This window comes from Neovison vison, chromosome 1, assembly GCF_020171115.1.
Source record: "Neovison vison isolate M4711 chromosome 1, ASM_NN_V1, whole genome shotgun sequence".
Classification (NCBI taxonomy): Eukaryota; Metazoa; Chordata; class Mammalia; order Carnivora; family Mustelidae; genus Neogale; species Neogale vison.
Genome location: NC_058091.1, coordinates 244,969,308 through 245,041,396, shown reverse-complemented (window position 1 = coordinate 245,041,396; position 72,089 = coordinate 244,969,308). Strand labels below are relative to the sequence as shown.

Sequence of the window (72,089 nt, the reverse complement as noted above, 5' to 3'; positions counted from 1 at the left end):
TGAGTGGGGCCAAGAGACACAGCGGGACACAGAGAGGAAGGGAGGGAGGGACAGAAAGGCAGAAGACAGGGATCCTAAGAGAGAGACGGAGAGCAGGAGAGATAGACCACAAGGTTACAAGAAAGGCACAAACAGGAGGAGAGGTAAAGGGTACTGTGAGAGAGGAAAAGGAGGCAGAAAGACCTTAGGAAAACCTGGAGAGAGAGACAGAGCACATGAAAGAAGGCAGGAGAGATGGGGCAGGGGGTAGTTGGAGAGGGAGAGCCTGAGTCCTCTAGGGAACAGGAGAAAGGCACATACTTCCAGCAAGCATTCCATCCCCTGTTCTGTTCTTCCAGTTTCTTTAAAACTAGCTCAACCACCCACAACATCTGAAAATGCTTTTGGGGAGGTAAGTTGAAGAAAACGTGTTTCCCTGTGGAAGAATCTGTCACCCAACACAAGTTACTCTCACTGGCTCACACTAGGAGGCAAGAATAAACAGACGACCCTTAGCTGACTGGCGCGTAACTAAGGAGCCTGGAGAAACCCCTGCCTCAGCTCCTGGCCTGGAGGGGTTGCTGAGGGCCACAGCCAGGGAAGGCACTGGAAGGACCACTGAACCTTGGAGTTGGGCCGTATGTGGTTGGGGGAGAAGCGTGTACCACACTCGGCCACCACATCTACACTGAAGCTCCTCAGTGCTTCTGCATCCACTTGACTGATGCGGAAGTGGAGGCCCAGACTGATGGCTTGCTGGGCGTCATGTAGCTGGTAGAAGGGGGTTCTGGGGCTCCTCTACCACACCTGCCTCCTGGGGACAAAACTGGGCTTTGGCAAGAATTTCAATACCTTTATAGCAACTGTGTCTGTGTGGCAGGGGATTTGGGGCTGACTGAACCCAATACCCCTGCGAACCACCGAGAAGAAGGGACAGAGGCTGCGCAGAGTGGACACACACCACGCATGTTCTTGATGCCTTCCAGAAGCACCCTGTGAGCTCAAGGGGCTGCTCCCCTGTGGGCATTTTATCAGGTGAGCCCAGGGAGGCTAACACAGAACTCTTGGCCTCTCTGTGCAAATCACGCCTTTGAGTCTCCCTGCACTTGACATGTAGCACCCACCACTCCCAGGGTGGCCAGACCCAGGAGGATCACACACAGTGGGCAGGTGTCCCTGAGTCATGCTGCTGCCTGTTCGGTATTCTCTACCCCATGCTATCTCAGCTGTCACATGTGTCCTTGCAGATGATGGAGCACGAGCCTCTCTGAGGTCAAGCATCACTCACAAGGGCCCTAGATACACAATGGCAGGGTCCCTATCTCAGGGAACTATTCTGCTGTTGCTCTATCTCTATAACCTTGGGTCAGTGACTGCCTCTGAGTCTTCAGTTTTCACTACTCCGTGTAAAAGCCCTCCTTATCAGGTGGTTGCCAGTGTGTCCTGAGCTGGTGATGTCGACACTTAGCACGAATGCCTGGGAGATGACAAGTCCTCCCTTGGGAAAGGTGAGTCGCCACAGAAGGGAGGCTGCTTCTACCCCCGCAGGCACCCCACCATGTGGCAGGATTCTCCCTCGCCATTCCCCTGGCCCTGGCCAGCCCCTGTGCATCATTCAGCTGAGCCCTCCAGAGAGTCCACAAGGGCTAGCACCGCAGACTGACTCTAGCCCCAGAATATGCCAGGATCCTCGGGTCTGCCTTTAAGCTTACCACTGTGGGCCTCAGACTGCCCATCGTTAGGACTCAGTGAAGAGTGTGAGGTCCAATAGCCAGTCCAGTCCCGCACTATCCTTTTACAGATGGGAAATCTGATGTTCCCAAGGGAAGGGGTTGTGCCTCAAACAAGGGCAGTTAAAGAGTTCAAATTCAGGTCTCTTTCCACACAACTGGATTTTAAACAACTGGAAGCTAGAGTATCTAGGACCATATATATGTAATTTTAAAACTGGTATTTCATAATTTTGATTTTGTTGATATAATTATCTTACATTATTTAGGATTTTTTAAAAGGCCAGGAGAAATGAGATGATCACTGTGGGAGGCTGTCTTTTAAATAAGAAAGTTAAAGGTACCAAGGATGGAGCATTTCCCTTCATTGTTAGGGTGGAGATGATGTGTTTATCTCTAGGTAAGAAATGTTATTAAAAATGTAAATTTGGAAGAAAAACTCCCAAATTGTTTCCAATTTCATTCTTAAGGAAAATGAAAACATTAAAGCAAAAACTTTCTTGGGGGCTGGGGCTGGGTGCTTGGCTATGAATGACCTTGATGAGCCTCAGAAGCCTACCCTGCCTTGCTCCCACAGGCTTCAGGATGTTCCCCACCTCCAAGCCAGGCACCTCATTCCTCCCACTGCTTCTGGATCCCTGGCCCTGCTCCTCTGGTGTCTGATCTGCCTTCTGGAAATGGCCCATCTGAGATTTCTCAAGCCTGGGAACACTGATGCTCCTGCTGTGGGACCTGCCCCTAGACCACCTCGCCAAGCCCTCCCTGCCCAGAGTGTCAGGGCACTGGCAGGTGCCTACAGTAGGTGTTTTAATAAACACAATTAGTGTCACTGAAAGCCTGAGCCCTCCTCCCTTTGAATCCCATCCTGACACTGGGGCCTACTGATCAAGCCCACCAGTGTCCAGCACTCTGAAGAGAAACTACAGACTTTGGAAATAAGGTGGGGGGGACCCTTAGGGGAATCCCATTTGTAGCTAACCTCTGGGGAACATCTCTCTGGCTTAGTTCACTGTGGAAACCTGGTTTCTATGCAGAAATTCTTTTTTTAAGAGTGAGCAGAGCATGTGTATGTGCATGTGCCTATGCCCATTTTGGGGTGGGAGAGAGGGAGAAAATTGTAGGCAGACTCCATGCTAAGCTTGGAGCCAACAAAGGGCTCGATCTCACAACACTGAGATCATGACGTGAGTCAAAGATAAGAGTTAGATGCTTAGCTGACTGAGCCACTCAGGGCCTCCTATGCCGAAATTTTGATTGCAGTGAGCGCTGGGAAAGGGTAAGCATGTCTGGAGGGAGAGAGAACTTAACCTGATGGAATAACAATCATATATACATGGCTATTTATGCAAGGGGTTTCCACCATGATGGCCTCAGGGGGCATAGCGGGAGGGCCGCCACTCTCTAAGTGAGGAACTACTGAGTGTCTCTGAGATCCCAGCCAGAGGCTCCATCATCCCTGTGGCCCTCATAAGAATGTCATGCTGAGGCTCCTGAGACATCCTTAGGAGACGAGCACAAGCTCAGGAACCAGCATTGGTTCTGGGGGAAAACTTCCCTTTTAGAGCACACATTGTGGGCAGTGGATATACAGTATGTCACCCCAAAGACAACCCCTAGATCCTCAGCTCCATGTTGTCCAAGGGGGCTCCCTGAGTCTGCCTGCATGGGCCCAAGGCCCTTCCTGGTGGATGACCAAGGACAAGCAGCCATTTGCTGCTGAAATTTGAATGGATGCTCGTGCACATAAGCCAGGTCAAATGCTTCTCTCTGCTCTGAAACCAAGACTCTAACCTGAATGCTGTAACCGATGCCATCACCTCCTACAGTTCATCCCTTCTTCCAGGAAACACCCTTTTCCATGCTAAACTTGACTGCCAGAAGCCATCACCTCATTCCATGTTCTCAGTACAAGATAGCCTCCAACTTGTAGAATTTGTTTTTTCTCTTTTGAAGCTGCATTTTACCTTCCCTGGTTTATGTGTATTTCCTAAGTCATCTTCTATACTTTTTGCCTCATGTCTTTTCTTCGTTTTTGTTTTTTGGCTTAAAAAACTGATATCATGCCTTAAAAAAAATTGAAGGACTGTTCTACAATGGAAGGGTTTTGCCCTGGTCTCAAGAGCACCAATAGTTGTGTGGTGAATTCCTAAGTTTAGTCCCCTTTGGTTGTTCTGACTCTTAAGGTAGTTCAAAATAAGGCACACGGAAGTCTTTGGCATGGAGTATTATTATTATCAGTCTTGTCAGAGCTTCATATGTTTTTAACAGTTTTTTTTTTTCAGGAGGTCAAATTTTGGTTATGGATCATGACTACTATTTCCTGATCTTCTATCCATCTCTGCTCTTATCTTTCTTATTTCTAAAGTGTTTCAGTTGAACTCCTGGCTCTTTAGTGTTCAGCTTCTCTCATTTTATAATGTGACATTAGAGGCTATGACTTTCCCTCCAAGTACCACTTTAGCAGCACCCTGGCATCCTAGACACACAGAAGATACATCATTTTTCAGTTCTAAACATTTGGTAGCTTTCATTACTGCCCCTTCTCTGCCCCTGCTATTACTGAGAAATACATCTTTAAGTTTCTAAATGTATGGATTTCTAGTGAGCTTCTTGCTAATTGTTATGATTTTACTGCTTATTGGTCAAAGACTATGGTTCATTAGTTACATAGTAGTGGCTAAAGCTTTTTTGTGGCCTGGAATGTGGTTCGTGTTTTAAACTGACCATGTGAAGGATGTGTACTAGGTGCACAGTCTTACATACTGTGACTGCATTAAGCTTATTAGTTAGAATTTCCAAATTATAGTTGTTATTATATTAGTTTAATTTCCAAATACATATATTTTCATGAATTTCTGATGGCTTGGATTGTTTTATAAAGTACATGTTAAAAGTCCCATCATGGTGGTGCTTTTGTCAATTTTCTCCTATTAGTCTCTAGGCTTCACTTTGTGCCTACTTAGCACCTGAGAGCTTCATAGTTGTTATATCTTCTGAGTGAATTATTTGTCAGTGTGCAAAAATGTGTCTGTCACCTAATGTATATAGTTGATCTTTGAACCACATAGGTCTACTTATACACATTTTTTATAGTACAATACTGTATATGCATTTCTCATATGATTTTAACATTTTTTCATCTAGCTTACTTTATTATAAGAATATGGTATATAATACATGTAACATAGTACATATTTTTGAAAGAGCCCAGATGTCCATCAACAGATGAATGGATAAAGAAGATGTGGTATATATCTACAATGAAAAATTACTCAGCCATCAAAAAGAATGAAAACTTGCCACTTGCAACAATGTGGATGGAACTAGAGGGTATTATGCTAAGTGAAATAAGTCAGTCAGAGGAAGAAAAATACCATATGATTTCACTCATATGTGGAATTTGAGACACAGAACAGATGAACATAGGGAAAGAGAAGGAAGAATAAAATAAGATAAAAACAGAGAGGGAGGCTAACAATGAGATACACTTAAATATAGGAAACAAACTGAGGGTGGCTGGAGGAGAGTTGGGTGGGAGGATAAGGTAACTGCATGATGGGCATCAAAGAAGGCAAGTGTTGGAGTGAGCACTGGGTGTTATATGTAACTGGTGAATCACTAAATTCTATCCCTGAAACTAATAATGCTAACTAATAATTTAAAGTGAACTTGAATAAAGAATTTAAAAAGGATATTTGTTACATGATTATATTATTGATAAGGCTTCTGGTCAATAGTTAGGCTATTAGTAGTGAATTTTGGGGAAATCAAAGGTTACACATGAATTTTTGACTGTGCAGGAGGGTTGGTGCCCCTAAATCCTGAGTCATTCAGGGGTGGACTGTACTGATGTTACCACAAAGCAGTTTTTTTTTCTCTAGCATGCATTCTATACATTTTCCCATTAATTTCATTTCATATTTTGTGTCACTGTACTTAGATATGACTATGGTCGGTAATACATTCTAGATTTTAAAAATTCAATCTGAGAATTGGGGTTGATTAGCTGATAAGTCTAATCAATTAATAATTTTACTGATATAGTCAGGCTTATTTTTGCTCTTATTTTATGTATTTATTTCTATATTATTTTATTACTATATATTTCTATATTATTATGCTTTTACTTTGCTTCATTTTGTCTACTTTCCTGGCCTTCCACTGAATTGGTAGAGTGTTATTTATGCAACTGCCCTTTTCCACTCCAAGTGATTTTCTACTTCTATTATTTTACAGGTTACCCTTAAGTTTTTATTATGCATTTTTACTTCATATATGGTTTATTAAGGTCTTTTATCTTCTCAAATAATCAAAAAATTATGAAATGCTTTAGCACTGGTCATCATTACCACATCATACCTCATATTTGAGCAGCCCTCAGCCCTCAAACTGCCTTCTTTATTACTGCTATCTTTCTACAAAAAATATTTTTCTACTTTCTATTACTGATTTTTCTCTAAGTCAATGCTGTCTTAAATTTGCCCTTATATTTGCCTACTGGCCTTTCTTTTCTGTGATTTCTGTATTCCATGAAAAGGGAAGTATACTAAAGTAGATCCTTCAGCAGTTCTTTCAGAGGGTTTATGAATGGGAACTTCTCACATCTTTCACAGGAGATAATTTTGCCGTAATCAGTAAAGGGAATTTTAAGTTGACTATTTTCCCTCATAACTGAAAGACATTATTCAGTTCCTTTCTGGCCTCCACTGTTCCTGATGAAAAGTTTGCAATCAATGATTATTCCTTTGCAGGTCATCTTTTTTTTCCTCTTTGCTTTTTACTTTGGTATTCTGTATTTTACTGTGATATGTTATTTATCCTATTCAGAATCTGGTGTGCTTCCTTAGTCTAAGAATTTATATCTTTTTAAAATTCTAAGCAGTTCTTAGTCTTTATCTCATCCAATGTTTCCTCTCCTTGTCTTACTATTCTCTCTCAATATCTGTTTTATATTTTCCATCTTTGTGTTTCTCTGAGTTCTTATCTGGGTAATTTCCCCCAGAGTGATCTTCCAGTTCAATAATTCTCTTTTCAGTTATGTCTAACATGCTTTTTAACCCATTATCAATTTTAATAATTTTAATTTCTTGAAACTCTACCTTTCTAAATTTACCTGTTTTTTACCTCTATAATTGTTTATTTATAATTCTCCTGAGTCTTTTTACCATTCTAATCATTTCAAACATGAATTTTTAGTCACTTTTACATTGTTTTATTATATAAAGATTTTAGGGAAGCTGGCCCTCCAGTGTGCTGAATCTGTTAACTCTTCCTCATGGCAAATTACTCCCTTAAAACCCGAAATTGTATATTTTATTTAATTTTTAAGAAGATTTTATTTATTTATTTGAGAGAGAGAAAGAGAGCATGAGTAGGGGAAGAGGCAGAGGAGACGCTACCCAAGCAGACTCCTGCTGAGTGTGGAGCCTGACATGAGGCTTGATCTCATGACCCATGATCTCAAGAACTGAGCCAAAACCTGAGTTGGATGCTTAACTGACTGAGCCACCCAGGTACCCCTATAATTTTATACTTTAGACTCAGATTTCCTGATTTCCTTTTCTCCATGGATAACCCATAAATTCTGGTGTGGAGATATTCTTTTAAAATGGATTTGCATGTGTTCTTCTAGGATCCCTCATGGTTTTACTGATCTGGGACCTATCTTCCAGTTAATTCCTAGATGTAGAATTTCACCTTGATGTAAGCTGTATAAATTCAGACTTCCACATTAATGGGAGGAACAAACTCCAGCAGCTCACAGATTACATGCTCATTTCTTGGCACAGATTACATGCTGCTTTCTTGCTTACCTTGGCCCAGCAGGTAAAATTTTCTCAGTCATTGGCAGTCCCTCAGGTTTGGGCCTCATGTAGGGGCTCCTTGTATTGTGCAGACCCATACCACACGTGCCATCCTGGCATGGATATTAAAGCCAACCCTGATGGCTTATATATAGATCTAATACTATCTCCTGAGACAGCAGGGTGTCAAGACATTGGCTTTCACTCACCAATCACTGCCTTTGAGAGTGTTTTGTTCATTTGACATCTAGGAAATTCCCTCGCCTTCAGGTTTAGCCATCTATTTAGAAGATAAACAATTTTTTCACAGCAATATTTTGTCTAACATTTTTGTGTCTGGAGTAGGAACAGTGGAGGGGTCTGGTGTCAACTCAAATCATCCATCTCTCAGAAATAGAATCCTCCAGTCCCTTGATCCAGTATTTGTTTTCCTTTTTTTAAATTTAAATTTAAATTTAAATTTAAATTTTTTTAAATTTAAATTCAATTGCCCAGTACATTATTAGTTTCAGATGTAGAGTTCAACAATTCACTAATGCTCATAACATCACATGCCCTCCTTAATTTCCATCACCAAGTTAGCCCATCTCCCCATGAACCTCCCCTCTGGCAACCGTCAGTTTGTTTCCTATAGTTCATAATCTCTCATCGCTTGTCTTCCTTTCTGATTTCTTTTCATTCTGTTTTCCCTCCCTTTCCCTATGATCCTCTGCACCGTTTCTTATATTCCACATATGAGTGAAACCATTTGATAATTGTCTTTCTCTGACTGACTTATTTCACTCAGTGTAATACTCCCCAGTTCCAACCAAGTTGACACTTGGCTGGGACTAGTTTTCTTCTGTGGTAAAAACTAGCCCTCAGCCAAGTGTTTCTTCAAACTATACAAAATTAAAAGAAAGAAAACTCCAACGATGAAGCACAGAACTCCAACATGTGTAGTAACAGCAGACTTCCTATGCTCTGGGCACCATTCTAAGCACATTAGCCACACTGTGACATTTTATCTCCCTGACAGCCTTGTGAGGTAGGTCTTATCGGCCATTTTATGGTTAAGGAAACTGAGCAACAGAGAGCTAAAACAAACACAGCAGCTATGTGTTTAACCGCTAAACAAGAGTAGAAAAGAGAGAAGGAAGATATTTCAACTTCCCTAGAGTTCAGTTGACGGAGGATTTCATATGTGATGGTACTGAAACTTTTCCCTGCCACTCAAGTCTTTATGTCCAGTTATCTGAAGATGATAATGAACGTGATCTCTTTCTCACAACACTGCATCACACAAATGTTTCGTTTAACTTCCTTGAAAGCTTTCTTTTTTTTTTTTTTTTAAAGATTCCATTTATTTATTTGATAGAGAGAGATCACAAGTAGATCGAGAGGCAGGCAGAGAGAGAGAGAGGAGGAAGCAGGCTCCCCGCTGAGCAGAGAGCCCGACGTGGGACTCGATCCCAGGACCCTGAGATCATGACCTGAGCCGAAGGCAGCGGCCTAACCCACTGAGCCACCCAGGCGCCCCCCTTGAAAGCTTTCTGAGTCTGGCATTGCACAGGACTGAGTTCACAGAATCATGGGCACTCTTTCTGACGCCCCAGCAGACATCTGTACACCTGGAGTCTCACACTCAAAATACAGTTACAGACTTTTCTGGACACCCTGACAACAAGAATACACAGAGAGGTAGTGAAGTTTGAAGATAAAATGTTTGACAACTGAGTCCTTAGACCTGATGGGATTCCTAGCACAGATTTTGATCAACTTCGTCTGAATTCCTTGGGGCTAAACCATGTCTGAAAACTGAAATGCTCATCTCCGTTGAAGAGCATTGTCTGGTTGGTGCACACATTTGTTTCCATTGCCACAGGTAAAGGAAGGAGGCCTGCCGCTTGTGCCTGGCGCCGATGGGCTGGCACGCCTTTCCCGGGAATATGGCGTCCCAAGCAGGGAGGCCCGGGGCTTGTGTGCCAGGGGGTCTTATGCAAATGCTTTGATCATCTTGGAAAGCAAACTGTGTTTTGTTCTCCTCTCAGTCCCGGAGCTGTGGGTTACTTTTAGTAAATATTTTGACGGGTGAGGCTGTAAGCAACTGTCTCCATTCTGAAGCAGAAAACCAAACATATCCGTGTTGAACAAACAATGCGGATGGGATGATTCCTGCCTTGGCCCAGAGCATCCTGCCGGGAATCAGTCTGGGGAACAAGCAGCCAGAATCATTTATGAGAAAGAGCCGCAGAAGTGCTAGGCTGCTTACAAATGGGCTGGGACCAACAGACTTCAGCCAAGGGGAGAGGTGGGAGATACACTAATGAGGAAGGCCAGGGATGGGCTGGGGCCCTGCGGGGAAGGGTTCCTCTGGGTGTGTGTGGGGGAGGGAGGAGAGGTTGTTCTCAGCTCTCGGAAACCCTGCTGCTTCTTCTGCCATGACTGCAGGGGCAAGAGCGGGGATCTCCAGGAGATGGTCATGCCTAGAAGCCATGTTCTGGTCAGTGAGGGGAATGACACAAATGAGCAGCAATCCTGGCAAGTCCATGCTATCAATCAAACCCTCATCCTGGCCATGTGAGTCTCTCTACGGGGACAAGCTGATAATCCAGATAACAAAGCTGAGGACCTTTATGTGGCAAAACATGTTTTATTCTAAGTGTGATCATTTTGGACAGAGCCCCTTCTCTGGGGTGCTAACCATTTCCAGCACTTGCACAGAGAGACAGCAGAACAGCCTCTGGGCTTTATGGACAAGTCAGATCACCTCAGTGAAGAGTGACGACCAGTCCAGGCTCTGCTGCGGGTACCACCCCAGGGCCTAATGAGGCATTATTGGGAGGTTGGAGCCAACTCTGTGTAAACAACTGACCTTCTGTCCACTTCTGCAGTTTGCTTTTGGGTTACCATCTGTCTCCTGCACTGTGGCCAGAATTCGCCTCTGGTAGCCTCCTTTCTTCATCTTCATTCATTCATGGGCTACAAAACCAACTCATCAAGGAGGTTAGCGTTATGTTTAAAGCAGGAGTCACTAGGCCTTGAAGGAGGTCTCTCTTCTCAAGTGATCATGAGCATTTGCATTGAGTGGCCTCAGGATGGGCAGCTCAGGGATCTTCTGGGTTGCTCTGGGTTCCTTGAAGTTCGGGGCTAGTTGTGCTGTGCAGCAGCTCTGCGGCTGGGAGCAGAAGGCCCAGTGCCACCCAGAGCACCTAACTTGGGATGCTACCCCCCTAAGCACCCCTGTCAATCTGCACCTTCATACAAGTTCTTATCATACAACATAGGCCCTGAAATTCCAAACCATCTCTACTTAATTGAATTAAATAGAATACATAGAATTGTGTGAAATAATGTGTGTGGGTGTAGTGCACTTTCCTCAGGTGTGCAAACATTTGAATAAACAAAGGAATCATGTGGGTAAAATGCAGACTGCTTTCCAGGATGTTAACCTAGAAAGAGAGCAAGCCCTGCCCATCCCTGTGGTCTGACACTAGGCTCTAGGTGTCCTGTAAAGCCTCTCCAGAGCCCAGGTCTATGGAGGTCTACAGTCGAAGATGAAAAGCTTTGTATGATTTAGCTTCTCTTCCAGACCTGGCCCTGTGGCCCTCCGATCAAGGCCATCTTGGTGAGCCCTGAGACCCGTGTCATATGCAAACATCTCCATTTACTGAGCGAGATGCTGCAGTAACCCAGGATGCAGGAATGAGCCTCCCTACCTTCTCTCACATGGTATCTCTGGCCACAATATCCACATGGATGCCCCATGATGGAAGGGATGGGGAGGCCTCGATACAAAATGCACACACAGGCCCAAGGAACAGGAAGAGCCCCAAACCACCTCTTCCGGCCTCGGCCTGACCTTCAGATTAGTGCTGCTCTAGAGGAGGAAAAGGTTCCAAGGAAACTAAAACCACCTGCAACTGGGCTCCACACTGCCAGACTCCTCCCCTCGAGGCCAGCACATGGCATTATTCTACCTGCTCCTGCTTGGGGCCTGGACTTGCTCCCATCCATCACCAGGGACCAGCCAGGACCACCCCCATCCCAGCCACTCTGCCCAGAGGGAGCTCTGGGTGCCAGATGGGCTCATTCCTCCTGGCTGCCTCCCACATACCTTCCTCCTGCTCACCTTCTGGTGCTGGAGGGCCCTAACCTAACCCTCTCCCCTACCCTGTCCCTCGGCCCAGCTCCCATCTCCTCCTCCAGGGGACCTGCCCTCACTACCTCAGCCACCTATCTCCTGCAGCCTCCGTCTCCTTCCAGGCTCCATTTCACATCTGAGTTGGTTCCCAAGAGCCTCCCTGAAGCCAGGAGCTCCATTTGCTCCTACTCCTGTCCCTAGTTCTGCCAGAGCACCATCTCCCATGAGATGGCCACAGCAGATGCTCACTAAAAGGTAGGTTAAATGGTGTGGGCTAAGGAGTCAGGAAAGGAAGAAAAGCGGTCATTTGAGGAATCTGTAAAAGACTCTGGAAAGTTGGAAAGGGCCTTGGAAGACATGATATATTACTTTTTAAAAGCACAACTTTGAGTACAGACTCCATAATAATCTGAGCTCATATCAATCTCTGAGGCAATGCCTACTAAGCAAGATCATGAAGAGTGAGTGTGTGGCACAGAAAGCTTTTGCAAACATGACTTCACTGAAGAAAGAGATGACAGAAGGCGGGATAACCCCCAGTTATATTGAAAGCTCTAAAGACGGGGAGTCAGAGGGCACTTGCCTGGGAGTCGGGGGAGGCTCCTGAGGACTGACCTGACAGCCTTGCTGCTCAGCATGCTCACAGCTCTGACTGAATGTCCATTTTTGAAGGACTTGTTGAAGAATATTATGGGAGAGTTGCAGCCTCCCCTCCCTTCCCCAGCCACTTCTGGGTTCCATCATTGTGTAGAGCGGGTTCCATGCCTAGAAGCAGATCCAACAAGTCACGGAGAAGCCCAGTGCACAGACCACTTAGCATGGGCTCCACTTAGCAAAAGCACCTTCTAGATAAATTCTTTCAAGCAAACCCCCTTTCTCTAAGCTTTCTCGAAATCCTGGCTTTCTTGGGAGCATGTCCTATTTAAAAAAATAAAATGGGGTGCCTAGGTGGCTCAGTCGGTCAAATGTCTGCCTTCAGCTCAGGTCATGATCCCAGGGTCCTGGGTTTGAGCCCTGCTCAATGAGGAGCCTGCTTCTCCCCCTTTGTCTGCATGTCGCTCCCCTTGCTTGTGTTCTGTCTGAAATAAATAAAATCTTTTTAAAAAAATAAAGCAAAATAAATGGTGTGACCATGTTCTATTCTTCCTTCCATTTAAAGAACAAGGAAAAAAATCAGGGACAGACCAGGCAGACCCAGGGAGGCCCCTGGGAGCAGCAAGTTCCATGTGTCTCACTCTGAATCATGTTCTGGGCTTATCAGAGACGCCAGATGTCAATGCGCTGCAGACCCCAGGCCCCTGATGCCAGGGCAGAGGCTCTGGGCTCCAGCTCCCTGTATGCCTGCCTTCCCAGGCATGTGACACTGCAGATTTGGGGTCTGACAGAGATGCAGCCTGCCTTGTCCTTGGATGGAGGGGACTGTGTGTCCCAGGACTGGATACCTGAGGAAAGAAAGGACAAGGAACATGCCTCGGGAATCCCTGGGCTCAGGCTGAGGCTTTTTTCCCCGCCCTCAGGCAAACAACAACACTAACACTATCAGCACCCACAGCCACCATCTGCATACTATCAGGCATTGATCTAAGGGCTTCACGTTTATTATTCTCACCCCCACAACCCCTGTTAGGTTGATTCTTTCCATCTCAGGGAGGGAACTTAAGGACAGTGATCACTTCGAGGTCACGCAGCTACTTAAGTGGTAGAATGAGGGATGGAACTCTGTTCCATAGGAGTCCAGAGTTCTAAGCCCTGTTCCCTCAAGGGACAGCTCTCCATTAGTGGGGCAGTAATTACACAATTACTTGTGTAATTCTGTGATGGGCAGATTACCTCAGAGCTGAGCTCAGAGACAGTGCCTTTGAGGGCTGAGTTCAGGCAAAGACACTTCTACCTTTTCTCCCCATGTGTCTTCCTTATTTAGACGAAATGTTTATGATCATGACACACAAATGTCTAACAGGGGATATAGGAACTCCTCGAATCCCCAAAGCCCAGTGTGTTCTCAGCATCAAAAGATCACACACACACACACACACACACACACACACACACATTGTACCCACAGATAATTTTCCAAATATTTAACAAGTGTGGCATGAACAGTAACCAGTGAGAATGGATCCCAGGCATCAATGCCCAGTTCAGCTAAATGCTTTTGCAGACTGGCCAAATATCAGCTTTTCTCATGGCCAGGCCATGTTTCAGAACCACACACAGCATATCTGCTAAGCAGCTCTCACTCTCATTACATCCTTGTCTAATCTGGTCCTACGATGACTGGTTTAAAGCCAGGAAAACAGTTCTAAGATTAATCCTAGGCCAAGCTTTTGCCGAAATCTCTGGGGGAATCCAACCATTTAAATAGAGACTTCTCATGGTTACACTTGTCACTGGGTCCTCAAAGGGCCTGGGCAGTGTGTTAGGACTCCTTGCTAAAACAGGTGGAAGGAAGACTCATTTTATTGTGGATCCAAGCAAAAAGTTAGATTTCCTCAATCAGGGCTATAGAGTTGGAGTTTCTAGGCCTGTGCAAACTGTAATTGCCAACCACTTCCTCTAAATTCAAACCCAGGAATAAAACAGCCTCCCAGGGTTTCAGTTTGGCTTAAAATTTGCTTTTCACAACAGTGACAACTTATATTTGCTTCAGTGAAGCACACTCTAATATTATTTTAAATTCCTCCTGTGACTGAGCACAGGCTCAACAGATTAATCCTGTGTTGGGAATCTGGGGCCTCTGGTACAGGCCAAGGCCATGCCATCCCACTCCTCTCCTTCATCCCTTCAACGTCTTCAAGGAAGCAATGATCTCTACCCATCCCTGCCTCCCATGGCACACATTTTAGCTTGATTATGGGATTCTTGATTATGGGATTCATATGGCAGGACCTAAATTCTGCCTTCTCCCATGTTGTTTGATGTTCATTTACTCAATCAACCAATCTGTATTTAGTGCCTACTCCGTACAAGGCTTCTCTTTACAACCAGACCAGAGGAGCTGCAAACCATGCTGCATATTTCCTTTTTATCACTTCTCATGGGCCAGCAAAAGACTGCTGATGTACAGGATGCGTCATAAACACTTAGCACGTTCAGTTTATCTTTGTTCCACTACGGGAATAGGAAAGGAGTTCCAGAAAGCCCATCATGGACGCCATTTTAAATGGAAGGGTCTCCATCCTTCTCTTCCCTGCCATGTTTACCCTTTTACTTCCACAAACGCATGCGACTCTCCCAATGTCCGTGCAAGAGAATCTGAGCCCTCACTTTGTTGAGAAAGACACAATGTCCATGGCAGTTGGCTGGCTGATCCCCATTTCTTACACCAGTGAGCCTCGAAGTGAACACTATGGTTCACACTTACTGAGCCCTGGTCTTTGGCTCATCATAGTCCATGACTCACCATTGAACTAAGTGTTCAGGAGGCCAGGTTGTGGGTTCAATTCCCTTCTAAAAGAAGCCTTTCCTCCTCCTGTCTTCACAGAACAACCCATGAAGGGTCATCCTAAAGGATCTAGGTGGGAGATGTGTCTGCTACTTTGCCTCAGCAGCAAGAAGTTCCAGCCTCCTGACTCTGGGGGTGCCATGTCATTTGGGGTGCAAGGACCAGCAGGCAGAAGCACAAAATCACAAAGGTGTTCGTTTTTCAGGCTTGTGCTCTGAGGCTGGTTCACCAAACAGCCATGTTATGAAAAAAAAAAAAAATGAACTGATTAATACGTTAACCTTTGAAGATATAAAAGCTGATAAAATAACCAAACCCATTTCCAAAAAGGATTTCCTAATGATTAATTCTCCTCTCTAACCTTTCCGGATGGAGCCCATGATCATATAAGTTGGCATAATTAAATTCTCCAGAGGCAATAGCCCAGAAGAGAACACACTGGACACGCAGTGGGAAGCCGCTCAGCTTTCAACATCCCCGTGAAACACAGATACCGACGAGACTCCGGTTTGTTTCACAAAAACGCATGCTTTAACTTCTGAATTTGCTTGACATCTAGAGGAGGGGGAGATAAAAGGGAGCCTCGAAGTGCTATGTAATTTGGGCCATCTCTCACAGTGGGAAATGTGCTCCTGGGGAAGATGAAAAGAGAGTGCAGACCACAAATGGGGTCCAGCCTGCGCCAGTGCGCCTCGGAGAGAGCTGCGGGGTGGGGTGCTGAGAGCGGCCGCGAAAGGAACACGTCCTCCAACCGAAACCACATGAGGGAAAATGGGGAGCAATTTGTTACATGCTTCACAGTTCTTAAAAAAATAAAATAGGAAACAAGAGCAAACTTCCTTTGCTGATGACTGGAGCACAAAATTGGTCAGGTTTGAAGGATGGGAGAATTCCTTCCTATTACTGTGTCTTGTAACAGGCAGCTTCATCAGCTTGGGTGGGAAGTTTCTAAGGAGCCTGCCCCTCGGGAAAGAGAGCAGTACTAGTTTGGAGAGACAGTCCTGTGTGATGGGGAGACAAAGCATTCAAGGTTGGAGGAGGAAGGAAAAGGTGTGAACTGACGCCATCCAGGGAGGGGTCCTGGATCGCAGGTGATATGTCTTTAGGTGAGTCAGCAGATGAGGTGGTTCCTTAAAGGGCATCTTCAGGGAGCGTGGAAGGCAGACTGCTCAAGTGCTCTGCACCCCGCACCGGTCCATGTCCTAGTCTCTGGAACCTGTCAATGTGACAAGATTCCATTTCCGTGATTGTGTTATGTTACACGGGCTGAGTTGGGTCCCTCAAAGAGATAATGTTGAAGTCCTAACCCCTGGTACCCTTAATGTGACTTGACGTGGAAAAAGGGTCTTTGTAGATGTGATCAAGTTAAGTTGACATCATCAGGGTGCTAATCTGACCCCACTGGTACTCTTGTAAGACATGGACACACACAGAGGAAAATACAGAGACACAGAGAGAACACCGTCACGTGTACACGGAGCCAGACAGGAATGATGCTTCCACCAACCACAGACTACTGAGGGCTGCCAGAAGCAGAAAGAAACAAAGAAGCATCCTCCCCCAGAGACTTCAGAAGGAGAGTGCCTGCTGACACCTTGATTTGGGGTTTCTAGCATCTACAATGGTGAAACAATAAATTTCCAATGTTTTAAGCTACCCAGTCTTTGGTACTTTGTTACAGCTATCCTGGGAACCTAAGACAGGGATGGTTAAGCTTAAGGTATGGAGATTATCTGACTGGAACAGATCTAATGACATGAACCTTTAAAGGCAGAGAACTTCCTGTGGCTGGTGGCAGAGAAGTCACAGATTCAAACTGTGAAAAATACATGATGCTCTGTTGCTAACCTGAAGATGCAGGGGCCATGTGAGAAGAAATGCATGCAATGAGGAAATCAGAGATCTCTCTCCCATTTTCCCAAGGCACCGAATCTTGCCAACAACCTCAAGGAGCTTGGAGGTGGATTTTTTTTTCCGAAAGCCTGCAAAGGCAAGAGCTCAGACCAGTTAATACTTGGACTTTGGCCTTCTGAGACCCTCAGCAGAGAGCCCAACTAAGCCCACATGGACTCCTAAACCCAAGTCCCTCAAGCTAATAAATTTGTGTTGTTTCAAGTGACTAAGTTGCCAGGAGAAAATTTACACAATGGAGGAAGTTCACGCTCTCAACGTGCTTACTTTTAGCAGAAGGGGCTGGTAACTGAGAATAAAATCAGGGACTTCCAAGAGAGATATGAAAGTGATCATAGATAACTTTCCTTCTCCAGATTCCAACGGCAACACCCCACCCAGCAGCAGAAGAGACGATAAACGAGGCTGGTTATAAACAGCGGATGGCTGGTACATGGTTAACAACCTGTTCTCCTGGGAAGGGCGTGGGGAGAAGTCCTGATGGGTCACCCTCACCAGTTTCCACATCTGAGTGCTCCTACGGTGGCCATTTTTAAACAACTGGCTCACAGAATTCCTGAAAATGAGACAAAAGCTTTCACAAGGCAGTACAAGCTGACTTCAGCACTCCACAGAATTCACAAAATAGAACCAAGAGAAGTTACCCTGAAGGAATGCAGACACACGGGGCCTGAAGGAGCTGAGGGGCCAGCCCTAACGCAGCCACCCTGCCACTAAAGTGCTCAAAGGTTGGGGCCTGCAGGCCCTGTCCTGGGCCTTCTTCTCTTCACCCCATCCTCACACCCCAGACAACATCAGCCACTCAGGGCTTCTCTGCCCTCCACATGCCAATGACTCCCAGATCCATATCTTCAGCCCCAGGCCCTCTGCTGTATCCTAGTCTCTCCTGGCAAAGAGCCTGTGTGCTGCCTCCCCTTCAGTGGGCAGAACCAACATGACATGACTAGACCAGAATCTAGCAGCTACCCCCAAAGTGCTGGTCCTCCCCCCAGGGTTCTGCTTCTCTGCATACAGTGCCTCTAAGTAGAAGCATCCTTGATGCCTTTTTCTTTCTCACTTGCCTTAGCCAACAAGTCATCATAGGTGATCAACGGGCTCCTCAAACAGGAAAAAACAGGCAGAGGCCATCCACTTATGCCGTCCCCATCAACATGGCATCCCAGATCACTGGCAGGGCCCTTCTAGATTGTTGTAGCTTCTTACAACTCCTAATTCAACTTCTCCCAGCTACTCCAGGATCCCTTGCTTTATAAGAGAATGGTCCTTCCTAACAAGGTTACAACCCTGAGCAAAAGCACTGACAGCTTACCACCACCATTAGGACAAAGCCAGCATGCTAATCTGACCCGACTGGTACCCTTGTAAGACAAAGGCTGAGGCTCCGAACAGTGGTGTCCCTGCCTGGCTCTCCTGTGCATCCCGTGCCACCCACTCTCTGCTGTCTGGGCCACACTGGCTGCTCCCAGCTGCACCAGAGCTCCTGTCCTCCTCCCAGTATTCCCTGAGCCTTTGCTTAGATGACAACCATTGCCCCGCTATCAGCAGTCAGCCGTCATGCTGCTTCTCCAGGAAAGCCTTCCCATACCCAAACCAGGTCAGATGCCCACCATCACTTACTCTTCTCCTTCACAGCTCTTACTATAGTTGTAATCAAATGATCATTGGTGCAATTATTTGTTTAATGCTTGCTCTTTGTCCTTGAATGAGCCGTCTCTGAGGGCAAGGCCCCTGTAGATGCAGTCAGTGCTGTGATCCTCACGATACCACACTGGTGTCTTTGTGTGGAGATACAGAATGTATTTTTTAAATAAGAATAAATGAAAAAATATAGTGTTGAGTAAAAAAAAAATCACGTTACAGAATAGAACGTATAGGAAGAATGTCCTGGTTTTGTGGAAACAGCATAAATGCTTTAAGAGAGAAGAGACTGGGTATAAATCAGAATGATAACCAAGACTGTCTCCGGGTGGTGCGATTACCAGTAATTTTTGCCTTCCCCTCTACATATATTTTTATATATTCAGGGTTTTTTTTTTTTAAACAAAGCACATGTTTTGTTTTTATAATCATCTAAACCTATGAATGCTATTGTTTTTGAATCGAAGGACAGAGCGGAAGGGGCATCATGCCTGAAGCTCAAGAGCAGAGGCACTCTGGCCCTTCTCCTCCATTGCCAGGGGTCAGCAGGGTGGTGAGCTTCTGAATGCCTTCACAGCCCACCGTCAGCCAAAGAAGGTTCTCAAAGACCAGTCTCTGCATCCCAGAAGATGTGTAGCCCTGTAAGGACCCAAGACAAGATATTCTTCCTGAGGGTCAGACTGACACAGAAGACTAAGAGTAAGAGAAGAAATGTCCATCTCATAGTTCCTTCTTAATCAAAGCCCAGGGTGGGGGCTTCCTGGGTGGTTAAGTAGGATTCTTATTTCCATTGAGATGAAGATATTTTCAAATGAATTTTTAAAAGAGGGGATGCATTCCTTATAGCTGCCGATTTTTTTTACGAGGGGATGAAAAACTGCAACTCTAACATCTAGGTGATAAATTAAGGTTTCTACCAGCAGATGAAGCAATGGAGGGTTGTTTATAGCGTTAATACTCCTGAGGCCTGAAATCACAGCATCGGGGCTGCATATCAACGTCTGGCAGAAACGAATCAGTTGCAAGATAAAATCCAATAAACTACATCTCTTCTCGATCCCCCATCAAAAATACCCATCCCACTTGCTTGGAAATAGATTCTTCAAGTAGGTTTATTTAAGGCAAGACAACTGCAGGATCCCAAATAGTGGACAAGGGGCTGCCTGCCAGTCTAACAAGGTGGGGGTTCCCCTGAAGCTGGAGGGAAGGCCTCTAGCTTCAAGAAGTATCCACTGAAGGAAAGATCATCAAAGCTGTTGACCAAACCCACCTCTTAGAGAAAATACTGGCAGTTATTTCATAAAAAAGAACCAAAAGCTGTATCAATTCATTTGACTGCCCAGGGATTTGTGACATGGCAGAAATAGGCTCATGTCTAGTTATAATCTTTTTTCCAGGTGTCCCTCCGACTCTAGCAAACCTAAGAGTCTTTAGGAGCCAATGGTGAGAGATCTACTTGACAAGTTGATGTTCCTGAGCCAGGGTAAGAGCAAACGTATAGAATGGTAACGGAGCCAGTGTTAACCTCCTACCCAGTGGCACAGGGGAGGTGATTCCGTCAGCCTGTCACCCTGAAAAGTTGATAGCTCAGCTTTAAAGGAATGAAGAGAAGGGACAGGTAAGAGCAGATGAACCAGGGGCAGGACAAGAAATAAGAATGAAAACTCAGCTGGGTGGGCAGGAGGAACGGAGACGAAGAGTGAAAATTCTGGTTTCTGTTACACCACTTACCTTTGGTAGTTCATATCACTATTCATCAGTCAGTCTGCCTCCTCACCTGTGCTGAGGAGCTGTCACCTGCTTCACCTGGCTGTGAGAGCAGACATGACAGAAATACCCGTGGATCTGAGAGTGGACATGGGGCATAGAGGTGAAAATGGAGTAACAGCGTCTCTGTCCCCAGGACCCAGAACAGCAATGTGTAGTCATTCAACAAATATCTATTGGATAAATGTTTCTTGGGGGAATGGCTGGTTGAAAAAATAAATAGCAAGTATTCCTGCAAGGCTCCTTTGATATAAATTAGACTGGGTCTTAAAAAAGTAGGTGATATGAAAATTTGTTTTGTTTGTTTAGATAAAAATGAACAACGCAGCTGTGGCACCAGGTCTTTATCATTTCCCCACCCAGGCTGCTGAGGGCTCCGGTCCATTAGGTCATTTCTGTGGGTCGACCAGAGGGCTGCTTTGGAATTAGCTCAGAAACCTCCCTCACCAGCTCCGTGATCTAAGGCCCTCTTTTGAAAGTAACTACAACATAAGAGAACACAAAATCTGGTAATGGTTTTCAAAATGTAGGCATTTCCCTGCCACCCTCTTACATTCCCATCACGGTATGTGAGCCTCCTTCAAACCAAGCGGAGCTAGCCCCCAGCAGGCGTGGGGGAGTCCTCCTCCTGCAGTGATGTCCATGGCTGCAGGACTTCCCATCCCCCAATTCTCATCTTCCCTGAGCTTTTGGACTTCTGTGGGACAAAGCTCTTCTCCTTTCTATAGTACGGCAAAGACTTGGCCAACCTTCTCATTACATCATTTCCACGTTCTGTCCAGATTTGTGCTTTTCCTTATGTCCTCTTCTCTGATTCTTTATCAAAGAGGAGCCTTTGTCAGCCCAGTGCTTGTCTCCTCCTCACTCATTACAGCCAGCACCCTAAGTACCCTCCCAGAGGAGCCAATCCCTCAGTAGGCACCAATTTATCCCAAGAAAACGTTTTTTTTTTTTTTCTTCCCCAAGAAAACGTTTTAAGGGGCTTGGACCACCAAGTGCTCACTCTCGTTATTCAAATGGTTACTGCTCTCAGCCTAGGAACATGGCTGAGCTTTCACTGTGTTCTTCTGGAAATGATTCATTTCATAACAACAGAGTCCTTCAGCAAAGGATGCAATAGCATCTGGGTTGCTAAACACTCTGAGTGTTTCATTATGGATAATGGGCCTAATACGCTAGCATATGTAAGCAACCAGAAAAAAAGAAAAGACACAAAGGCAGCTGTGGACTGTGCAGTCAGTACGCCCATCCTGTCTCTCCCTCTGCCCTGTGCAGGGCCCACTGGCCAAGGGCTGTGACCTTGCAGCACTTGCTCTGACTCTGGGCATGGACCTCAGAGGCTATGTGCATGCCGAATGCCTCCACGGCTCTGGAGACAGATGTCTGGCATAAGTCCCAGATGCCAGGGTTCATACATGGAGAGCAGACGAAAGATCTGGGCCACTCACCCATATTTAATAATCGTAGCTAATGTCTGAATGCCCAGTGAATGCCCAGCCCCACATCAAAATATTTACATATGTTATCTCCTTTAATCATGACAACAAACCTATGAGGCTGGCAGCAGAATTAATCCCATTTCACACCTGGGGGAAGTGAGGTTCAGTGCAGTTAACTAACTTGTCTAAGGTTAGAGAGTTATTAAGTGACCTAGCCAGACTATGGAGCCTAGTTTGCCTGACCCCCAGGGCTGGACTCCTAACCAGTAAGATACAGCCTCTAACAACATCGCGTACACAATGGTTCTCTACAGAACAAATTGTGGGCATCATATATTAACAAAAGCCACTGAGCCCAAAAGACCAGGTGGGAAGTCAAATGAGATTATGCCCATTCTCTTTAAAAAATTAACTTTCAATCCCCAACAACGGTGCATGAATATTCCCAGGTTGGGCTACAAGCTCATGTTGCCCAGGTGGTGCCTTCCTGCCAGCTTCCCGTGATTAATTCATGACTCCAGAGTTTGTTATTGTCTCTACCCAGGGCTGTCCCCAGCTGTCCCCTAGAACGGGCCACACATGCATTCAGCAAGATCAATTTTCCCAGCAGAAGGAAAAACCACAGACTCAGCTCCCTACCCAGATTTTATCTCCTGTTCCAAGAGAACTGGGAAAAGACAAAACATTTTAAAGGCAAACGGGAACAAAATTTAGTGTGTATGTTACTGAGGGCATGGTTTTCGTGTAGCCCTAGGGAAACCTTTCTGGAAGATGGGAAGCTCTGGGCTCTGTCTTTCTGCCTCTGCTGGTGACTCACAGAATGGATCCAAGAGCAGGGTCTGAACCAAAGCTGCATCCCATTATGTGAGGGTTCTGAAGCACATCTCTGGCCCCAGGCGCTGTCTGTGAAATGCCAGCAGGAAAGCCAGCTATCCAAGCAAGAAGGTTTCTGTACATATATACCACATCTTCTTTATCCATTCATCTGTTGATGGACATCTAGGTTCTTTCCATAGTTTGGCTATTGAAGACATTGCTGCTATAAACATTCGGGTGCACGTGCCCCTTTGGATCGCTTCGTTTGTATCTTTAGGGTAAATACCCAGTAGTGCAGTTGCTGGATCATAGGGTAGTTCTATTTTCAACTTTTTGAGGACCCTCCATGCTGTTTTCCAGAGTGGTTGCACCAGCTTACATTCCCACCAACAGCGTAGGAGGGTTCCCCTTTTTCCGCATCCTCCGCCAGCATCTGTCATTTCCTGACTTGTTTAATTTTAGCCATTCTGACTGGTGTGAGGTGGTATCTCATTGTGGTTTTGATTTGTATTTTCCTGATGCTGAGTGATGTGGAGCACTTTTTCATGTGCCTGTTGGCCATCTGGATACATAATGGAATACTATGCAGCCATCAAAAGAAATGAAATCCTGCTATTTGTGACGACATGGATGGAACTAGAGGGTATTGTGCTTAGTGAAATAAGTCAAGCGGAGAAAGACAACTATCATATGATCTCCCTGATATGAGGAAGTGGAGATGCAACATGGGGGATTTGGGGGGTAAGAAAAGAATAAATGAAACAAGATGGGATCGGGAGGGAGATAAACCATAAGAGACTCTTAATCTCACAAAACAAACTGAGGGTTGCTGGGGGGAGGGGGGTCGGGAGAGGGTGGTGGGGTTATGAACATTGGGGAGGGTATGTGCTATGGTGAGTGCTGTGAAGTATGTAAACCTGGCGATTCACAGACCTGTACCACAGGGGATAAAAATACATCATATATTTATTTAAAAAATTAAATTAAATTTAAAAAAAGAAGGTTTCTGTACAGCTCTTGTGTGGTACCCTTTGTAGGAGCCATTCTTACAATGTCTCTGTAGCAACTGAGATTTTTTATTGTTTGGTCATGCCTCAGCTTCATCTCTAGCATGTTTTGTAAACTCAGTTACTAGACCTGATATGTACCCTCTAAGTTCCATCAAGGTCATAGAGTGTGCCTTCAAGGACATCTCAAGGACAGCCAAGCCAGCTGTGGGCCATTGGACACCCATGACCTAGGCTGATATCTGTTTGCAGCATGGGTGGTCCACCAAAGGGTCTATGGGCCTGGCAGAGGACATGACCAAAAGCCTGAGCTACCCAGCATCAGTCACTGATAATCTTTTCTTTCCATCCAGATCCTTAAAGACAAGAATGTAGACTATTGCCTTTATGCCACAGCCCTCTCTCTCCCAGGGGCTAGGTCAGTTACACCAATCCTGTCACTCACTGCTCTTACTACACCCACAACCTCTTCTAAGGAAAACTGTCTCAACCAAAGACCCAGTGAGAAGGGTAGCTCTAGGCAACCATGCTTTGTATGCCACGACATCCCATGACCACAGCTAATTGGATCTGGAGGCACACATGACCTAATGGTAGCAAGACCAAAGACCTTCAGTGATATATTCAAAGAAGTGCGCTGAGTCCACTGGATTCTCTGTTTTACAAATGTATAACTGAAAAAAAAAAATAACCAAGTGAGTGATTCAGGTTGCCCTAGATTTGAGATTTAGAAAAAGCATCAGGACAGGTCTTGAGGGAGCCTGGGAACCAGAAGAGCCAGAGCAGACTTGAGCTGTGGGGAGACAGGAGCTGGGAGGCACAGCAAAGATACAGGGCGGAGGAGGAGGACAGGGCCAGTGGGCAGTGGCAGGGGTGGGGTAGAGCAAGAGGGTAGGAGAAGTGAAGGTAGGGTCAAGGCGTGAAGAGGAAGAAGTCCAGCTACACAGGTCCCAGGAGCCGAGCACTCCAGGTACAGCTCCAGTTTCTGGGTCTCTTCCAAGCTGGTAGTTTTCAGCATTCTGCAAGATCCTTGCCTCCCGCTTTCCCCTCATATAACCTCACAGCAGTATCATTCTTCAAGGTGAACTAAGAAAGACTCTGATCTTGGAGCCAAAATGCCACAAGACCCATTGTGAGGGCCCACACTGTAAGGGTGCTGCGCCCTTATCCAAAGCCCTAAGCCCAGGTGTGTGCTCTGCCGCCACCAAAGGCTGGCTTTCTCTGGAGCTGTGTGCTCCTTACCTGTGTCCAGCTCACCTCCACACCTGCCGCACCCATCCCAGCAGCAGCCGGCACTTGGCTCTGACCATACACCCCGCCCTGGCTCCCAGGTCTCCACCCCAGGCCCTCCCTAAGTGTTGCTGAACGGCAAACTAGGCTGATAGCCCAAAATCGCTGGTCGTCCTAAGAGGACTTGTATCCCAAACAGGTTGGTGATTTGGAACTTCACATCAGCTACTACCCAACATAGTTTTTCAATTCATTTTTTAACAGAGAGATATGACACAAAATAATGGGGTACTTCTTCTAAGAACTGTACACATGAGATTTTTATAGTACATATCATTCAATTATATTTTTACATTTTTACAGTCCTTTAGGCAGCTTGCATGTGGTTTTTAACCCCTTTTACTCTGTATCACAAGGTATACAAAGATAAATATTTACACTCACATACATGTATATACTTGGATACATTTATACTCGGAAAGAAGAGCAACAGATTTTGTATATGAGGCCACAGCAACCTTAGATGCTAAGAGAGATGGAGGACAGGATGAAACAACTGATACCTAGACCCTGGATGATATTCCCTACAATCTCCAAGACCCCCTTCAGAGAGCTGCTCCTTTGCCAGTCCTATTGTGTAATGGGCATTCCACTTTGACGATGCTGAGTCCCACACTTAAAGCATGTACATACATGCACAAATACACACATACATAAAACATACACACATTCATATCATATATATTCTCAACAGGGCAAAACTGTTCCCCTTCATAAAGAAAAGTCATTTGTTCATCATCATATGTTTGCAGAGTTTTTGCATCATTCAGCTGGAGAGAAGAATGCTTACGGTGAATATAAGCAGTGAGACCGCAGACTCACCTAGACACAGTGGGCAGGAGCAGAGAGACCCCAGCAGCAAGACCCCCTGTGAGCACAGTTCGCCGTGCAGTCATCCACACCTCCAGCATGGCAGAGCAGCAGCCAGAAGGGCGGGAACACACACGTGGTGAAACAGAACTGCACGAGCTGAACTCTTCCCATTACCTGCTGGTGGGACGGGATTCTAATGCACCTGTCTCCAGCCACCCTTCTAAGCAGCCAAAAAAGATAAGGGTGTCTACACACTCTGTCTATTGGCAAACAGTAAGTGGGAACAGCCTGCTTCTCTTTCAGGGATAAGGGAAGATGTAAACCCAACAGGAGGCCTGGGGTAAAGGAATGGCGGGGGATGCGGATCTGGAATCTGTCCCTCAAGAGGCTGCCATCCTTAAGAGCAACATCTGAAAATGACCTATTTTAGGATTCAGAAGAAAATGGCTGCTTCTCAATAAAACTCAAGAAGTCATGGTTCTGAGAGAAAGCAGAAATCCATAAAGAGGAAGAGATAAAAAAGACAAGAGAACAAATCAAAAACACAATAGAAGAGGATGAAGGGACTACGTGAGGATATCAGATGTGAAGGGGCTTAGCAAAAGGGAGATTATAAGAGGCAGAAAATGAATCTGCACAATTAACATCTGTATGGGAGCCAGGAGAGTGCAGAAATGAAATGGCACAGAACTCCACAGCACAACGGAAGACAAGCATGAGGAGCTTTCCCGGAGTGCAGGGAAGAAAGTACAGAGGTGGAGGGCAGGTAGTAGACACCTCACACAGGTGGCTCAGTGGGTTAAGCCTCTGCCTTCAAATCAGGTCATGATCTCAGGGTCCTGGGATCAAGCCCCACATGGGGCTCCCTGCTCCCTCTTCCACTCCCCCTGCTTGTGATCTCTCTCTCTCTCTCACTCAAATAAATAAATAAATGTTAAAAAAAAAAAAAGACCAAAGCAGAGATTAGAAGTACTCATCATGTTCCAGAAGAAAAAACACTAAGAAACACACGCCTATACATAGCAAACAGTCGAGTAACAAAGAGTACAAGTGGTACCAGCATTATGGCAAGAACAAAAGAAAAATAACAGAGATTTTCTGCAAAGAAACAAAATCAGGCCTCCCTCAGACTTTTATTCTAGAACACAAAATACCAGAAGATGATGGAGCAGTGTCTATATAGATGTAAGGAAAAATAATTTAAGAAATAGAGCCAGGAAGGGGCACTTGGGTGGTTCAGTGGGTTAAGCCTCTGCCTTCGGCTCAGGTCATGTTCTCAGGGTCCTGGGATCGAGGCCCACATCAGGCTCTCTGCTTGGCAGAGAGCCTGCTTCCCCTCTCCCTCTGCCTGCCTCTCTGTCTACTTGTGATCTCTCTCTCTCTGTGTCAAATAAATAAATAAAATCTTAAAAAAAATAGAACCAGGAAAGTTGTGTTTTATGTATAAAACAATTATATTCTTGGAGATGTAACATTTCAGATAATGCGACACTCACATACCCTTCATTCAAAAGCACTGCTTGGAAATGTAATACTAATATAATCAACCAAACAGAATATTTCTTGAAGCTGTGAAAGAATCCTCAATAAACCATGCAACTAAATAAATAAGAAATAAATCTAAATAAATGCTATTATGTTGGTTGATAAGCTGAAAAAGTGTCAACTTTATTTTTTCTAAGGTAAGACTAAAAAATTTTTAAAAATTGATTTGGCTCCAAATCCTGAATAATAATAGAAGCTAAAAAACTGTAGAGACCTGGAAAGAGAAACTGGAAACAGAAAGGAACTTAAAAATTCATTAAAATGAGTTACTACTCAAATTCAAAAGACATTGTTTCAGTGGACTGGAGAATAAGAGATAGACTGATTAAAAATCCCTCAAGATTGTTTTTCAGTCTGACGGTTTTGAAGGGGTGGGAGGTTGGGGGAACCAGGTGGTGGGTATTAGAGAAGGCACGGATTGCATGGAGCACTGGGTGTGGTGCAAAAAACAATGAATACTGTTACGCTGAAAAGAAATAAAAAATTAAAAAAACAAACAACAACAACAAAAAATCCCTCAAGAAATTTAAGAATAACCTGTAGGAGATTTAATGGCAGGGAACATACTGTTGTAGAAAAACGGGAGCCCTGTGCACTATTGATGGGAACATAAATGGGTACAGCTACGATGAACAACAGTAGGGAGGGTCCTCAGAAAATTAAAACAACTATACATGATCCACCAATTCCACTTCTGGGTAGTAGATCTCCAAGGGAATTGAAATTAGGATCTCATAGAGTTATCTGCACTTTCACGTCCATTGCAGGATGGGATGGGATGGGATGAATATATATCCTAAAAAACTGAACTCAGAAAACAGAAAGTAGAGTGGTAGTTTCCAGGCATCAGGGGTGAAGGAAATGGGGAGATACTGATCAAAGGGTACAAACTTCCAGTCATAGAGTTAACAAGTTCTAGAGATCACATGGGGATTCCAGTTAATAATACTGTGTCATGTAACATAAATTTTTTTAAAATTTGTTTATTTAACAGACAGAGATCACAAGTAGGCAGAGAGGCAGGCAGAGAGAGTGGGGGGAAGCAGACTCCTCGCTGAGCAGAGAGCCCGATGCGGGGCTCGATCCCAGGACCCTGAGATCATGACCTGACCTGAAAATAGAGGCTTCAACCCACTGAGCCACGCAGACACCCCTGTCATGTAACTTAGAAGTAACTAAGAGAGTAGATCTTAAATGTTCTCACCACACAAAAGAAATGGCAACTATAGGGGCGCCTGGTTGGCTCAGTGGGTTAAGCCTCTGCCTTCAGCTCAGGACATGATCCCGAGGTCCTGGGATTGAGCCCCGCCTTGGGATCTCTGCTTGGCAGGGAGCCTGCTTCCCCACTTCTCTCTGCCTGCCTCTCTGCCTACTTGTGATCTCTCTGTCTGTCAAACAAATAAATAAAACCTTTAAAAAAAAAAAAAGAAATGGCAACTATATAGTGAGACAGTGCTGTTAGCTAATACTAAATTGATAATTATTTTATAAGATGTAAATATATCAAATTAACACACTTAAACTGTAATGTAAGAATAGAGTGATTGCTTTATGTGATAAATATTATCAACCTCAAAGTAAAAACCAGTATTATTTTAAACTATGATTCACTTAGTAAGGGGCATTAATTTGACTTGTAGAATTAAGACAAAGATGCTCACATACAATATACCTGACTTTGTTTTCTGTAAGGTCTAGTCACTATAATTAGATGAGAAAACAAAGTAGTAGCCAAAATATTTTAGCAGGAGAGAAAGCTAATCCTCTTTCCTGGGAAAAAAGCCACAACTTACAAAACTACTATTAGAATTTATTAAGCAGTTAGCAAGGCAACTAATTACAACATATATTAACAGAAAAGCAGATAAAATGGCAAAAAAATCTAGTTTACTATAGCAACCCCAAATATAATATGTCTATGAAATGTACAAAATGCATATGAAGAAAATTACAAGTTTATTCAGAAAAATAAGAAAGATGACTAAATGGAGGGATTCTATGTCTCTGAACGGGAACATTCAAGATTGTAAAATTTTTAATTTTCTCTTCATTAACCTAGAACATTAACACAATTCCAATAAATCTCCAATAGGGTTCCTTTTTGGAATATAACAAATATTATTCCAATTCATGTAGAAACAATTTCCAAATGTACATCTGGGAAAGGCATATGGGGTGCTGACTTACCAACATGGAAATGTGTGGTAGAACCAGGGAAATAGTCCCGTACGGGAGGAGAAACAGACAGATCAAAACAACAGAATAAGAAACCAGGCAGAAATACTTGTAAATGATAGAGGTGCTGTTTGAAAGCCAAGAAGAAAGGATATGTCATTCAATGTATGGTGTTGGGACAACTAGTTAAGCACATGGGAGTTAATTAAATTAGATGTCTGCCTCACAGCAAACATTACATTCTCAACAGACTAAAAAATGTAAAAACTGATAACCAGAGGAGTATGAGAAGACAGTATAGATAAATATTTATATCATTCTAAGCCTACCAGCAAATGTAGATATTATAAAGGAAAAAAAATGGAAAAGTTGGCTAAATAAACATCGAAGAAATCTTCTGTATGTTAAAGTGATCACAAACAAAATTAAAAGGCAAATTACAAACTGGGGAAACATTTGCTAAAATCTATGCTGAAAAGTGAATGCCTTTCATATATTAAAATGTTATTTTACATACCCATAAGAAAAAGATGAGATATGTCAATCAAAAAAAAAAAAAGGCGATGGAACAATCAAGACACTGAGAAATCAATACAAGTGCCCAATACACAGATAAAAATGTGTCCGTTATCCCTGATAATCAAAGCGTGGAATATTAATTCATTTGTTTGTTTGTTGTTTTTTTAAGATTTTATTTATTTATTTGTCAGAGACAGAGAGGAAAGCACAAGTAAGGGGAGTGGGAGGCAGAAAGAGAAGCAAACTCCCCACTGAGCTGGGAGGCCAATGCTGGGATCATGACCCGAGCCGAAGGCAGACATTTAACTGACTGAGCCACCCAGGTGCCCCATAGCACATTTAAAACAAGGAAATACCATGTTCATAATAACAAATTCGCAAAGACTTCAAGGACTATTAACATCCAGCAAAGGACTAATGAAGGGGAAATGGCATGATCTTACAGTTCTGGTGCAGATGTGAATTAAAGTAACCTTTCAAAATGGCAACTCAATACTATGTTTCTAAAGATCTAAAACTCTGGCTATGTTCTGCTCCAAATCCCAACAAATTTACTACTCAAGCTCAGTATTAAGAAAGGTATGAAGAATACAGAGGTGAGGCTTTAAGTGCAAAGATATGAAATGCTGGTCACTCTTACCCATGCACAGAGGAAAATCCTGGATAGGACATATGTGCAAACAGTAATGGTGCTCAATGTCCACACGGTAGTCGAAAGTTATTTTTTTGTGTGCTGTGTTATATTTTCCAAATTGACTAAAATACAGATATATCAGTTTGGGAACTGAAAACCAATGAAAAAGCGCTCTCAAAAGTGCATTACAAAGACTATTACTCCCCAATCACCACAGCATGGAACCAAATTAACAATAATCTTCATATGTGGTTAGACCTCTTGAAGCTTTCATCACACCAGACAGAGAAGAAAGACTCTTATCAGCACCACTTTTTAGATGAAAAGTACCAGGACCAGAAAGAAGAAAACTCACTTGTCAGATGGGGGACTGGAGTCCTCCAAGCAAGGAGGGGGGTGTCCCTGTCACCTCTCAGCCTGCCATTCTCCCATCACTAGTCCTGCTTCACGTTCTTCACGGCACTTTCCAAAGGCTACCATTTATTTGCTCTGGTTGTTGGGGAAGCCACCAAAACTCTCTCCCCGGGGGGCTTCCCTCCCATGAGCCAGCATATGCCCACAGCTCCCCGGACCCATGATCCAGCTGCCCAGACAGCTGGCTACTGCTCACCCCCAAGCCCCATCTGCCCTATCCCAGCACCCAGCACCTGCAAGGTGCTCCACCAGCCTCAGGAAGTGTGTGCGAGTCACCCCAAAGCACCCACAGCACCATCACCGAGGGGCGTGCTCCTTGCTATCTGCCCTCCTCAGAGCCACAATGCCAAGCACAGCCCTGGTGGCCGCCGGCCATTTGGAGACAGCTGGGCAGCCATGTGCCTTTCAGAGAAAGGCAGGGGTGGTAATAACTGTGCCCACACCCCTCCGGCGGTTTTCACGCAGTAACGAGCCGCACTTTCCCAACGAGGTATTAGCCCTCCTTTCCCAGCAAGTTGCCTTTCACAGAGAATTGTGTTGTTTAGCAAGAATCCCTTCTGCTCTAACAGGCGCAGTCAGGAACAAGAATTCAAAATAAGTCATGTTTAAGACCTTCTGATCCAAGGGAGAGGGCACAAGGCCTTCGACCCCACAAGTCATAGGCATTCATTCTGGCTCTAATTACAACACTTGGGCAGGAGCTGTAGGTGTTCGCCCCAGCCAGGAGAGCTCCAGAAGATGGAGAGTAAATTGTGTATAGAAAAAAATTACATGAAATTACTTGTGATAAACAAGCAGCTAAATTAGACTGTGGGCACCACTGTGTTAAAAAAGTAACAACATAAAACAGATGCACATGAAAAGAACCTGAGAGAAGTAAACCAAAGTGGAAACAGGGAAAAGGTTTCCATATTTCTTAATTTTTCTTCTCTCTCTCTTACTCTTCTGCTTTTTCCTTTCCCTCTGCCCTCTCCCTCCCTTTCTCTCTCCTTCTTTTTCTTCTTGCAATGTGGTTGAATTACTTATGCCCACAGAAATACAGGGTTTGAAGGAGGAGGAGAGCAGAAAGGAGAGCTGGGAATACCTCAGAGAGGGTCACTAGACACCCAAACTGAGAATCCCAGGCAGTGGTGATGGACCTGTTCTTACCACCCTCCCCACCTTCCCATCCCTGCAATCCTGCACAACCACAGTGTGGTCTCCAGGAAGCAACGCCAGTCATCCAAGGCACACTGATTGTAGACTCCACACAGGGGGCTGGGGGACTCTGGGCAATCTGGGGGCTTCCCCTTGAGAGGGTCAGTGCGGGGGCAGAGGTGGGGATGGGTGGATGCCAAGGCACCAAGTGACAAGGAGAGCTGCCACAGGGGATAAACAACCCTCAAGAGGAGCACAGTACTCTAGGAGAACTCAGCAAAACAGTCTTGAGTATTTACTGTGTGTCCAGCATGGTGCCTAGGGCTGGAACTCTGGAGCTTCTGAGTCCCTGCTGTTAGAAAGTATAACAGAAAGGGTAAGGCTGAGTTCAGGCACCAGCAGGAAGGAGAGGAGGGTGCAAAGTATTCACTGAAGGTAGTTTTAAAAACAGGGTTGCTTTTCAAAATTAAACCACCGGGACTAAACCAAAACAAAAAGCTTTTGGTAGCAAAGGAAAACTTCAAAAAATGAAAAGGCCACCTCATGAACGGGAGAAGATATTTGCAAATGATATATTTAAAAAGAGGTCAACATCCAAATTATATAAAGGACTCATACAACTCAACACCAAAAAACAATCCGATTAAAAAGAGGCAGAGGACTTGAATAGACATTTTTCCAGAGGACATACAAGAGGCCAGCAGACACATGAAAAGATGCTCAACATCACTAATCATCAGAGAAATGCAAATCATGCAAACCACAATGAGAGAACACCTCACACCAATTCAGACGGCTAGTATCAAGAAGACAAGAAATAATGAGGGTTGATGAGGATACGGAAAAGAAAAAGGGAGCCCTTGTGCACTGTTGGGGGAATGTAAGCTGGTGAAGCCACTGTGGAAAACAGTATGGAGGTTCCTCAAAACATTAAAAATATAGTTACCATATGATCCAGTAATTTTAATACTGGGAAATACAGAGAAAACAAAAATGCTAGTTCCAAAAGATATATGCACCCCTATGTTTACTGAAGCACTATCTACAACAGCTGAACTACCAAAGCAGCCCAAGTATCCTTCCACAGATGAAGGGACAAAAAGATTATACATATATATATGACATGTATAACACTATATAGGGTGCCTGGGTGGCTCAGTGGGTTAAGCCGCTGCCTTCAGCTCAGGTCATGATCTCAGGGTCCTGGGATCGAGTCCCACATCGGGCTCCCTGCTCCGTGGGGAGCCTGCTTCCCTTCCTCTCTCTCTGCCTGCCTCTCTGCCTACTTGTGATCTCTCTCTGTCAAATAAATAAATAAAATCTTTAAAAAAACCCACTATACTGAAAATAAATAAATTGAAAAAAATAAAAGTAGAAAATTAAAAATAAAAAAAATTTTTTAATTAAAAGTAAAAAATTAAAAAAAGAAAAAAAAGCACTATATATATATATATAATGGAATATTACTCGGCCATTAAAAAGAAAAAGATCTTGCTATTTGCAACAACATGGATAGATATAAACAGTATTATGCTACGTGAAATAAGTCAGAGAAAGACAAATTCTGTATTATTTCACTTATATGTGGAATATAAAACAAAACAAAAAACCCACACCAACTCTCAAATACAAAGAACTGGTGGTTGCCAAAGGGAAGAGGGGTGGAAGGTGGGATGAAATAGATGAGGGGGATTAAGAGGTACGAACTTTTGGTTATGAAATAAATAAGTCACAGTGTTGAGAAGTCTAGCATGGGGATTATCGTCAGGAATATTGCAAGAACACAGTGTGGTGACAGATGGCGACTGCGCTTACTGTGGTGAGTGATGCATAAAACTGTCAAATCAATATGTAGTACACCCGAAACTAATATAACCCTATGCAAATTATACCACAATAATCAATAAAAAGCAGGGTTGCTATTATGAAAAGTCTCGTGTGTGTGTATATTATATACATACACCTTTAGTATATACACTAGCACACTACCACACGCCATATTGGATAATGAAGAGCTAGGCCCTGCAGGGTGAGACGTGGGCAACATGAGTTCTGATGGGATGAAAGCGTGAAGGTGTTTTCTGCGGCACCTGGGAGAGCAGACAGGATGGAAGGAGGCTGTTCTGCCACAAAGTACGGAGAAGTACTGCCCTGCTGCTTCCCGAAGGAGATCAGTGCTGGCTGGGCAAGATGTGGCTCCAACACCCAACTCTGCATCTTACAGTGACCAAGGGCCTCACGGAAGGTTTCTGGAGTTTGTTTCCTCTTCTGAGAATGGTACAGTGGGAACTAACTGCCCCTCCTTTTTTCCCCATCAAGCCTCCCGAGCCTGCTTTAGAGTAACCATTGGGTGCTCCTAACCTCATCCCTAGCACCAGAGTGGAACCGTGGTCTCCACTTGACCTTAGGTGTAATTTTTCCATCTCTCTATAATGGCTATTCAAGGACAGGCCCAAGACCAAAGGTGGTCCAGTAGGAGGCACCTCTAGCTGGGGAAAGACCATCTCTTGCTTCCCAAATGAGCCCTGACTGCTGTCACATCTGGATCAAGGCCAGTGACATATCCCTTTCTCCTTGCTTAAGGCAGCGTTGGTTGGATTCCTGTTGCTTGCAATCGTGAATCCTAATAGACAAGGAATTGCAAGCCCCTTGGGGTGAGGAACTGTGCACTGCCTGCCACCCTCTCTTCAGTACCCACAGGAGTGCCTGGCATGTAGCCGGCTCTCAGGAAAGCCTGTGGGAGCTGTGGATGGACGATCCAGGTGGAGACCATAGCATCTCCTTTGTAAATCTGTTCTTTTTAACAGAAAACTGATTCTCAGTAAACATTATTTCCTTTTCCACTTTGTTGTCCATTTTCCCATAAATTCTTCCTAAAGAAACTCCTTGAGAGGGACCCTATTAAGTCTTTATGACCATTAATTCTTAGTGGGAATTTTTATTAAGTTCCCCTCCATGGAGAGGCAGAGTGGGCAACCACCTACTGCAGCCACTGTTAGGTTTTAAGCAAGAAAAATCATTGGATGTTTTGGTCACAAAGAGGCCTCACATGTCATTCGGTTTTATCTCCTACCTCCAGGTAGACAGATTTATACGCTGTCCCAAGAATACAGTGATGCAACTGAGGAGAGGTGCCAAGAGGCACAGCTGGGTGGTAGAAAGCTCCCTTTGTGAAATATGTGAAAATATCAAGAGACACCGGACAAAGTGAGCTAGGGAGACAGGTGCAGGTGCCCAGGGCTCCCCACAGGGATGCAGAGCTGCAGGGGAAATTATTAATGGGCAGCCACAGAGGCCCAAGTTTACCTGTGCAGGAACCATCCAAGACAAACAGCTGTCAGGCAGGACCACAGCTTGAGCACATCTCCTGCTCATTGAACCCAACATTGAATCACACTAAAAATCCAAATGATGACTTCTCTGCCTCCTCCACCTTTCCTGTGCTGGACTTGAGCCCATGACTCCTACTAAATTTTCCAGGAAAATGTTGAAAAACCTGGTCAGCATTCTTCTTTAACCATGCTGGAAGACCGTAATTTACTTATTTGCCATCATCTCCTGGACATTGGGATTTAAAACAACAACAACAACAACAACAACAACAAAACACCACAGCTCTTATCTCTTTCCCTCATAGCATCATTTTCTGTCCCCTGATTCACCCTTATTGCTCATTTCTGGACCCTCTCCCATTCTGCCTAAATGTTGGAGGCCAAAGCATGACATAATGCTGAGGCTAACATCTCTTCAATGTGACTCGAAGCCTAAATAATTTCCAGCAGCATTTTCCCCATTTAATATTCCAGCAGCTGCCACTTTTAAAATTCAGTTAATCGATTAACCAGTTGACACATTCTTAGCATGTGTCTGCCCCGGTAGCCCCTCACAGGCTGGGGGCTTTAGCCTGGGCTTCCAGAATTCATTCCATAAGCCCATCATCATTAACAGAGCCCACAATTCAATTATTTGATCATTTGAAACTCTAAGTTCCTCAAGGGGAGGGACCACATTATTTCAGTGTTCTGTTCTGAGGCACTTACTGGGAAGCAATCAGCTGGGTATAGCTAAGGAATGGAAAAAAATTTCCATGGAACATGCTAGGAACAGATTTGTTCTCCCTCCCCCACCCTCAATTCATGTGTTGGAAGTTCTGAGCCTCGATGTGACTGTATTAGGAGACAGGACCCTTGAGGAGGTAAGGCCAGGTGAACCAGGGCTAGACTGCCAGGTGGACAACACCGTAAGTTGCTCTCTTGTTCTTTATAGACAGTGCATGGGTCTCCAGGCCAGAGACACCTGGGTGTGAATCTTCCCTATTGTGCTTACTGCAAAAGTGACAATGAACTTAACCTACAGGCATCTCAGTTGCTCATGTATCAAGTGAGGGGACAAACACCGTCACTTGGGGTGGGTGTGATGATTAAATTTGTTAGCCTGACACATAATAGGTACTCAGTAAATAGCCAGGAATTGAATTATCATTCAATTATTCACTCATCCCATAGTATTCCAGGCACCTAAAATACAGTGGTAACCAACCAATAGTTCAGTTTTCTCTTGGAGCTTACATTCTAGTTCAGCGGACACACAGGAAGCTGTAAATAAGTTCATCTTGAGTCACAAGTGCTGTGAAGGAGCTCAATACTGTAAAGGCTGTGCAGCAAAAAGGGGCGTTCTTGAGGTGACTAAGCCAGTAATGGCGTTTCCAGGGAGTTAGCCCTCAAGAGGAATCCCAAGGTTGAGAAGACAGCAGCCATGAGAAACCTGAGGGGAGACCTTCTTGCAGAGGAAGCAGCACGTGCCAATGCCAGAGGTAGAACCAAGTCTGTTCTACTTGAGGGTTGGAAAGGAGGCGTGTCACTGTGTCTGGCGCACAGGAAGTGGAAGGGAAGTCAGGAGAGAGGATTGGGGAGAGGCAGACAGAGTGAGATCATACAGGGTCTTGTAGGTTCTGGGAAGAAATTGTATTTTCTCCTCAGCATAATGGGAGGCCATTGGAGGGCTTACAATGATAAATCATTACCATTATTCTGGGGTTTCCAAAGTCTGACAAGACAAAAGGGAAAGACTTTATGATGACTGAAAGGTGAAAAACCAGAGTCACAGCCTCTGGCAGTGCAAGACAGAAGGGTCAGAGTGGTGTCAACCCCAAAGGGTTTATGAGGAACACACACCATTTGTCGCCTTGTCTCTTCATAGCTATAGCTCGGGAAATGGAAGTAAGAGGGGCCTGGCCTAGATGAGCCAACTGTAGACAGAGCTCCATATAACTTGCTTTGTCCAACCCATACTGCTTTGGGCCAGCATTGCCACAATGTCTGGCACACGGAAGACCCTCCAGAAATGCTCACCAAGTAGATTATGTGATACTGCTGTGATTTAGATACAGAGCTGAACTCAGGAAGGTTGCATGCAGCACAAGCCCTCTAGGGCCTCCCTGTGGCACTGCCCACCTCACAAGGGATGCCACCCACTCAGACCCACTGGGGAACTAGAGATTTCAGGACTGAAGTTGACTTTACTGTACTCAGTGAGGCCCTTCAGAGACACCTAATTTTGCTAATTTGTCTCCAAATGCTTTAAAGAATTCTTGACAGTCCCATGTCATGCTAACCTCATGGATCTAATGGACCTGTGAAGCTTCACCTTTTTAACACGGCTGTGTGGAATCTTCTCAAAAGACTGGTGTTCCAGCCTTCCTGCTGTTCTGGCAAAACAGGTACCCATGGTCAGTAAGTCCAAGTACACTTGATGTCTGGAGGACTTCCATTAATTATGTAGCTCTTTGGTTAAAAACACAAATTCTCCTTGGCAGCCATTGAGATCTCTGTGTGAATTAGCTCATCTCACAGAGTCCAACCCTAAACCAAGCTGGCCAGGTGGGACGTCTGATGAGGGCTGGACTCCTAGGACCCAGATGCCTTCTCCCTACACTGCCTGTGTGCATGTCTGGTCGGTCTGTCCTGACTTCCCCTTCATGGAAAGGCAGAGTCCTCACGCAAAGGCAGTTCCTTTATGTCACAAAATGAAGGCCTAGCTGCTTAGGGAAGAATTAGAGCTGGCTAAATTGGGAGTGTTCAAAACATCCTGCCCACAAACATCTCCCAGCCCTGCATCCATAGCTTTCACATTTGATCGTGGATGGGGGAAATTTTATTCATCTTAAGCAATCTCCTCACGGTCGCTGATCTCCTGAGACTGGCCAACGGTCATCAGTAGCAAGACTGGCCTTGGCAATGATGCTGTCCTCACTAATAAGCTATGTCTCAGCTGTGTAACTGCCTGCTAAAGAGCTCCTCGTCCTAATTAACCTCTTCAGGGAATGAAAATAAAAGCACGAGAATTTCAGAGTGCATAGGACCTGAGCACAGCCCCTTGTCCTACAGATGAGGAAATGGTGTCTGAGGCTGGTTAGGACCCAGTGTCCCACTGCCAATTAGCTGAGTGCCATGACTAGAATCTGGGTCTCTAACCTGACAACTGGAGCACTGGGTTACTCCACCAGCCAGTGAGAGTTGTCAACAATCCCTTCTTTACCTCCTCAAACATGTCCAGTGATGAGCACTGGGTAATGTATGAAATTGCTGAATCACTACACTCTATCCCTGAAACTAATAAAACATTGTATATTAATGAACTGGAATTAAAATGCTTTTTTAGAAAATGTTGGTCAAAGTTGACTATGTATTATGTGCTCTTGTACCATCCCGGCACTAGGGTCCTGGAGAAGATGGAATAGCTTGTTTCTTCTTTCAGTGACTGACTACTGAGCACCAATTATGTGCTACACTTGGTGAGGGCTGAGGTTAAAAATACCGCCTTGGGGAACCTGGGTGGCTCAGTGGGTTAAAGCCTCTGCCTTCGGCTCAGGTCATGATCCCAGGGTCCTGGGATCTAGCCCCGCATTGGGCTCTCTGCTTAGCAGGGAGCCTGCTTCCTCCTCTCTCTGCCTGCCTCTCTGCCTACTTGTGATTTCTGTCAAATACATTTAAAAAAAAATTAAAAATACCGCCTCTACAGGTTAAGAGCTGTGATTCCTCACAGCGTGATTTACTAACTAAAATGAGACACCGATATTAGCCACATAGTTATGGAGTGTATTTATATGAGAAGGGCTTGGCCCAATCTGTAGCCCAGCATAAGCAATCACTACATCTTAGCTATTTTTATTCTCCCCAAATAGCTGTGAAATAGTTTCACTCTGTGAAACTAAGGGGGTACCTTTATCACCAAGGACAGGCCAATGAGGGGGTGGGTGTGAGGTGGAGGGAGAGTGATCAAGAGAAAGGAGACTCTAGCCTGATCTTGGGGGGGAAAGAGCATTTCTTCACCACCAAGAGAGGAAGTCCAAAGGCATAGGCAGAACAAAGGAAGTATGCCAGAGCAGGATGGACTTTGTCATTGGAGAGGTAGAGGATGACAGACCAAGGATGGCCTTGACATGCGGGCAGAATAGCAAGCAAGACTCCCAACAAGGTACATGGGGCAGCCATTTAGGTCTCCAGGGGAATTAGCTACTCCCACAAGGTCCAACCTTCTACCAGGCTGGCCACGTGTGAGAAAAACAATATGGACAAGTCGGGGAGTGTTGCTGGGTGCCCCCAGCTGGGGCCAGAGGGGCTTCTGCGGGGAACTGGGTGAGGACAGCAGGATGAGGAGGGATGAATCTGAGGAGGAGCGGCAAGAGCTCAACATGGCAGCCAGCCTGGACCTGGGTGAGGCGGGACCAAGCGGGGCTTGAGAGCAGGCTGGTGTTTTGCACTCAGATGGGTGGAGTTGCCAGTTGACTCCCTTCATCTTCAAAGGTCTCAGAGGAGGTGTCTTCCCGTCCCTCTCCTTCCTGCCCAACAGAGACAGGTGGCAGCCCGCTGCTCTGCATCAGCCTGGGAAGCCACAACTGGTCCGACCAGAGCTGAATCCTGAGCCTACCTGAGCCCACCCTACCCTCCAGAGAACCTCCTCCAGCCCGGGCAGCCCTCTCCCAGGACTGCTAATGCGCTGCTTCTCAGTCACTGCATGCTCCCACTGGCTCTTGTTTTGTTTCTAGACTGCTGGAAAATGAGAGGTTTCAGTGGAAGATGAAAAATTATCCTTTATTTTGATTCTGTGTTTGAATACCTTCCACTTCTCTGCAAATTGAAGGGTGTATTTTTGTACTCCATCTAATGCTTGGCTAACGGAACCAGAGAATCAAAAATTAGTCAAGGTTCCAGGAAGACTGATGTAGCTTGATGTCTCATAGAGACACACCACTCTCATCAAAACTGTTCGATTCCTCATGGAAACCAAGATTCACCCAAAACCCCCAGTAGGTGAGCCAGTGCCCACGGTCCCCACCACCCTCTCTCAGTTTTAATGCCCACCTCCTCCCACTGTGTGTGTGTTGGGGGGGGGACTCTGTGCGTGCATGCAAGTGTGTCTTCACTGCAACACTGACCAAAGCGAAGAGCATTCCAGACACACACTGCAGTTAAACAAGCAGGAATCATCTCTGAAAATGTAGGCCAGAACTGATCCTGTAAGGGCTGTAAACTGAATAGTGAGGGGACTCAGAGTAGCAAGAGGGATTCACATTTTGATTTCCCCCTTATTTTTTTCTCCTTTGGAAATATCCAGGCGCAGAATAAACAGGAGCAAAAACACACCGAGTGGACGGTGAAGTGGATGGTGAACCCAGTAGGGTTCACAGCCCTGAAAGGGACGTCCAGCTCTGGGCTGGATAGGAGGCTCTAGTGACGCCTGAGGGCCAGGGTCCAGCCACACTGCCACGCAGCCTCCCTCTTGCTTGGTCTCCTCACCCCCCCCAGCCCCACCCCTAGGAGCACTGTGGCTCCACGAAATGTCACCTTGAATAAAAAGGCACTTCCCACAAGCGGAGGAGCTGCCTGTGAGGCTCTGTACGGCCCACCAACCGGCCTGGTCTCTTAGCTTCTTCTCCCCGACCTAAGATCTGGCCATACTGTGGCAGCTCCTGTCAGGTGGTCCTCTTATTCCCTTGGGGCTTTGCTCCTGGGATTCCCTCTGTTCCCAACACCCTTCCTCCACCTGGCCCTGGCCTCCCTGACCCCTGACCCTTTCTGTTCTCCAGGAGACATCCCATCCTTAGGAAAGAGGTCTTGACTTCCTTGTCTGAACTGGATGCCCTGTGTATTCTAAGTCACATCTGATCTTTGTCATGTGACCATGGTGTCCCCAACTCCCAGGCAGGGCCTGGCATACATCTCTCTGTGAACATTTGATGGTTTGATTTCGTCAGGAGACCACACAGAGGTGGTGCTGAGATGTGGGCTAAACAACTGCCACCTGGCTCTCGGGAAGCCAAGCCACCATGCCCCAGGCAACAGTTCCCTTTGTCCACCTGGCACCTTTTAGCTCCGATGACGTGATACCCCACAACCAGTGTGAGTCAGCCCAGGAGGGAACATCACCTTCCACTTTAAAAATGAGCAAACTGAGATGTCTAGCAAAAGCTGTGCTCTCTCTTCCGACACAGAGCAGGAGGTACCTCCCAGCCATCCTTGCCATTCCAGTGGTGACAAGTCCTCTCAGTCAGAATGTGCACAGCAGGGAGAGTACCACCTCCCAGTGAGGCCTGTGAAAAACTCCCCGAGGTGTGTCTCCATGCTGCTCCTGAGACTGGCTAGGACATAGATGCCCAGGGAAGTCTTGGAAACTGCTGTCAGCCTGGGCCCCTGAAAGACCAGATGGAAGACAATGGCTTTGACAATCTCAACACTTGCCCAGAATGGCTTCTGGACCAAGAAGTAAACTTCTGTTGTGTGAAGGCCCTGAAATCTTGGGGCCTATTCGTTATTATAGCCTAGCATATCCTAATAGACATCCTGAGGCTTGGAAAAAATGAAGAACTTGTTCAGAATATTAACAACCAATGCCAGAACCAGAATCCATGTTTGTCTGTTTGTTTTGAACTCACAACCGTGAGATCAAGACCTGAGCTGAGATCTAGAGTTGGACATTCAACCTATTGAGTCACCAAGGCACCCCAAGAATCCATGTTTTAATTACAAATCTTCACCCAAGTCTATGCTGAACTAGCATTCAGTACAGAGTATTTCGTTTGGCTGTCTCCCCTCAGTCTTCTCCACTAGACGTCAGTCTTTGGGGACCTGCCCAGTGCCACACCTGGTCCAGAGCAGGCTGTGAATGTGTTATCTAGCACACACTTCAAGAAGGCTCGCTCTGAGCAGGGGTCCCTTCTGTGGTTTTTATGAGCCTTTCTTTAATTCTCTTACATTCAGGAGACAGATATGATTATTATCTCCATCATACAGATGAGGAAACTGAGGGACCACTGCCTCCCAAAGTGCCTAGTCAAGTAGTGGGAAACCCTAAAATCCAGTCAGAGCTGAACCCACTCCTGAACCCCTAGAAACTCGGCAAGTAGGGATGCTCTGCTTCGCTAGAGATTCACTTCTTCAGAGGTACTGGTTCAGATTTTTGTTGAATGGTTTTTTTGTAGAACACTATTCATCTATAATAACACTCATTTTCTATAGAAAAGGCAAAGAAAGCAGCAAAATGGCTTTTGTGTGCAGCAGTCCCCCAAACATGGATCCAAACTACTACAAGGAGACACTGGCTTTGTGTCACCATCTCTCTTTCCTTAGGCAGACACTCCAATCTCTGGAGTGTGACACCCTATTTGCTGGTTTGGATTTTGTGGCACTTTCTTCTTCCCCTCCTCCACACTCAGCTAAAACTGCTGTGTTCTGCATATTTGTGTTTTGTTTGAAGCAAATGGCTTGAGAATTCTGTGCCAGCCCTTGAGACAACTGGAGGCACCCCGGGGTGCTGTAAACCAGGAGCAGGAATCACTGCTCTCACGAAGAAAAAAGGGTCGGGAAAAACGAGCATATCAGCATCTTCCAAGACGGCAGCCTGATGCAGCGAGGGCTGCAGCCCAGCGCAGACAGTGTTCACACTCCACTTCAAGGTCAGAGCAGGTTAAAAACACCTTGCAGGACCCCGCTCCCCACCCCCCCCCGCCCAACCCTGCCAATGCCTCGGCTCCCTGACCTTGGCTGGCTGTTCCAGGACAGCACACACTGCAGTTTTCAGGGCCTCCTGTCCCGTGACATGTACTGATGAACCAGCACTAGTATATTCAAGAGAAAGGGAGGTAAGTAAGCACAAGGTAAGCAAAAACATCACCCCTGCCCTCAAGGAGATGGTAGTCTGGGCAAGAAGAGAAGACACACGTTTGGGACACTATGATGTGTCACAGAGAAGACTCTGTCCCAACCACAGTGACTCTTCTAGGCTCCCAAATGCACAAAACATCGTGGAAGAAAAAGGCCCAGTAACTCCTTGCTAATAGCTGGAGCCAGACCCACACTCCAGTGTGGAGATCTGGCAAGACGAACTGGGCCAAAGATGCAGACTGAAACAGGACTAAGTGGGGTCTGTGTTTCAAACACAAACACCCCAAACTCTGGTCTGGAGTCACCATACTTACTTGGGCTGAGAAGAGCAAGGTCACAAAAGGATTTGTGTCCAAGGGTTTGCCTCCGTCCCCAGTGCCCAGACCAGTGCTGTCTCCAGCCTGTCCCTGGGGGGTGCCGACAATCCCCTTCACCAGGACTGCCAATACCAAAAAGGATGGGCTGCCCCCATCCTGACTGACCCCATCCTAGGGTCTCTCTGGGGATCAATGATGCGACTTCGTCTTCACACTGTTGCTTTCAACATTTCTCCATCAAAATCTGAACAACCTGCTGGTTGATACACATTCCCACATGGAAACTATTACAAGCCACCACTTTGGGAGAAAGTGTAGCCCCTTACCCTCTGGTGTCACCAAGAGAGGCAGGGAAGAGGAGAGGCGTGGGGTGGGTGACTGGGGCCCAGACCTCGGCAGTCACCTGGCCAGGGAGAGACCCACATTGGGGGTTTCAGATTTATTCCTCCAGTCACTCACAAGGCTTTGAGTGTCCTGCTCGTGTTGCTAGCAATCGGCTGGGAAGAAGTGGGGCTGACTGCTATGCTGTGAGGGTCTCCCTGCACAAACAGAAATCCAGCCCTTCCAGGATGATGGGCTCCCTACAAGGATGGTGTTCCAAGGAGGTCTCTCAAATCTGGGCAATGTGTGGTGACAGAATGAGCAACATGTCCTTTTACAGAAGTCTCCCATTATCCGTGGCTGTGCTTTCCGTGGCTTCAGTTCCCACTGTCAGCTGTATCAGGAAGCAGATGATCCTCCTCCTGACAGGACCGGAAGGCCAGTAGTAGCCTGAGGCTGCATCATGTGCCTGTGCCCATCCCTCGCTCCTTCCCATCACATACATGATAGGTATTTTGAGAGGGAAAAACCACATACAACGTCGATTACTGTATATTGTTACAATTATTCTATTTTCCTACTGCTCCTATGATGCTAATCTCTTTCTGTGACTAATTTATCCATTAAACTTTATTACAGGGATGTGTGTATAGGAAAAACATAGTATATACAGGGGTTTGGTACTATCTGCAGTTTCAGGCATCCATTGTGGGCCTGGAAACATATCCTTCATGGTTAACAGGAGAGACTACTATATTTGCTAAGATTTTGAGCTACGACCTGAAATAAATCAGTGTGAAATGAGAAAATAGAAAGGGAAAGACGGTCCTTTTCAAATTGCCAGTCAAGTTTTAGTTTATAAAATCATAGGTTGGGAACAAGAATGACAATCATCACACTCCTTGGTCACAGCCATATTCCCAAATGAATGATATTTAAAAAGATTCTAGTGATCTCGTTCCTGGCAGCCATCACTCTCATATACAACTCATTAATAACATATATCCGTCTATCACAGGAGGAAGAACCAAGAACACACTGGGCAGAGAGCTCAATAGGGAGTGGCTCTCTGGTAGACAGAATGCTGCCCCCATAGGTAGCCACACCTTATTCCTGACCTATGTCCACGTTCCCTTACACGGCAAAAGGGACTTTGCAGATATGACTTAGTGAAGGGTGGTGGGAACAATCATCTGGGTGGGGCCCATGTAATCACCAGGGTTCTCACATGCAGGAGGCAGGAGGGGCAGAGGAAGGAGACATTACAAAGGAAATAGAGGTCAGAGCCTCAAAAAGCTAGAAGATGCAAGGCAATAGATTTGCTCCTACAGCTGCTAGAAGGAAGCCCTGTCTTGCACTCGAGGTCACACAGACCAACCATTACAGCTTCCGGGAATATGCAGTCAGTACAACAACCCCACATGTTACCACCTCCACGCTTTGTGTTTTACACATTCATAGCATAGAGAACTATATGCAATATAATCTCCAGGTCTGATATTAAGCACAAATAGCCTCCTTTTTGGACATGCAGTAATACGGCTAAGCCTCCCTTAGAACATAGCCAGGGAGGTAGGTGTTCTAGTTAACCCAATGTTCCAGTTAATAAAGAGCTCCCAAGGAAGACCTTTCTGGAAAGAACTGAGACTCCCCACCTCCACCCCATGAGCCACTCATAAACAGGACCCTAGGCTTCAGAGCCAAGACTCTGGGATTCAGTCTTATCTTCTGCAAATGTACTTCTGATTCTCTCAGCCCAAGAGGACAAAAATACACACTGCAAAGCAAACATAGCTGGTCTTGCTCTGAGAACCTAGTCCAGAGCCTTCACTAACAACCCTGGTGGTGGCAATGTCACCTGCAGACATCTGGCTCAGAGAGGCTAGTCCCAGGGGGACTGGCAAGCCAGCCTCCCAGAGCACCAAGCCCGATTCTGCCCTTTGGTCAGAGGCCGGGAGCTCCTAGAGAAAACCAGCTGTGAGAGGCCCAAACACACCTTAAGCAGCCAGCCCCCACCTCTAACGGGGACAAATCCTATAGACCCATCTCTGTTGTGAAACTTCCAGGTCATGGTTCCAAGGACTTCCTGCTTAGCAGGTACCTTGGGACCAAGGAGTTAATGCAGCAAACAAGAGAGCTTAGAAGTCTTCATCATGGAATTAAAGCTACTGAAAATAATGTGGTCACGATGGGGCTCAACACTTCCATTTGAGGCCAGCGAAACTGATGTTGGATTTCTGACTTCCAGAACCGTTAACAAGCACTGTCTGTTGTTCTAAGCCACCCAGCGGACAGCCATAGGAAATGAGCACAAACACAGTGACGTCCACCTGGCTCGGGGCAGAACAGACATCCCCCAAAGCCTGCTGTGGAGCCACCGACACACCACCTCACCTTCACTCACATCAGAGAGGAGGCTCCGACCCCTGAGGACCTCAGTCAGTCTGCGCTGGGGTGGGTGAGTCTCCCATCTGTCTGCCCACCCTTCTCCCTCCAACCTGGTTCTGCCCCTGGCCCATACTGCAGGCCCTCACCCACATTTCTGTACTGAAACCACAGGACAGCGCAAGTCACCTAGGAAGTGAAGCTGGTTGTTTATGAAACCAACCCCATACGAAAATTTAAAGTTAAAACCTCCAATGAAACAGAATCTGTATGTTAAAGTTAACTTACCATCCTGAACTCCTGGATGCTGGTTATTTTTCTATCACCTGAGTTGCAGAAAAGATCAGCCAGGAAGCCCTTTGCCACTTGCTCTTGCCCAGTCCTACTTTGCTTTCTACACTTCAGTCCTGAGACCATTCCAGGTGGGGCAGGGGAAGACGAGCCCCAGGAGATGTTGCAAGGAAAATGGACTGTTGATCTTGTCTAACACACTTAACTACAGTGACGAGTTCCACATATGCTGGTGCATTTCTTCTCCCTGGCCTATTGCTTTTATTCCTAATGATGGAGCTCCGCAGAATTCCCTCCCTCTGTGTCCTCCTAACTACTGTTCTTGGGGGAACCATTAAACCCAGGCACATAAGGTCCAGTGTTGGAAGAAGAATGTGGTTGAAGGAACACAGCCCCAGGGTCAAAAATAATTTTAACAAATAACACAATTTCTTTACTTTCTTTTTTCTAAAACAGTTACTAAGGCACAAATTCATAGTTTATGGTAGTATTTGCTCACATCCCTTTTTGCTCCTACCTCCTTGCCCTCACCCCACCAGCTGTCTCAGGCATCTCTTCCCCACCAGAGTCTTAACCTCTTCAGTGCCAACTGCGCTGGCTGTTCTTGCAGGCCACCTCCCCTTCAATCTTTAAATTATGTGGATCGACCCACCCCTTCATGAGCAAGGAAGGAAAGCAGAGAGGGGAGAAACTGGGTTGGAAATGATGGGACTTTCTTTGGTTGACTGAATGAAGGGCAGAGGCAGGGAACACTCTTGTATGAATGAGTGTTGTCATCATTCATCTGACACCACGTTACTATTTATACATAGACCGCACTCCTCCAGGGCAGGGACGTGCCTGGCTCATCTTTCTTTCCTAGAACCAAGCACAGGGCTTCACACACAATAGATGTGTGGTAAATGCACACTGAATGAGGAAGGAAAAAGTGAATGAATGAAAGACCTGAGCACAGGGTGGAGTATGTTCTCCCCCACCAGTTTCTGGTTGGCAGCAGACATCCCCCCTCATGCATGGACTGTATGTTTATCCTGGGAAGATACTAGGAAATACAGCTAGTCAAAGAAAAATTACCCAAGTCGACTATTCAGAAATAAGCGTTTTGGTTTTTTGTTTATATACTTCTACATTTATCTCGTGTTTTTTTGTTTGTTTGTTTTTTGGTTTTTTTTTTTTTTTTGCAAATTAGAATCCAACAGGACATATCCTTTTTATAACTTGTTATTTTCCCCCTTAAAAGCATATTGTGAACTACTTTCCATTTCAACAAACATACAATGTTTTAAACAGATGCTTAGTATGTTATGGCACAAATGTACCATGAGGATTTTAGTCAAATCCTTTTTTTTCTTAAAGATTTTATTTATTCATTCATTCATTCATTCATTCATTTATTCATTAATTTAGAGAGTGCACGAGCAGGGGGAGGGGCAGAGAGGGAGAGAGAAAGAGAATCTTAAGCAAGTTCCACATTCTGGCATGGGGCTCAATCTCACAACCCTGAGATCATGACCTAAGCCAAAATCAAAAGTCAGCTGCTTAACCAACTCAGCCACCTAGGTGCCCCTAGTTAATTCCTTTTTATTATTTTAAAATATTTTATAACTATAACCGATGCTGTCATACCTATTTTACATTTAATTATAATTACTTAAAAATTAACTTCTGAAAAGAATCAAAGTGTTCATAAAATTCATGGAGCACATAACAACAAAATGATCATCCATGTAAATTATTTAGCTTTTACTTCTTTTTTTTTCTTTTTTCTCCCAATTTATTTATTTTCAGAAAAACAGTATTCATTATTTTTTCACCACACCCAGTGCTCCATGCAATTAGCTTTTACTTCTATATAAGCTTGCTTCTTTTTGCTCACTACCATGTTCCTGAGAATGTAATAGCAATGTTATTATAGGCAGATATAATTCATTCATTTTCCATGTGGTACAGTATTCAAAATCTTCTATATCTATATCCATTTCATATTTACGTATCTATCTGTCAATCCATCAACCCACCCATCTAGGTATCTTCTGTATATCACTAGAAAATACATCCCTATAGTATCACAACAGACTCTATGGTGATCACTACAAGCTGTAATGCAATTTACTTACAAATTATTCTGTTGCTAGACCTTTATTGTTTTTTTATTATGTTATGTTAGTCACCATACAGCACATCATTAGTTTTTGATGTGGTGTCCCACGATTCGTTGTTTGGCATAACACCCATGCTTCATGCACATTAAGTCCTTCTTAATACCCAACACTGGGCTCTCCCGTTCCCCCACCCCCTCACCTCTGAAACCCTCAGTTTGCTTCTCAGAGCCCATAGTCTCTCATGGTTTGTCTTCCCACCTCTGCTTTCCTGTCCTCCCATTTCCTCATGTTCATCTCCTTCCTTCTCCTAATGTCCTCCATGTAATTCCTTATGTTCCACATATACATGAAACCACATGATAATTGTAGAACTGTAATTATAGTTTTAAACTATTACAAATCTAGAACTTGTTCATGTCTCCCAGCAAAAAGGCACAAGAAAGTCTCTGCAAGTATTTACCCGGGAGTGGAAATCTGGGTCCTGGTGTATGACCATCATCAGCTACACTAGATATGACCAAACAGCTCTTGAAAAGAATCATGCCACCTGTATTCTCACTAGTAGGTTATCTGAACCCTTCTTTTTCTCCAAAACAGCCATCACTCTTTCTGGGCCTCTGTTTTCTATATACATTTAAGAAATAGCTTGTTAAATTACATACACGTATACACATATACCTGATAGAGAGTTAATGCAATGATCATTTTGGGGAAGAAAAAACTTCTTTGTAATACTGAACCTTCTTATCCACCAATTTCAGCCCTTAATAAATTGTCATGACTTTTTTCTAGGAATGTCTTACATACTCTAATTATATTGTTTCTTAGAAACTTTGTATTTTTGATTCCAGTGATTTTGATATCTTTTAAATTACAATTTCTCTTTGTTGCTGTTACATACAAATCTAATTGGATTTTGTGTATTAATTTTGTATTTAATGGCCTTATTAAAATGTATTAGCTAATCATGGTAATTTATTCACAAAGTCTTTTGGCTTCTCTTGTGTAAAACCATATCATTTATGAATAATCAGAATTTTGCCTCTTCCTTTCCAATTTTTATACTGTTTATTTCTTTTTCTTACCTTAATGCACTTGCTAGGACCTCCAGTACAATGTTCAATATGAGAGAGATGGCAGGCACCCGTATCTTACTCATCCTCTGAAAGGGAATGCTTTCAATACATACACAGGTTCTGGTGGGAACTATTAGTAAGCAAATGAAAAGCACCCCATGTCTTTAACCCTAAAGCTTGTATTTCCCAAGATCAAAACATCCTTCCATAGTACAACTGCAAAAATCAGCACTGCTGTAATACTCTAATCTGTTCCACAGTCCATATTCAAATCTTGTCAATTGTCCTAATATTGATCTTTATAGCTGTTTTTCTTTCCTAGTATAAGATCCGCCCTAGGATCATGGATGGCATTTAGTTGCTAAGTTTCCTCTTATCTGAAAGAGTTCCTCAGCCTTTCTGTGTGTTTCTTGACGTTGTTTTTAAAAGTACATCCAAGTTATTTTGCAGAATATCCCTCAACCTGGATTTGACTGATGTTTCCTCGAGATAAGATTCAGGTTATAAATTTTTCACAGGAACACAACAGAGTTGACATTTTGTCCCTCTCAGTACATCATATCAAGAGGCACATGATGTTGGCTTGTCCCAGTATTGATGATACTAACTTTAATCTCTTGGTTAAGGTGGTATCCAGCAAGTGTCTCCAAAGCAGAGTTAGTATTTTCCCTTTGTAATTAGAAACTCACTGTTGAAGGTGTACTTTCAGAATATGTTAATATTCTCTTGCTCATCAAATTTTGACTACTGGTTTTCAGTATCCACTGATAACTATTTTAACACCATCATTTGTTCTTTATTTCTTATCTGGCATTGTACCATAAAGAAGAGCTTTCCTTGGGCGCCTGGGTGGCTCGGTGGGTTGAGCTGCTGCCTTCGGCTCAGGTCATGATCTCGGGATCCTGGGATCGAGTCCCACATCGGGCTCTCTGCTCAGCAGTGAGCCTGCTTCCTCCTCTCTCTCTCTCTGTCTGCTTCTCTGCCTACTTGTGATCTCTCTCTGTCAAATAAATAAATAAAATCTTTAAAAAAAAAAAAAAAGAAGAGCTTTCCTTTATCCCCATTATTTCAGTCATTCATTTATGTAAGATTGGACTCATGGATCCATATTTTATTCAGTATGTTCTAATCCTGTTCTGATTATCTTTCTCTGCTGAGCCTATCATTCAAAAATCTAGAGACTTGAGGCAACAACACTTATTTTATTATCTCTCACAGTTTCTGTGGGCCAAGAGTGAAAGAATGGACTCTGAATCAAGGCCCCTCCAGTAGTTGAGGTCAGAGAGCAGCCAGACTTGTAGGGTGGGGGCCAGCCTGAGGGCTTTCTGAGCCTCTCTCTCTCTCTTCATGCAGTCACGGAGACGCTGCACATGGTCTTCCTACATTGGCTCTTTTGGATTTCGTCACAGGAGGGTGAATTCGGGGCAGTCAGACTGTTTGCACAGCAGTGTGATCTGGCCAGCGAGGCGGAAGCTTTATCATGCTTTATTACAAAGCCTTTAGAGGCCAGGTAGCATGACTTCTGTCATAGTCACAGATCTGCCTAGATTCAAGGTAAAGGAAACAGATCCTATTTCTTGACAGAAGGAAGGTCAAAGTGCCATCCTAAGATGGGCAATAATCTGCAGTCATCTTTGGAAAATATCACCCACTATGTTCTGCTCTCTGACCACCAGTATTCACCTCCCTTCTGTAAGTACACATGCAATCCTCTCCCTAATATCCCCCAGTCTGTCAAGGAAGCAGCACAAAATGCAGGATCTTGGGATGTGAATTAGGTCCAGGTTCAGATAAGGATCCTCATGGCAAGGTTCCTTAGGTTCAGCGCCTTGAGTCCAGGTGCTGTTCCTCTTAATCTGAAGACATGTAAGCTAAGGAAACACATGTTCCACTCACCCCACACGCCAACTTATAATGGTGAGACAGGCGTAAGATAACATGTACAGATATTTCCATTTAAAATTTTTTTTGAAAAAATTAAAAGGTAGAAAATGTGAGGCATGTTTCAATTACTGATCTCCAGCAGTTGTGAAACCCAACAGGGACTTGCCCCAAGTCCCCTGCTTAGGACTCAGGTCTGCTTCACAGGAATAATTCTCCATAGCTCTTGGCACCAACTCTTTGAACCAGCTATCTTTTCCACAAAAACCACCCTATGTTTGTAGTTAAAGTTCTCTCAGCCTGCTTCCTACACATAGAAGTTAGGGCATTCAGGAGCCTCCTCATTTTGTACACTCTCTGTCCCTTTTGTTCCAAACTTGTGTAACTCTTTAAAAAAATGTGGGTTTTTTAAAATATACCCATTTATAGTATACTATATGATGGTTGAATTAATGTGTATCAACTTGGCTGGGCTACAGTGCCCAGGTATTTAGTCACACATTCTTCTAGATGTTTCTGTAGAGGTGTTTTTTGAATGAGATGGACATATAAATTGGTGGACTTGGAGAAAAGCAGATTACCTTATAAAATGTGGGTGGGCCTTGTCCAATCAGTTGAAGGTCTGGTGAGAACAAAAATTGATCTCCCCTGAGCAAGAAGGAATTCTGTGAGCAAACTCAAACTTCAATTCCTTCCTGTGTCTCCAGCCAGCCAGTCTACCTACCCAAAGTTTGGACTGGCTAGACTCCCTAACCATGGGATTCAATTCCTTAAGATAGATCTCGTTCAATATAAACATAACTCTGTTGGCTCTAATGATGTAGAGAAGCTGGAGTAACACATACTCTTTCAGATAAAAGCTAAACCTACAAACCTCTTTAAGGTAAACCTTACTAGATCTTGGGTCCCCTGAGGGGCTGTTACCAGGCAATCCTCTTAAGATACTACAAGTCCTATTGCTCAACAGAAAGGCACATCTGTAAAATCTTTAGAAGACTTTTTTTTCTTTCTGGGAGGGAAAGCCTATGATACTTTAAATTTTTTTCAAGTTTTAAAAAAGAATCTTACAGGTCCCTCCATGGGTTTGATCTTTACGCTGAAATATTTTCTTAATGTGACCACTCTTTGCCATTTTGAGAGGCTACAAATGAGGAACAATTTTATTTTCAAAGGCGGTGAGTCCTGACTCCTTTATATTTAACAGCTTGCTCTGTTCCTCCCCTCTTTCTTCTCATGTTTCATCAAGGCAAGAAGCAGCCAGGGGGTACTTTTAATATGCTGCCTAATCATCTGTTGAGTTGGATCACTGAGTTCATTTGGTCTCTTTACCACTATTTTATTGTGACAGATCACAACATTACCAACCTATACACGGTCCCAATCAAGGATCCTCTTCCACCCAACTCTTTTTTTTTTTAAAGATTTTATTTATTTATTTGTCAGAGAGAGAGCGCGCACAAAGCAGGCAGAGCAGCAGGCAGAGGCGGAAAGAGAAGAAGGCTCCCTGCCAAGCATGAAGCCCAATGCAGGACTCTATCCCAGGACTCCGGGGTCATGACCTGAGCCAAAGGCAGCAGCTTAACCGGCTGAGCCACCCAGGTGTCCCCCACCCACTCTTAGTAATATTTTCCTTTCATGCCTTCAAGCTCTGAGAGCCTCCTCAAGGTCCCTGAGGTTTCTGCTAACACTCATAGAGACCCTTCAAGCTTTCACCAGCAATCTCTTCAAGGCCCTTTCTGCTTTGTCCTGCCTCCCCAAACCTTTGCTATATGCTTTTGATTTTTGGTTATGGTTCCATTCCATATCCAGGTCCCAGAATCTGTTGTGATTATCTATTGCTATGCAACAAACCAGTGACTTATAACAACAAACATTTTATTACTGCTCAGTATTTCTCTAGGTTTGGGAAAGGAGCCGCTGGGTGGTTTTCAGTCAGGGGCTCTAAGGTAGTTGTAATCAGATGTTGGCCAAAGCTGCAATGGTGGGGGAGCTGAAGTAGGTGGGAACATGTGCAGCATTCTTCTTTGTTCACAGGGTCCCTTCACAGGGTTCCTCCACATGGACTAGTTTGGGCTTCCTTATAACATAGTGACCTCAGGACAGTTAGATGGTTTATGTGGTAGCTCAGAGGTCTAGCAAGAATGCTCTAGTCAGCAAGGTAGAAGCTACCCTGCCTTTATGATGTGGCCTTGGCAGTCACAGGGCATCACTTCCAGACCCAGCAGCCTGCTCAGATTCAAGGACAAGGAACAGCAACTCCACCTCTCAACAAGAATGGTGACCAAGGCACATTGTAAGAATATGTACAATGGGAAACAACACTGTGGCTGTCTTTGGAAAATAAAATCTGCTGCAAATCCATTTTTATCTTCTTTTTTTTTCCATTTTTAAACTCAAATTGTCCAGATGTGGCTATATGAAGCTCTTTCAAGCTGACTGCTATGTCCTTTTGACAAGTCACCATGGTTGTCTGAGCACTGCCTTACTTTCTGGAACAAAATAATGTTCCAGATTTACTGTGTACTTTTTCTGCTCCAGCAGTGGAATTAGCCATTTTCACCAAGAAGTCTTAGTTCCTTTCAGTGGAAAGTTCCTTTTAGTGGAAAGTTCTCAGCGCCTCTGGGAGTGTTAGGATTCTGGCCCATCTCAGCAGACAATGCTAGGAAATGTTACAAATAGACACATATGCTTTGAGTTCTTTCTAATACTTCCAACTCCAGAGCAACAAGGAACGGTATAACCCAGATCTTCCTCATTTCATATTTGTAACTTCCTTTCCTAAGGGAGTTATCATTATATTCAATATACCGACTCATAGGTCTGCTACTAGATTTTTAAAATTATGCTTTATTAAGTTAAATTAGTTCCCCTCTATGCTAGTCCTCCTTTTCTAATAATTTTCTGAAATAATGAGTATCGGATTTTTCAAATGCTTTCCCTATATCTAGGGATACGATCATATGACTTTTCTACTTACAATCACTACTGTCATGAAAGACATCAAGCCATTTCTAGTGGCAATCAAATTTCTAATTTTGAGATAATCCCAAATTACCGTGGTTCATTCTCTTTTATGAATACATGACTAAATTCAGTTTGCTAGTTTTTTCCTTAGGATCTACACAACTATTTTTAAAACCTACCTTTCTTTTATAGCCTTCTTGCCAACATTTGGGTGTCAAGTATATTCTAGCCTCATAAATACATATCCCCTTTTTCTATCTCCCGGAATAGTTCATGGGGGAACTTGAATTCAAGTCCTTGAATGTTAGTTAATACCCATGGATATCTGGCTCTGGTATCATCATTGTGGGAATATTTCTAGTTAAAAGTCTGATTCTATTTCTTTAATGATAATAAGGCTAGTTGGGTTTTTAATTTCTACTTAAGTTCTAGCAAGTTTTATTTTACCTTTTTTTTTTAAGTTGGATCATTAGACCTTTCAACTTTATTGGCAAAAAGGATTCTCTTATTTTAATGTCTGCAGTGATTATAGCTTTTTATTTTTCATATCACGCATTTATTCTCTCTCCTTCCTGCCTTCCCCTCTCCAGCTTTATTCTCTTACAGAGATTTGTCAGTTTTATTAGTCCTTTCAAAGAAAGAGCAGCGTTCACCCTTTCTGTGGTGTTTCTTGTTTCAACTTCACCCATTTCTTTTTTTACTGCTGTTCTTCATTATTTACTTTCTTCCACTTTGTTGTGGTTTACTCCACTACTCTTTACCTATCTTTGTGAGTTGTATGTTTAATTCATTAACTTTGGGCCCTTTCTTCCATTTTAATGGAAATACTTAAGATGATGGATTTCACTCTAATTTCTACTCTAGCTGCCTCTCACAAATTTTAATATGTACTGTTTGTTATTGTTCAGTTAGATTCTCCCATTTTTTCCCTTCCACTCATGTATTATTTAGACAAGTGTTTAATCTTCAAACATGGGAAAGTATTTCTGGTCCCCCTCCCTTTTTTAAAAAGATTTTTATTTATTTCTTTGACAGAGACTGATCACAAGTGGGCAGAGAGGCAGGCAGAGAGAGAGGAGGAAGCAGTCTCCCTGTTGACGCAGAGAGCCCAATGAGGGGCTCGATCCAGGACCCTGAGATCATGACCTGAGCTGAAGGCGGAGGCTTTAACCCACTGAGCCACCCAGGTGCCCCTCTGGTCCCCTTTTTAAAACTGTTTACTAAACTGCATCATGGGGAGTAACTTTGCAAGAATTGCCCTATGGTTTAGTATGTGGCAATCTTCTCAAACTCTCTTCGTGCACTTGAGGGACAGGGCTACTCCCCCTGTGCTGTGTGCATTCTGGCTTCTCTCTCCACTCCTTCTAGCCCCTTTCAGTGACATCTCATTTGCTCTTAAATCTATCCACTGATTTTGACAATTCTGATTGCAATTCTTATTCCTAAGAAATGACACTTAGTTATTTTCCACACCATCAAGGTCATCTGTTACAGTCGTACTCTTTCTTCATATTTTCAACTCCCTTTTTTACATCTTACAATATACATTGTTATTTGTTTTTATTCTGTATCTATTAATACCAGTATCTGAGGTTCTGCTTCTACCAGCTTTCACTTTGATATCTTTTTAATTTTGTTAGGTATTTTTTACTTTTGACTGTGAGCTCATGTTCTGTGGATGGTAACCTGTCAAAATCATTTAAGACATATGTTGAAGATGGATTCTTCAAGGATGTGTTCAAAGTGCTCAAAGTACTCAAAGTGCTACCAGCCAGGACTGCTTTAAACTGAATTCTTGGGACACCTGTGTGGCTCAGTGGGTTCAGTGTCTGACTTCAGCTCAGGTCATGATCCCAGGGTCCTGGGTTTGAGCCTTGCATTGATAAAATCTTTTAAAAAAATAAATTCTTGGTTTGAGGTTTTCCCAGCCAGCCTGCTTATGTGTTCAGCTGAAAACCCAGCTCATGATTCTAGTTCTCAAAGGAGTTATTTTGATCCTCTACCCAGCACCAAGGTTCAAGGGAGGTAATTTTCTTCACTCCTCCCTGAAGGGAGGCAGGGCATATTTACTTCTATTCCACGCTTACACTAGGGTATAGCTTTTGGGGGTCTCAGTTTAGGTGGAGGAGGTTTCCTAACAAAATGACATGTCCTGGGGTTGTCTCCTGTACCCCTTAGGACCTCTTAAGGTTCTAAGAATCAAAGGTCAAGGTCATCTACATTGGGCAAATACATTCAAAGCAAAAGGCAGCTTCAGAGTCCTGATTTTCACCTTTCACTGAATATTGAAACTCTTAGAAAATCTTCACTTTCCTGCCTTCTCACTGAGGTGAAAGATTATTTCAATGTTTTGTCCATCATCTCAAATGGTTTTAGGTGAGAGAGTCAGCTAAGGTAACTGGTCTCCCACACAGCCAGAAACAAAAGCCCACACAAATTGTTCCCTAGTTTTCACCTTATTGTTGCCCACTCATCCCAAATTTCTAGGTAAATCTAATTACTTAGTTTTGATGAAAGAAAATAACTTGGTCCACCAAATCCAAGGCTTTCTAACCCAATTCATTTCAACAAGCATTCACTGAACATCTCCTACTTCTCAGTACTAGAGACCCACTGAGAACACAGGCACAACCAACCCCTGCCCCAATGTGGCTGAATCATAGCTAACAGTGATGGTAACATGGGGTCTTCTCAGAAGGCTGGCCAGTACTCTGTTAAGCCTTTTTTTTTTTTTCAATGTATTTAATCTATGCAACTGCCATATAGGATAGAATGGTTACTATCATTTTAGAGGTAAGAAAACCTAGATACAGAAGTTCAGTAATGTGCCAGACTAACACAGCTGGTTAAGTTAGATAACACTCACAAGGTCTGGCTAACTCAATTTCCAAAACCACATACAGAGATTAGAGAGCTCAAGAATAGCTATTGTGATAGTCTGTGAGGAAGGCAAGTAGGGTCACGTCCCCAGGTAATGGCAGCAGGAAACATTACAGAGGTAGAATAGATGGTGGGATTCTTTGTACAATACAGTGAGGATTTTTCTTGCCCTTTTCTTTAATTCCCCACGTTATGTGGTCATTGCACACTTACAATGGCTGTCCCACACTGGATGGGCACCTCTCTTCTCTCCCACAAGGTGGGAGGTCACCATCCCCCCATCCCCACGCAGACCCTGGGCATCTTGCCCTCTCACTGTTACTAATGATGTTTTTCCACTAAGTGTCATGCAGCCCTTTCACAGCATGGCAGCCAACGAATTGGGCATCACAGCTCCTGAAGACCAGAGGCCAGCCCTGGGTGCTGCTTGCAGCGCCGGCTCCATTAGAGGTGAGCTACATGGGTCTACCTCCTGCTTCTGCCAGTGACGTGTGGGCGAAAGCAAGTGTGGGAGGGAGGATAAATCACAAGATAGTTTTTATGAAATGACTAATCAAGAAATAATGAGAACCCAATAACTACCAATTACAGAGGCAAGAGAAATAATAAAAATAATAAAGCAGAAAATGTACAAAGCAAACAATTAAGACTATTTTATTAAAACAATACTTGCTATTCAGCAAGGATTAATTCTCCCTACACAAGGGCAGTAACTGTTTATCATCTGAATTTTGCACATTACGAACGTGACACAGAGAGAGTTAATAAGCTCCTGCAGGTTCTAGGACACTTCGGAGCCCAGATTAAAAGTTAGCCATGCTCACTCTCAGGCTGAGATGTCATCTCTCATTAAATTCTAAACCAGCTCAGAGAACACACCATGTTTATTATTGTTCTAATACCATGTGGCTGATTCTAGAGGAGCCAAGAGAATCTTTGGAATAAATACACTAATTAAAAATACTTGAAAAATGTCTTTTTTTTTTAAGCTCAGTGGACCAAAATATATAAATCAGAACTATTCTGGTCTAGTGAATACTGTAAATGTATATTTAGATGTAACAAATATCAGTGGGAAATATCCTTGGAAAGTAATTACTTTATAATATATGTGGAATGTCTTTTAAATACTTAAAGCAACTGATCCATTTTAAAGACATAACTTACACAAAGAGGCACAAATATTAATTACCAAGCTGGAAATGCACTTGCACACTTATAGCCTAAAGTGAATGTGTGCAGATCAAGGCATAAATATCAGAAAAGTAGATATTTTAATGGAACACTTAACTGCCTAAATCAAGGTCTCATGCCTAGATACCAGAGTTCTCAAGGAGTGCTAAGTATAAAGGATTACTTCAACCTTTACACTAAATCTCTCTTTATCTTTGACCCCTTCCCACCTGCTCACATCCAGCTCTACTGTGCTGTGATTAATAATATATCTGAGTATAAAATGGGCTGAAAACTCAAATGCCTACAAAGGCCACTAGATAATTTAATGAGTATTTTTCTTCTGGGATTTCAGCCTGTTCTTATTTATTTTGCAAAACTGCATCTGACGATCTCAGCATCAAGGAATCACTAGGGAGCAGTGTGGACTGTGACAAAGAGGAGAACATGTGCACTCTCTAAGGACATAGCTGCTTACTCCAGCCCCCACTGTTACCATGAAATCATGTGGGCCCAGGGTGACTAAAGCAGTTCACTCTCCAAAGTAATCTACTTGGATCTACATGTACAACATCCTTTATTTTAAATATTGGCCAATTATTCAACATAAAATAGAAAAAAAAAGAAAATTATGAAGGCCAACATTATATAAGTCAAACAAAACATGACCATGAGCTGAATCTGGCCATTGGACCACCTGCTTGAGTCTTGTCATACAAAACCAATACAGATTAACAGGACAGGAAACAACGTGTGTTGGAGAGGTGTGGAGAAAGGGGAACCTTCTTACACTGTTGGTGGGAATGCAAGTTGGTGCAGCCACTTTGGAAAACAGTGTGGAGATTCCTCAAAAAATTAAAAATAGAGCTACCCTATGACCCTGTAATTACACTGCTGGGCATTTACCCCAAAGATACAGATGTAATGAAAAAAAGGACCTATGTACCCCAGTGTTCATAGCAGCAATGGCCGTAATCGCCAGACTGTGGAAAGAGCCAAGATGCCCTTCAACATACGAATGGATAAAGAAGATATGGTCCATATACACAATGGAATATTACACAGCCACCAGAAAGGATGAATACCCAACTTTTGTATCAACATGGATGGGACTGGAGATTATGCTGAGTGAAATAAGTCAAGCAGAGAGAGTCGATTATCATATGGTTTTACTTACTTGTGGACCACAAGGAATAACATGGAAGACATTAGAAGAAGGAAAGGAATACTGAATGGGGGAAATCAGAGGGGGAGATGAAGCATGAGAGACTATGGACTCTGAGAGACAAACTGAGGGTTTTGGAAGGGAGGGGAGTGGGGGGTTATGTGAGCCTGGTGGTGGGTATTAAGGAGGGCAGAGATTGCAAGGGGCACTGGATGTGGTGCAAAAACAATGAATCTTGGAACACTAGGGGAAAAAAAGAATCTGTCTCACATATTAGAAATGTCTGGCTGCCTCAGTCCAAAGAGCATGCGACTCTTCATCGTGGGGTTGTAAGTTCAAGCCCCATGTTGGGTGTAGAGATTAATGAATAAATATGTTCACTATTAAAAGAAAAAACCAATACAGAAGAGACATTGGGTTCAGGGGTCTTAGGAGAAGCCCTACGAAGGGGCTGACAGGCTTTGTGAGTTCCCCAGGTAGAGTATGAAGTGGTTCGTTGGAAGTTCCCTGATGCCTTCAGGATCCAAAATTACCTTGGGGGATCCTCATGAGGAAAAGGGATTTCAGTCAGTAATGGTGGGTTTAGGCATAAGCCAGTAGGCAGGAGAGGCAGGTATGGGAAAAAGTCTTTCTCAGCCCTTTCAACACCAGAGCAGAGCCTCAGAGCCACCAGCACTCACAGAGTGCTGGGTGAGGCACCCTATGGGCACCGTCTCCTACCATTCCCTGGACCCTAACCACAGTGATCACATGGTCTCTGCCATCACATCCCCTGGCCCACAAAACATACTCTCCCTCTGAACACCACAAGAGTGTGGGACAGGGAGAGCCTCGCTGTGCCTGTAGCTCACAGTCTGTACTTGGGTTCGGGACTCACACCCTAACCTCGGTTCAGGAGATGTGACTGCAGCTTCCCAGTATCTGGCATCTGATGCACCCTGTCCATCTCCATCAGTCCTTCCCACTGCTCCCACTCCCATCACAAACAGCCACAGGGGCATCTGCTCTTCGCAAGCTCTTTAAGAGCAGACTGTTTAGAGACTTTAGAGATCTGCCTTATAGCTGAGAATCCTGGAGACAGGACTCCTAGAGAGGCCACACCAGTGACACAGAGAAGACTGAATATTTCATTACAATGAGAGCCACTAGAAGGGCTTCCCACCAGCTGAAGCACCACCTCCCCACCAGCCAGACTGCTAATCCTTCAAAAGCACATCCTTCCTCCTCTGTATAATAGAAGATCCCATAGCTGGCCACACTGGATGATGGAGAGGGCTGAAACAAGTTAACTCAGCAAAGCTCATGCTGGGGCTTTAATGATGACACTGGTCACCATGTGCCCCCTCCCACTTTGTCCCTTCCCCACCAAACAGGAAAACAATAAATGGAGAAGTATTTTAAACAATAGTCAAGGCAAAGAATTTAACTAGAAAACTCAGCCAGAATATCCATCGCTAGGACATGCTGGCTGGGCACCCAGGACAATGCTAGACACTGTGCCTCCCCTGAGAGGAGAGGTACCCCCTTAGGTACCTTCCCTTTTACCCCATGGCCCCAAGGATGGGGTAAAAGGGAAGGTACCTAAGAAACCAGCCATGGAGAGCCAAGTTTATGAACCCTGTTCGGTCCATACGCCCCACCTCTGCTATCTGCTCACCAGGGGGCTTCAGACCAGTCACTTCACCTGCTCAAGCCTGTGTCCTCAGCTGGGAAAGTGAGTTATCCCACAGGGACCTTCCAGATCTGCAGGTGGATCTCTAGGGTGATCCCATGAAAGGCAGTGCCAAGAAGTGAGCCAGACTATACACGGAGGGCACAACTACCACCAGGCAGAGCATTCAGGCAGGCTGCTCAGTGGCGGGGGCGCAGCCATGAAGGCCGGCTGGAGGCCTGGCCCTCGAAACCAGAGAATGAGGGACCGGGATGGGGCGGTACCCAGGCCGGAGCGCTAGAGAGCTCTCAGATCATTGCACTGGGGTCGGCCTGTGGCAGCATGGCTCTCACTCTATTGGGACCATCTCTGATCCACGACACTGGCATCCTAATGGATCTGCCTGTCAGCCATGGATAAGCATGGAGCTAATAGACGTCAAACAGCATTTGCATTTCTGAGATGGCTTCATCTGCCCCCTCTCCTGGGACTCTCCAAACTGATATTTGAAATCTGGACAGATGGGTCTGCTCTTGGACAGCTCCTCTTCCAGAATCTCACAGGAAAGAAACAATTATTTAATTATTTCCCAAACAGACAGCCAGTGCTGAGCTTACTGAACAACCAGCCCAACTACGACCACAACCGGAAGATGCTTCTATCCTGCGAAGGCAAGCAATTCCCTAAGAGACTCGTGCCCCTTGATGTTACAGTAGCTTTCATTCATTCACTCAGAGCCTGCTTTGCCACAAATCATCTTGTTCATCAGCAGCACTGCAGAAGGCCGTGAGTGAGCGGGACGAGGGAGGGCGTCGAGGAGGTGAGCATCTGGAATGAGTGCGAGGACCCAACCACACTGCTAGCTTTCACCCAAGCTCCCTCCCGGTGGAGACGGCAGGGTCAGGATGGAGTTCCCAGTTTGGATTTCAATTCCCGGGACTTCTAGCTGACAGAAAATGCTGCAGAGTTGTCTGTCTGGGGAACATCTGCATTTGGGGCTCACTCTAATACAGTCCTCGACACAAGGTAATGAATGTTTTTTCTGGCTTTCTCTGGCTCTATTTTAAACTGTCATCATTTTAAACCATGGAACATGTCAAGTGATAATTAAACCTCACCACAGACAGGTACGGTGGAAATGATTAACTTTTACCATTTCCCCCACATACATTTTGAATATTCTGAATCCCCACAGTATGGGATCATTACATTGACGGATGAGAAAAGTTGTCTTTATAATGATTTATTTTTAAAAGAACCAAAACAGGACTAAAAACTCTGTAGTTCTGCACTGGGTTTTAATTCAAATACTCCTGCTATAAACTCACATGGAGAGACAGGAAGTGTGGGGGGAGGAAAGGGCTCTGACTGAGGGTCATCACCTCTAGCCCTGCCCCAGTGGGCTGTGGGACCTGGGACATGCCCCCAGCCACCTCCAATAATTGGTTTCCTCATCTGTCAGACACCCATGCTGATCTCCTCCTCCTGCCTAGCTCAAAGGTTTTCATGAATGAAGACATGAAATGACAGATGACAAAGCTCATTGAGAGCAAAAAGCAGCCTGCTAACACTATGCAATAGAAGATGCTCTTACTCTAAATTCTGTATACAAGGCCAAGCGGTTTGCTAGCCCAGCTTTACACAACCGCAGTTCAAAAAAAACAAACAAAAAAAACACCAACTCAACTCATTTTATTTTCACCTGAAGTTTCTAAGCATGAGATTAGATCTGACCCTATCAGACAAATGTCCCCTCTTAGCCACAGGACTCCCATTTTGTGTCCAAATAGGCAGCGACTCACACAAATGATAAAAATTCAAATGCAGCAGCCAAGCAGCTGGATGGGAATGCTGCTTCCAGCAAAAAAAGAGAGCAAATAACTGCTAAAATTAGTAAAACAAACAGATTGAAATGTATTTTTACTCTGACAACTCATTTTCCAGACCCGTGATTTTTTTTTTTTTTTCTTTAAGGCATATTTCTTCTGAACGTGGAGGTCCCTGTTTCTCCTTGGCATCAGCAGACATGGGAGGTCCAGCCACCTGGACCCCACAGGCATTTCAATTGCAGAATGACGACTCCACGTTTGTGAATATGAACAGTTCAATCACCATTGGACAAACAATGCTGCATTTCCATGGAGAATGTGCTTTCCTGATGGACCTTGGTTGAGCCCATTTAAATTCTTTGGTCAATTTCCTGTTGAGTTCAAAGGATTCCCCCATCTTTCTTCTATTTACAAAATACAGTTGCAATGCCTATGTTAGAGGGTGCTCATGAGAATTAAGGGAAAGACTGGAAGTGAAAAGATGGCCATTAAAAACTCTTCCAATCTAGGGAATTTGTATAAAAGCAGTGAAGTAAGGCTTTGACCATAAATTAATATATGAACAATCGAGAAGCCTTAGTAAAAGGTAGCTCTTGAACGAGAGCTCTGGTTATACGTGAAGTCCAGGTTCCCCCATCTCTGTCTGTGGTCCCTGCCCCACCACAATGCCATCACAAGCAGCTAACAGAGTGAGCGCGCCACCCTCCCACCTCCTTCCCAAAAAAGAACAGGATCTCTAATGAAAAATGGAAAATAAAGCTTGTTAGAAGCCTTGCGGTGGCAAGCACTGAAGTTTCCTTCAGGGGAGAAGCTGAACCTTAGCTTTGATCCTTCTGCCTCTGGCTGAAGGGCTCAAGAAAGGAGGATATGGTGGGGTCTCAAGGAATGGTAACCCTCCCACAGACAGTGGCAGTGGAGGCTCGATGCACCTCAGCAGGTCATGGCATGTACCACCATGGGAGTGGGGAAACAGCAAGACAAGCCATTGCGGGAGGCAGCTGAAGCGAAAAACAAAGAAGGCAAATGTGCCCTGTCACCAGGAATCTGGGTACAGATACATGCTCCCTCACAAGCTCCTGTGACTTCTGGTCAGCAGGGTCGTATCTCAGCCTTGGCTTCCTTCTCCACAAGACAAGAGACATGCCTTCTCCAGAAATATTGGGTGAACACTGGCTAAGCTCATCCTACCTGCAAGGCACTCCAAATCCTTTGGGAGTAGGTACTGGGATAGACACTCAGATGTGGAATCATAGAGTAAACGCTAATACACAGAGTAGACCTTGTTTACCTTCCTGCATGCATGTGTCCTAACTGGGCAGAGGCCCAGTTGTCCTTTGGGGATCCACTACTCCCCCCAACCCCCATGCCACCTTGACTGCAGGGGCTTGGCCTGACCTGTGTGGAGCCCAGGATCACAAAGCAGCCCACCAGGCTCATCATGGATTCAGGTGGCAGCACATGACCCCAGCCCATCTCACCCAAGGGGATCTTCGCACAGCTGCAGGAAATATCAGCTCAGGGGCGCTCTCTCTTCCATAGGTTGGAGAGACATACATGGGGAGAATGGACTTACCATGTAGGGGAATCAACTAGAAGGGGGTGAAAAGAGAAACCAGGTCCTCGTGCCCTATACCAAGTGTGCCTGAGGCCAGCACCCTCACCCCTCACCCCCTTCCTGACTATCCAATTATGTAAGCCAATAAGATCCTCTGTTTGTTTGAGCTGGTAGCTGATTTGTGATTTGCAGCCACATGTCCTCACTGACAGGGAATGCCATTAAGAGTCAAAAGGGAACCCTTTGTCAATATAACCTTCCTCTGCAGAAAAGACTTTCAGACTTTGCCTCTACCAAAACATTCAGTGAGTTGTTCCCACCAAGAGAACATTCTCCTATAATGGTCTACACTGAGCAAAGCCTCTCACACTCGGTTGTCGGCCCCTCTGTGAGATGCCTGGCCAGTGACCAACACACCCAGGTGGCCTTTCTGTCTAAAGGATGCTTGTACATCTCCTCAGCTGACACATTCATTGATGTGTGTGCCCTGTAAGGGCAAGGACCACACCCTGTCCTCACTGCACACCCAGGAAACTCCAATCCACCCAAGGAAACTTCTATTAGCATCCAATAAACCCTGGAGAAACCCTAAAAATGGAACTTAATTTCCACAGGAGCTATCTCTCCTTGGGAAGTAGTAATTACCAAATGAGGCTTCAGACGTTGATTCAGAAACACTGCAGGGGTGACATGGTAGCTGAGAGGCTGGGAACTCCTCAGGGGCTCCAAGAGATTAAGACAGGTGGGCAGTGGTCAGCCTACACGCCCGGGAGAACAGCAACAGTGCCATTCAACCACACTGACCATACTCAGACCCTCCCTCTGTTGACTGTACCTGTGCCCCGAAGGCTACATGTCACTGTCTGGCTCCCACGGAACCAGAGGCCAGTCAGAACCTGCTCACTTCTGTGACAAATGTTCTCTGACTTCCTGGTGAGCACAAGGCAAGCTAATAAGCTTCCCTCATGCAACAGTCAACAATTTGCAAAAAAAATTTCTACATGCAGACCCTGATGCATTTCTTGGAATTCAGTGGCAGCCTTGGCTGGGAAGGGTAAGTGACAGAGGGCACAGAGAACCACGGGGTGGGCTGCCATGCACAGGCTCTCCTTACCTGGCCTGCCTGATGTGCAAGCACCACCACCATCCCTGCCCCCCCCACCCTCCTTCCACCCCAGACACTGTGGCTCATTCACCAAGCACAGCACTGTCACCAGAGGATGCACATGAAGCCCTCACCACAGCCCCAGGAGACCAAGAGACAGATGGCTGGGCAGCAGGGAGCTCCGAAAAGTGAGTGTGACCAGAAGAGAGAGCACTGGCAAGCCTCACTCATTTTGATGAGAAGTCTCACCTTGCAGATTATTTCTAGTTTTGGCTCTGTTCCCACTGAAGTGGAGAGATTAAACATTTGTTAAGAGAACAACACTATCTGAAAATAGGAAGGCAGGTTTTTTTTTTTTTAAAGAGAGTTTTAAAAAGATGAATTAATTCTCATGACAAGAAGAGAATTAGAACATAATGGTCAGTTGGACTCTGTACCTCATTTCCTAATAAAGAAAGACTGCTCAGCAGCAATGAGACAAAAGAGACAGAAACAAATGCCTTTTAAGTCACAGATAATTAACCCCAGAGGCTTGCTGATGGCACATGAATATTGCTAGGGCAAATGGCTTAGCAAGTTTGAAAAGAGCTTCAGTGTTTATATGGAAAAGACAATTTCAAGGCTTCCTGAAAAGCAGAGACTCCTTCTGGCTGATGGACCGGGCAAAGGGCGAAGATGCCAGTGTCAACCTTCACTGTGGGGCCCTGGAGAAGAGAGGGAAGCCTCTAGGGGAGGGACAGGCCTCAGCAGGGAGGGAGTGCCATCATGGTGGGCCAGCTCAGTGTGCTGCAGGGCAGGGCTATCTTGTGAAGTGCTCACCTCATTGGCCCTGGTTGGCACCCTTTGGGTATTGTGACTTCTTAGACTACCCAGCTCTTCCCCCACAAGTTCCACATAGGGAGCTTATTCCAAGTGTGCAGTCACATCCCCGAGGAGACTCCATGACAAGCACAGCCCGGGCACGGGGCTTCCCTGCCCCGCCCAGACCTACCGAGGCCCTACCATGGAGATCTAGCTCACCTGCACCAGCTTGTCAGTACCAGCTAGCAGAGGGACCCACAAATCCCCAGAAAGAGCATAGCCACTCTCTGAGGACATTTGTTAAGGTGAGTGAGCCTTCCAAGAGTGCTGGTGAGAAGCAGCAGCACAGCAGATAGGACAGGGGGATCTGGAGCTGTGGACCCAGAGCCAAACAAGCCGGCAGCCCCCATACCTGTGATTCTGCCTTATGTTAAGTGGGTATGTCACATCCAGCCAGGTCGGCCCTGGGATGTAGCAGGCGTCTAATGCTTCTTCAGGGCTTGCTGTGTATAAGGTACCCAGGAGGTCAGGGGGAAAGGCCTGGCTCCCTGCCCTCCCAGGGCTCACCCTACACAGCAGCATGAGAGCTGGCCCTTGAGTGCAGGCCATAACTGCCCATGCTGTGTCCTGTGGTGCTGAGACCCTGGGCAGGGAGTCACACACGTGCAGTTCTAACAGCAGCACAGGCAGCTGCCATCGTCAGCCCTGAGCTGCAGTGAGCAAGGTCCTGCTGCTTCCAGATCTCTGGGGACAGCTGGAACTGCCCAGGCACTAGGAGGGAACAACCACTCACCCAGAACCTGGCGGACCTTTGATCAAGGAAGATCATCTGCAGAGGCAGGAATGAGGACTCCGGCTCACTCAGGCTATCTCAGTCCACCACTAATCTTTCTAGGCCCAGGCACTCAGAATTATCTCGGGGAAGCTCAGGGAACAGAAGCATGGGGTGACCCACAGCCTGAGACTCCTCTGGCTAATGCCATGCATGATCCTTGGCAGAGGCCCTTGTCCTCAATCCCTGAGCTTTATTCTGATGGAGTAATTGAAGGGATGGTAACTATGACACTCAAGGACAGTTCTCACCCCAGTGCCCAGGGAACCTTAATCTGGGGAGAGAAATTTTATGTGTGTTGCCCTTAAGTTCTTAAAGACACCACCAAGAAGAGAGCGGTGTTTCTTCTGACTGTGACATGAAAGAATTTGAGCAAAAAGTTCAAGACTCTGACAGAAGAGAGGATGGGAACAGGCAAGGTTCCAGATAATTCCTCACGGTCAACAGGCCACAACATGCAAGGTCATATACAAGTCTGGTTGGAGACAGAGGGATGGGCTTGGTGACTGGAGAGTGACTTGGTCACTCTAGATCTAAGGCCAGATCTACATGGGCAAGATAGGAAGAGCCATAATGGTCTACGGCCATACCACCCTGAACGCGCCCAATCTCGTCTGATCTCGGAAGCTAAGCAGGGTCGGGCCTGGTTAGTACTTGGATGGGAGGAAGAGCCATAATGGAGACTATCAACCCCACCAGGCACGGATGCCAAGGAGGGAAAGAGGCGGAGAAGCCTTTTATCAGTGGTGCTTGCAGCCGGAGCCACCCCTGGATTCTCAAGTTTCATGAGACTTTCATGGCTTGCTGACTGTGATTCGGGGTTGGGAATAATGGTCTGTACTATTACTATGCCCTTTTCTCCAGTAAGACTGAGGAATAGACCCCAAGTCAGCCTGTGAGTAAGTAGAGAGGTAGGAGTCTACTGCCGACCAATCCGTCATGCTCACAACTGGGTGTCAGATCGTTGTGTCCAACCAGAACACACCAGCCAGCTGTGCCACCCACTTCCCACTCACGCGGGGCAAGCAGGAACAATATAGTTTTCCAGCAGCTGAAAAATGGTGGCACCACCCAGAAAGAGCCCATTTCTGTGGGGCTAGAAGTAGAAAGGGTTCAGTGTCACTCTTGCCTTTTTGAGGCCCAGGGTCTATTGGAGAGAAACAGCTAACTCCCCTGTACATGAGAGTGAGGGTAGAAAGGTGACGGAAACTTTATCTCTTTGCCCAGAAGGCAGTCTTGGTTTGAAAAGGACCTACTACCCCAGGCACTGTCAAATGTGGCAAATTCCCTGCATCTGCAGCCATTAAAGAAGTTACCTCAAAAGAAGCTAGGAGTTTATTAATCCGTTTTACGGAAGAGAGTCAGCCAGATCGCATTATACCAAGACAGACTATGCAGGCAACTGAGAGAGATCCAGAAAACATCTGCTAAACAAAATCAGAATTAATGGTAAACAGAACGCAATTCTTGATAGCTGAAGTTCACCCAGATGCAGAGAACTATAAAGGGGCTATTAGAGGCAGCTGCCAATTAAGGGCTAATTCCAAAGGTTTTCAGAAAGGGAGGGTCTAGTCACACAGCAGGGGAAGGGGGGCAGTGCTGGCAGGTCATGTTTATTTAGGAGATTTGCATTGCTAAGGAGTCAGAGCCACCATGGGGGTGTGCCGGTCACTCCCTCTCTCAGTCTCCCTCCTTCAGGGAAGACAGTGCATCCCTGCTCTCAGGTCTCCCTCACATCCTGCCAGAAGCCAGGTCAGGCTGGCCTGGACGAGAACCTGTGAGAGAACCATCCCTGGGAGGCTGGATCACGCAATAGGACATTGGTACCCACACCAAAACTCACAGCCTCTAATCACAACGCAGTCGCAGACATCTGGAATGGTGTCTAGATCACTGCATGTTCCGAAGAGATGGCTGACAAGGGCTGAATTATCCTGGCCGCTTGGCTCAGCTCACTCAAGTGTTCTCTCAGGGCTGTAATTCAATGTGATGGAATCAGTTAGAGAAAAGTGCTGGTCTGAGCAGATGAATTCTGGCAGTCTCAATCAGCACCAGCCCTCAGAGTGGACACAGGAGTGTCTCAGAGAGGTGAGGTTGGCACCTTTGGCTGAAGCCTTAGAAAAAGTTGAAATTAAATTGAAGGTGTCTGGAGGGAGGTAAAAATACATGTGCAAAGGAAAGGAGATGAAGATGCAACCATCTGTCCTTCCCCAGGCAGCTAGCACATGTGGCTCCCAAGGCTCGAGCACTGAAGGAAGAAGGGCTTGGTGGCTGGGGCAGGCATGTGTCCTTCCCAGAAGACATCCTGCCAGTCCTGCAGTCCTGCCACACTCACTGGTACGACATATTTCCCTCCAGGTTCCCCTGAGAGCCCCAGCCCTAGTGTAACTTGTCATCAAATAACCCCTAGACAGTTTGCTTCCAAGAGTCCCTCTTAGCTCTCCAGCCTTGGCAGTGGGCATGAATGGGCAGAAGAATATGCACAAGAGAGGATCAGTGCATGAAAGGGACATTGGTCCAGAGGGAGTTCTTGTTCCCACAAATCAGCATGGAAAGGAAGGAAGATGCTCTCCTCTTGTCATGTGTTGCTAAGGGTAAATGCTCTCTGCAAACTTGAGAGCTGCGAAGTTATTCTCATTATCACCATGTTACACCCTGTCCATGCAAAGCCCATGGAAGTTACTGGACCCACATCATAGGCTCATCCTGAGCATTGAGGACACACTCCCTCTACCTGAACTCCCTGGAGCAGACCTTGCAAAGGATCCTGCATGGAAGGCCAGCCCAGAGACACTGAATACATAAGATTAAGACAGCATGGGAAACTAAATTTGGGAAATGCAGCATATCACACCCCCTTTTGGGAGTCAGACTTAGCATCATACAGGTCGAAGAGGTTCTGCAGTACAAGTCTCAACAGCTAACTCTATACTGAGTCCAGCACTGGCCAAGTGGATTATTTTCCTAGGGCTGTGACTATAAAGTCCACAAACTCCAATCCCACTGTGGTCTATCTTAGACTCCATTCCCACCAATTTGAGTCCCTCTCACTTCTCACTTCACAGACTTATTCAGCACTTCCCAAAAGTCATGTAGGATGAGCTTGTGGCTGGTCATCCGTTTGTGCCACTGAACCTGAGACAGAGAAGATACTCCTCAGTCAGATGTAGTCTGAAAACAAAAAATGGGAAGACATCTTGGATTGTATGACTGGGAGGCTTCTTCCTCCAGACCTTGCCAAACTCTCCTGGGCCTGGTAAACTGGGCAGAAAAATTCAGTTTACTTATTTGCTCCTCTTTCCTTTCCAACTGCAAAATAACCTTAAGTGTTTGTTGAGAGACAATAATGTCTTATTTTCATCTGTAGGAATAATGGCTTATTGGAATATTTAGAGCATTTCTATAATTTTTATACTTGTGCACTCTTCTGGAGAAGAAAAACCATCCCACCATTCAAGCAAGTGAATTCTCAGGCCTGAAAACACTTGTAACTAACCTGCAGGCTCCCATTCCTCCTTTCCTTCCTGCCACGTTATAAGCACTGACATTAAGGCACTAAGCTATTTTAGGAACTCTCCAACACTCAACTTTGACAGAAACAAGCAAGAAAGACATCAGTTCACAATGGGGGGAAAAAAAAGTTTATGTGCTGTCAGGACAAATTTGCTGGTACAAACTCGAAGCATACACTCCCAGTCAGCCAGCTGTGAGAGCTGCTAATTCCAAAGACGGGAAGGTTATGGATGAGTAGAGCACAAGTCAAACACACCTTTGCTCATCCTCCAATGGTGTCAGTTTTCAGTGGACTTGGAGCCAGAGGTCCAATCCAGCCTTTTAAGGCCTCTGAGCAAATATACACGATTCTCTTATACCCCAGCCTTAGTATTTAGAGACCTTTCTAACGTAAGGAAAGTAAAATTCCAGAATAGTTAGATTGATATGATTCCATGATGCAAATTAATTCCCAACATTCATACTCGGGGCTACTGACATGAACTAAATAATACTCAAAACCAAATTTCATGCCAACTTTTCTGCTCAAGGCTATTTCTTTCCCATTTACACAGTCACCAATAAGAAACATGGCCTCCTGGCTCCAACATATCCAACCAGTTTCATTTGGTTTTGAGATCGACACAATGTAGCTTCCCCTACAGATGCAGTTCACAGGACGCCAAGACCAAATCCAGAGACCATGGCAAATGGGAATGGAAGCCACGAAGTTTATCCCAGAGCTAGATTACCCATATCCTTTGAACCTAGGGTTCAAGCCCCATGGGTAGCAGCAAACAACCAGGTGGACTAGTTTACCAATACACCGAGTATGCAAGGCTTGGGTCTCTTAGCTCTAGAAACATAATTTGATAACATGGCCATTCTAGATCTTTCACTGTGGGGCTTAAAAGAAGAACT

General features: G+C 45.0%; 1 protein-coding gene across 1 annotated transcript in view; it reads right to left on the bottom strand.

Annotated features, from left to right (window-relative positions):
• Positions 1–1,715, bottom strand: part of FSTL4 (follistatin like 4) — a 297,369-nt gene extending 295,654 nt beyond the window's left edge. Inside the window, exons 1-2 of the mRNA XM_044227430.1 lie at positions 1,692–1,715; positions 645–750 (exon numbers count right to left, since the gene is read on the bottom strand). Of these exons, the coding sequence (XP_044083365.1) occupies positions 645–750; positions 1,692–1,715 (130 nt within the window). The remainder of the gene's footprint in view (positions 1–644; positions 751–1,691) is intronic.
• Between the last annotated feature and the right edge of the window lie 70,374 nt (positions 1,716–72,089).